We start from the raw sequence: 72,089 nt of genomic DNA, 5'->3' as shown, positions 1-72,089 counted from the left end.
TAAAACATATTTAGCTTTTCAATCTATAATTAATGATTTTTTTTTCAAAATATCGTTATTAAATAAATCGCTTAATCATTTATCTTCCGATGAAACATCCAATTAAATAAGAGTAAATATAAAAAAATATTATCAATTTCAAGACAATCAACTAATTTATTGGAAATGTAATCCGATTAAAAATATCTTATATAATTTTTTTATTACTCATATATATTCTCTTATAATAGCAATCCTATTTAAGATATTGTTGGAAACTAAATGTGAACACTTCTCTTAATAGGGGAATTGAAAAAATGCCCTATATTTTCTTTTTCTTTTGACCAGCAATGCCTTATATCTTTGGAAAAATGACAATCAAGTCTCAAAGGATTAATTTTATACCAGTTAAGTCCCAAGTAATTCTAAAAGGCCAATAAAGTCCTATGCTATTTTTCACAAATTAGAGTTCTGATAGAAATGATGAAAATGCCCCTATGATTAAATATAACGTGTACACTCATCAGCTCCAGCATTTCCCTCTCGATTTTTCTCTTTCCTGCCATTAATGAGAGCTGTATGTAAGTGTTCGAGTTGCACGTTGAAGAATACTCATTTCTAAAATAGAGTTGTGCTTGGAAGAGGTGGAGTTGCCTTAATTATTGACTCAAGGAAGCTTTATTCTTTGCTAAGTTTGTTTGGCTGGTGCGTTTAGACATATTTTTTTTTTACAAATCCTTGCATCTGAACAAAAAAGTTGACTCTATTAAGGTCTGATTTCTTACAAAACGACTCTCGTAAGGAAGAAGATGGAATGCTTTTTTGCAAATGAACATGAAAGATTTTTTTTTATTTTACGTCTCTAAAGATTTGAATGAAGATTCGACATTTTGCGACTGAAAGTGTAAGAATTTATTATGGAGTGTCCATATTTTAAGATGGAATGTTGTCACTGTCTCACTGATGCGAAAATCACTTATGTCAAAAGTAAATTGTTTTTAAGTGATATATTATTACATTTTATTTTGTTTATTGTAGGTTGATATTATTGGGTATGATGAAAAAAAGTTATTTAAAGGAATTTTTTTATTATTTTCATTTTGGTGGAGATATTGTAAAAGATATGCAGGAGAAAATGCATTATGATGGGGGGAGTTATAATGGAAGAATGATTAGAGAAGGAATGTCACTTGAAGGATTTGTTAGGTTGATTTCATCATGCTTAAATTGTGATTTAAAAGGGATAGAGTTAAAGTACATAATAAAGTTTGATTGTAATGCTCTTTTAGACCTTAAAGATGATGAAAGGATAAATCAATTAATGAAATTGAATGATAATTTTGTTCATGTGTACATCATTGGGAAGATATAGCAAAGTATAGAGGCAACAAGAGATTCAATTGATGGGTAAGTTTTTTTAATAGTTGCATGATTAATATTATGCTAATATAAATATGAATAGTAATAATAAACATGATTTGAATGGAAATGCAGAGCAGGATATTCAATTAGGAATTCACATGCTACACAAGATCTTGAAGTTCTACCATGTGCAATACAAAGTATCCCAAAACTAATGCCTGAGCTAAATGCAACAAAGTGGAAGTAGAAAATATATAGTGGCACTATGCATCCTGTTGAGACCTATGACATGCCCAAGCCAAATGCGTTGACAGTGTCTGAGCTCATGAACCAAATCTTTTTGCTGCCTCCTAAAACATCTTGACCAGCTAGCAAACGTCGTCGTGTGAGGATTGAGTCTCAACACCAACAAAAGAAGCTTTATCATTGTTATCGCTGCCATGAAGCAGGTCATACGCGGAAGAGGTGTAGAAATCCAAATCCAAGTTGATGTTACTGTAAATTGGTTACCACATGAACTTGAATTTGGGTGACATACACATATGGGTAGTTTTAGGGTTTTTTTTTTCATATAGCAGCCCTTTTTTTGTAAATCCAAGTTGATGTTTCTATAATATGAGATTAGATCAACTTGAATTTGGCTGACATATATAAGTTTATGTAGATATATATTGGTATTATTAGGGGATTTTTTTAGTGCATACCAACCCCTCATTTGTAAATCCAAGTTCATGCTTTTGTGTATGTGGACAGCTAATATGTGCAGATGCATTAGATGAATTAATACATGTTGCTTACATGTACAATTCATATCTTCTGTGATCACTAAAAGGGTGTCATTTTAAAATTTTGATTAGAGGTAGGAAATTATTCATAAGGAAGTTATAAAATTTTGTATGTCAGTTGTAAATTACTGGAGCCATGTCCAAAAATAATTTAGTAAGTTTGTAAGTTCAAGAATTAAATAGTTTTTCGATCCAAAATTTCATGCACGAGTTGCAAATTATTCCCAACAAAGTTGCCAAATTTGGAGTCTCAGTTATAAAATACTATAACATTGTCCTAAAAGAATAACTCTTGTAAGAATCTAATAGTTATTCGATTCAAAATTTCAAATACCAGTTGCAAATTGTTCCTAAGGAAGTTGTAAAATTTGGTGTCTCAATTGCAAATTACTGGAATGTTGTCCTAAAAAATTTTAACTTTTCTATGAATTTAATAGTTTTTTGATCCAAAATTTCAAGTACCAATTGCAAATTATTCCTAAGAAAGTTGCAAAATTAGGTGTTTCAGTTGCAAATTACTGGAACATTGTCCTAAAAGAATAACTCTTGTAGAAATTTAATAGTTCTTTGATCCAACATATCAACTACCAGCTGTAAATTGTTCCTAAGGAAGTTGCAAAATTTGGTATCTCAGTTGTAAATTACTGAAATGTTGTCCTAAAAGATTTAACTTTTTTACAAATTTAATAGTTCTTTGATCTAAATTTTTTAGTACCAGTTGCAAACTATTCCTAAGGAACTTGCAAAATTTTGTGTCTTAGTTGCAAAATACTGAAATGTTGTCCTAAAAGAATAACCCTTATAAGAATTTAATAGTTTTTCGATCCAAAATTTTGTGTACGAGTTGTAAATTATTCCTAAAGAAGTTGCAAAATTTAGTGTCTCAATTGCAAATTACTGGAGCCATGTCATAAAAGATTTAACTTTTGTAAGAATTTAATAGTTTTTCAATCTAAAATTTTAAGTACTGGTTGCAAAATTTTCTTAACGAAAGTAGCAAAATTTGGTGTCTCAGTTGTAAATTATTGGAGCTTTGTCTTAGAACAATAACTTTCTTAAGAAATTCAATAGTTATCCCACCCAAAATTTTGACAACCAGTTGCTACATGGCTATATATAATTGATTTGCTTGCTTGTTCAGCTTGCTTAATAGTCACAAAGAGTGTTTTATATCACTTCACTTGTCCTAAAATAATAATGAAATTTGCAAATTTCATGATTCATTTGCTACATTAAATTGGATCACCATATGATTAAAGTAATATAAGTAGCAGCCCAGCTATTTCAATTGGCAGGAAATACATGTTACATAGATAATTTTCGCCAACTTTCTTGCATGGAATCATTGGCTTCAATAAGACCACTGAATTTTCCTTCATTTTTTTTAGAAACTCTTTCTTGAAGTTGTCATATCTAGACTTCTTTTTTGTTGTAGCTTTCTCATTGTCCATAATTTCTTAGTGTCTTAGTTGCAAATTACTTTTTTTTGGTCTGCAACAAAAGCAAATGAAACAGATTCAGCCAAATGTTACACCAAAAAACACACCACAATAGATACACTGTCATGGAATAGTGAACACGTAGGGTGGCAACTTTTATTGGATTAATTAAAATTTTGGCAAATGTGAAGAAGGAGAAAGGGGATAGCATAAATTGCAAGTAGTTTATCACACCTGATGCTGCATCCAGAGTTAGACGCATGCTCAATTTTAATAGACTAATAGTGGTCATTTTTGAAAACATCAGGCCACTGTAATTACCAAAGGTACCTTTTGAAAATTTATGCTTAAGAAAGAAATCATCTTGGTTTCTCTAGAATTTATTTGCAATCCAATCCATTAATGACCTAAATTCAGTTTTCTGACTTCTAGGAGTATTTGAAGGGCACCATTCATAAGGTGATATGCAATAAAAATCCTTAATACTAACACTCCCACCATTCATAAGGTCATGATTAGACTAGAGGATTCAAAGGTTTTAAAACTTGCAGTTGAGTTACTTATGACTGAGTTTTGTTCCTTTCTATAACATCAATAGTATTGCTAGTTTAGCTAGTGGCAGTAAATTTAATATAAGTAACAATTTTATGACCTGAATAGCAACGAGATATGGTAACATAATTTTTATCTCCTCTATTTCTGGTGTGAAAGCTCTACCTCTCTTGTCTGCCTACATAGCATCTAAAGATATTTTTGCTATCCCTCACCATACTTGACTATAATATATATATCAAGGTAAGCTTGAGAAAATTGACACAGAAAGCTGAGAAATATCCATATTTTAAAAAACAAAGTAGTGTATCTGATCATTTATGTTAGGTATGATACAATACTTCAAGCTAGCTTCAAACACTATATGTCTTAATTTAATGCACTATCTACATCATGTTATGCTTCAAACTCATAACTTATGTATTAGAAATTAAAAGCAATGGTAACTAATCTACATAGTTTCATTCTGGGGCTATGAACGAAGTCACAAAGAACTTGGCAATGGAATGGGCAAAAGCAAAAGATACTGATAAATGACAATTTTATATATTTTTATCCTTTTAATTTAGACTTTTAAATATTTATTTAAAGCTAATAGAGTTTAATTAGATATTATTTAATTTTATTAGCCAATATTCAGTTTTGGGATTTTAACTAACTAAATCTTTGATTTTAAAATATAAACAATATCTTTAATATTTTTTGCACAGGTGGTATTTAATTCTATTTTATTTATGCAGATCTTCTACATTCAATTTGAAAGATATTGATAAAGAACATATTGGATAAGAAGAATATGGGCATGCTTGGAGATCAAATCAAGAATTAAATTTTAGAAATTTCATTTATATTTATCTTGGGTATTTTAGTGTAGTTTTCATTTAGGGTTATTTAAGGTAGTTTTATTTTTTACTAAATTATTAAGTTTCAAGTTGGAAGAGGCGTACGAACACACACATATATATGAGGAATGAGAAGCATGATCGGAAAAAGAGAAAAGAGGAGGATCACGAAAGAAAAGAGGGAAAAACAGCATAGCGACGCACAGGAGGAGAAAAATCACGATTTTTTTGACAGAGAAGAGAAGAAAGGACAGCAATTGCAGTTCATTTTTTTCCTTCAATACAAACGATGGTCTCTCCTATTTTTATCTCATATTGTTTGATTTTTAATTCTATGGATAGCTAATTTTTTTTTGGTGTGATCAATCATAAACCATGATCCTAAATTTTAATCAGAGTCCTTAATATTCAGAGAAGATTTTATTCTAGCTTTATTTCAATTTGCTCTTCTCCTTCCTACCTCTAAATGTTACGCTTTAATTGTTATTGCTGATTAGAGTAGCTTTACTGCATAATTTTTAGGTTATAAATTTTATCTGAGGTTTTACTTACTATAATCGATTGATATAGTAACTTAAGAGTAATTTGGCCTAGCTTGGGTGATCATCCATGCTTTGTTTCTGGTATGGCTAACATAGAACAGTTGTTAGGTTGTGGGTTAAGGGAGATTTCAATTAATCTATAACTTAATTTCTTGTTTAATTCTTGAATGATAATTTGAGAAATATATAATAAAACTAGAATAATAAAGTTGAATAAAATTAATTTATTTTGTGGACGAGGAAGATTAAATTTAGGTGATTGGATTGTGATTGATTGCACTGCTTGTTCTTGATAATTTTCTCAATTGAATTTTCTTTATTTATCTAATTTTAATTTAGATTTTTTTAATTTCATTATAAAACCTCCCATTTTTTAGCTTTTTATAATCATAATTCAAATAGTTACTCTATTGACTCTTAGAGAGACGACCTAGGTTGTGCTTTACTGCAAAATCTAGTTTTTATTAATTTTGGTGCTATTCGACAGTAGTGTCAAAATTTTGGCGCCGTTGCCGGGGAGTCAAAGGTGTTAACTTTTTGAGTTTGGTTATTAGTTTTTTTTTCTTTCTCATTTTTTTATTATTTTATTTTCTAGTATTTTTTATTTTCTTTTCAAGATTTATTATTTTCTTTTTATTTACTTGTTTTAGGTGTTTTTCATTGTTTTTTTTTGGTTTATTAGTGCATGACAAGGTCTTTTCAAGATAAATTAATTGATTTGAACTCTGAGATTGAGAGAACTTGTCGTACTAACCGTAAAAATCAAAAGCACCGTAAAATTAGGGATAGTGTGATCTTTGAAATTTTGTCTAAATTGATTGATAGCGTTATTAGTGATTCTGAATCTGAGTTAGACTCTACAGTTAAGTTGGAAAATATGGCTAAAAATAATAATAGTAATAGGACACTTAAAGAATTAGCTGCGCCTAATGCACACTATCAAAATTTGTGCATTCAATATCCTAATTTAGATGCAAATGCTAGTTTTGAATTGAAATCTGGTTTAGTACATTTGCTACCTAAATTTCATGGTCTTGCAGGAGAGGACCCGAATAGGCACTTAAAGGAATTTCATATTGTGTGCTCCACCATGAAGCCTTAAGGAGTTTCAGAAGAGCAAATCAAATTGAGGGCTTTTCCTTTTTCATTGGATGGAGTGGCAAAAGATTGGTTGTATTACTTGCAACCAGGTGCCATTACCTCTTGGGATCAAATGACACAGTTATTCTTGAAAAAATTCTTCCCTACCTCTCGCATAGCAGCAATAAAAAAAGATATTTGTGGGATTCGTTAGATGACTGGGGAGACATTTCATGAATATTGGGAAAGATTTAAGAAATTATGTGCCAGCTGCCCTCACTATCAAATACCTAATCAGCAGCTGGTTCAACATTTTTATGAAGGTCTCTTACCAACAGATAGGTGGTTTGTCGATGCCGCAGCTGGTGGTGCTTTGGTGGAACTTACTCCAACTGATGCCATGAATCTCATTTCTAAGATGGCACAAAATTCTCAATAATTTGGGATGTAAGCTAACCAAGCAGTCAAAGGGGTGAATGAGATTCAAACACCATAATATGATCCTAAATTTGAGAACAAGATGGAGGAGCTCTTTAGCATGGTTCGGCACATTGCCTTAACACAACAAAAATTAATAAATTCACCAGCAGTGTCAACTTTTCCACAGGCATATCCCTCACAGACGTGTGCACAACCTCAATTTTATAATCCTCAACAAGCTACCACATCTTCTGCTTTAGTTGGGCCTCTATGTGGCATCTGTTTTTTGGCCACACACACTACTGATCATTGCCCACAGTTGGATGACAGAGTTGAGAATTGTGCTGGGATTTTTCCAACTAGACCTATGCAACAAGGCCAAAAATATGATCCTTTCTCTAACACTTATAATCTTGGGTGGAGAGATCACCCTAATTTCAAATATGGAGGAAGTCAACAACACCAATATAATGCTATAGGTCAAAATTCACAGCCTATGCGAGCAATGAGGCAATCTACTCCTATTCAAGGGTCTAAAAATGATGGACCAAGTCTGGAAGAATTAATGAAGCAAATGGCAACTAACAACATTCAATTTCAACAACGCACTGAGACAGTAATCCAAAAATTAGAGAATCAAATTGGGCAATTGTCCACCTCCATTAATGAATTGAAGAGTCAAGGTTCTGGAAAGTTACCGTCTCAAACAGTTGTAAATCCTAATTGCAGTAATGTTAGTGCCATCACTCTTAGAAGTGGAAAAGAGCTTCCAGAGCCCTCCATAACATCTATCAAGAATAAGTCGGCTGCAGCAACACAAGTCACACTTGAGGAGTCTAATGAAGAAAAGGAACCAAGGAAGATCCTTCCATTTCCAAATAGGGAGACTCAAAGCAAGAAGTTAAAGGAAGCTGAATTGGAGAAAGAAGTTCTTGATGTTTTCAAGAAGGTTGAAGTCAATATTCCCCTTTTGGAGGCAGTAAAGCAAATTCCTAAATATGCAAAGTTCTTGAAAGACCTATGCACGAACAAGAGAAGATTTAAAGCTAATGAGAAGGTCAATCTAGGAAGAAGTGTATCAGCTTTATTTCATGGAGGAATGCAGTGCCAACCCCCTATGCCCTTAAAATGCAAAGATCTAGAGAGTTTCACTATACCTTGTACTATAAGAAATTTAGAATTTTCTAATGTTTTGATTGATCTTGGTGCAGCGATAAATGTTATGCCCAAGTCTCTATTTTCTTCTTTGCAGGGTTGTAAGATGAAGCCAACCGGGATTATTGTGCAATTAGCAGACAGGAGACTTGCTTATCCTAATGGTATGCTTGAAGACATTCTAGTTAAGGTAAAGGATTTAGTCTTTCCTGCTGATTTTTATATTTTGGATATGGGTAAAGATGATAGTCATGGGCCACCACCACTGATTTTGGGCAGGCCATTTCTTAAGACAGCTAATACTATCATTAATGTTAAAAATAGTACTCTTTCCATGGAATTTGCAGGACGTGTTGTTCAATTTAATCTTTTAGAGGCTATGAAACATCCTATAGAGGATCATTCTGTTATTAATGTGAGCATGCTTGATATGTTAATTGATGATACATATGATGAGCTTTACAATGAGATGGTTTCTAGTTCTCTTGAGATTGTTAATTTAGATAGCAATACACATTATTCTAACTCTATTATTTATGAAGATTCTTCTAACTGTTCTGGTTCTGATGATATTGTTGAGTTATTCAAATCCATGCATGATATTGGCATTGAAACTTCTAGTGACTCTAATATGATTGCTTCTGACTCTGAAAGAACTATGGACTTTGCTAGAAACTCTATGTCATGTAATTCCATTAATAATGATAATTCTAGTATTCTAAAACAAGATACTGCTGCTTCTTTTAATGTAATGCAGGTTTGTGGAGTTGCTAAACTCACTATTGACAAGCTAGTACCCTCTATTCAGTAGCCACCTATACTTGAATTGAAATATCTACCAGAACATTTGAAATATACATTCTTAGATGAAGGTAAGAAATTACTGATTATTATAGCAAGGAATTCTGATCCTAGTCAAGAGGCAAAATTGTTGGAGGTACTGAGAAAGCATAAGAAAGCTATAGGATGGACACTAGCTGACATTCCAGGCATCAGTCCAAATATATGCATGCATAGGATCTTGATGGAAGACGGTGCAAAGCCATGTAGGCAACCTCAAATGAGGCTTAACCCACTTATCCTTGACGTGGTAAAAAAGGAGGTAACAAAACTTCTTTCTGCAGGTATCATTTACCCTATTTCTGACAGCCAGTGGGTGAGTCCAGTATAGGTAGTGCTAAAGAAGAGCGGGATCACAGTTGTAAAGAATGAAAAGAATGAGTTGATTCCTATGAGAGTGCAAAATAGCTGGAGGATGTGCATCGACTACAGGAAGCTAAATGATGCAACCAAGAAGGATCACTTCCCTTTACATTTTATTGATCAAATGCTAGAGAAATTAGCAGGAAATCTCACTACTGTTTTCTAGATGGTTTTTCAGGTTATTTTTAGATTTGTATAGCTCTAGAGGACCAAGAGAAGACAACATTCACATGTCCGTTTGGCACATTTGCTTATAGGAAGATGCCATTTGGATTATGCAATGCCCTAGCCACATTCCAGAGATGCATGATGAGTATTTTTGTAGATTTGCTAGACTATTGCATAGAGGTTTTTATGGATGATTTTACTGTATATGGAGATTCATTTAATGAGATAAAGTACTTGAGTGATGTATTGAGAAAAATCTTGTATTAAACTTTGAAAAGTGTCATTTTATGGTTATACAAGGTATTGTACTAGGTCATGTTGTTTCTGAGAAGGGGATAGAAGTTGACAAGGCTAAGGTAGATGTGATTACTTCTTTACCTTATCCTACTAGTGTTAGAGAGATCCGTTCTTTCCTTGGACATGCAGGATTCTACAGGACGTTTATACAGGATTTTAGCAAGATAGCCTTACTACTCTCAAGATTGCTGCAGAAAGATGTGGATTTCAAATTTGATAAAGCTTGTGAGCAAGCATTTGATGAGTTAAAGAAGAGATTGACCACTCCAGTAATCATTCAACCACCAAATTGGGATTTACCTTTTGAATTATTATGTGATGCTTCTAATTATGCTCTTAGTGCAGTGCTTTCACAAAGAGTTGATAAGAAATCACATGTCATAGCTCATGCTTCCAGAACTTTAGATGCAGCCCAAGCCAACTATACTACCACTGAAAAAGAGCTTTTAGCTATTGTTTTTGCATTAGATAAGTTTAAATCATATCTTTTGAATGCAAAAGTTGTTGTGTTTTCTGATCATGCAGCATTAAAGTATCTCTTAAGGAAGCTAAATGCAAAGCCATGATTAGTCAGATGGATGCTCTTGCTACAGGAGTTTAACTTGGAGATAAAGGATAAGAGTGAAGCTGAGAATTCTATCGCAGACCATTTGAGTCGCATTGAATCTCCTATGGTTCCTGCTATTCCTATTGATGATAATTTTCCTGATGAATGCTTGTATGCTATGCATGATGTTACTCCTTAGTATGCTGACTTAGTTAATTACTTAGTTGCCTCTACATTGCCTGTGCATTTAAAGAAACATCAATTAGATAAGTTTAAGAGGGAAGCTCGATATTACATTTGGGATGATCCATACCTTTGGCGCATATATAGTGACCAGATTATTAGAAAATGTATTCCTGATATTGAGTTTGAATCCATATTGCATTTTTGTCACACACTTGCTTGTGGAGGACACTTTGGTTTACAACACACTGCTAGAAAGGTTCTTGATTCTGGATTGTATTGGCCTACTCTATTTTGTGATGCATATACATTTTGTAAGCATTGTGCTAGATGTCAGCATACAGGAAATCTCTCCGGTAGAAATGAGATGCCTCAACAACCTTTACTTTTCTGTGAAATATTTGATGTATGGGGTATTGATTTTATGAGACCTTTTCCTGTTTCATTTGGATTTGCTTACATTTTACTAGCTGTGGATTATGTTTCTAAGTGGGTGGAAGCTAAAGCCACCAGAATTGATGACTCTGTTACTATTGTAGATTTTGTTAGGTCACATATCTTTTGCAGGTTTGGTATTCCAAAGGCCATTATCAGTGACCAAGGGACCCATTTTCGTAATCAGAGCATGCAGAGTTTATTGGGTAAGTATGGGGTCGTGCATAAGATGGCTACCCCTTATCACCCCCAAACTAATAGGCAAGCTGAAGTCTCTAATCGAGAGATAAAGTAGATTCTTGAGAAGATAATGCAACCTAATAGGAAAGACTGGAGTAAGAGGCTTGATGATGCATTGTGGGCATACAGAACTGCCTACAAGACTCCAATCGGAATGTCTCCTTATCGGCTTGTTTTTGGGAAAGCTTGTCACTTACCTGTGGAGATTGAGCATAAAGCTTATTGGGCAGTAAAGCAATGCAACATGGATTTAACTAAAGCAGGAGCTCAAAGAAAATATCAATTGCAAGAGCTTGAAGAATTTCGCTTGGAAGCATATGAAAATTCAAGAATCTACAAGGAAAAGACCAAGTTAATGCATGATAAGCTGATAGTTAGAAAAGAGTTCAAGGTGGGACAAAAAGTGTTGCTCTATAATGCCAGGTTGAAACTTATGCCAGGAAACTTCGTTCTAGATGGGAAGGTCCTTTTATAGTTACTAAAGTGTTTTCTTATGGTGGAGTAGAGATTATGGCAGAATCTACTGGAGCAAAGTTTAAAGTTAACAGGCATCGGTTAAAATATTTTTATGATGGATTTGAGACACATATTGTGTAGGAGTCTTCTCTCCAAGATAACACTTAATTGATCAGGTTGTATCCCTTCTCTTCACTTTTAATTTATATTTTCCTATACATCTTTCGAACTATATTCTACATTGAGGACATTGTAGATTTTAAGTGTGGGGGGAGGTTTTTTTTTGCTGTTTTTTTTTCTAATTTTTTTCTTGTTTTCATTTTTGTTATTTTTGTGTTCTTGTTTTCAAAAAAAAATAATTTGTACGAAGTTGCAAATTTAAGACAATTTTAGTTTGGATGCATTTGAGCATGATAAATAATTGATCTTATATTTGAAATTTAAGTTAAGTGGCAATGAATTTGGTTTCACTGAATTAATGTGATAGTCTTTAGCTTGTGAGAATTTGGGCCTAATATTATCCTCTTCTTGTGTGTATTCTCCTATCACTACTCTCACTCTAGAACTTGTCTTGATTCTTAATTGAGACTATAATTGTATATGCTTTGCATGAAGATGATTTAGGCATTCTTTTTTTTAGCCTACTTAACCAAATAGCCATCCCATATAATTTATCCCTTGTTAGCCCCTTTGAGCCTAAATCTTTTCTTTAAAATCTTAGCCAATTGAAAACATAACCTATAAAAATATTTTCCTTTCATTCTTCTCACCCCTCTTTAGGTGATGAAAAGTGTATTATAATATTTGTTGGAATGAAAGAATATGCTTGAAGAGAGATTTAGGTTATTTTGAAAAAAAAACAAGAGAGAAAAAAAAAAGCAAAGAAAGAAAGGAAGAAAAGAAAAGAAAAGAAAAGAAAGGGCATAAAAGTCAGAACGCAATAAAAATAAATAAATAAAAAGGTGCATGAAGCAAAGGAAAGGAAAACAAAACAAAGAGAGAAAAATAAATCTAAATCAATTTATTTTGTTTCTTTCATTCTATATATTTCATTTCAAATATGCTTTTCATTATCCTAAAGTTTATTAGCCGTCATTTTCCTATTTTTATACCATACCTTTACCTAAGGCTTATTACAACCTAAACTAAAGTCCTATTGATTCTTGCATTGCATATGACATAAATAGTGAAGACCTAGATGATAAACAAGCCTATGGTAGTGAGGTTTTAATAGGGGAACTTGAGTGAAACACTTACCTATATATATTTGAGAGTTGAGAGTTAAACACTTGACCTTTGTGAGGAGCTATTGCTTAATTTATTCTTACCAAATAAAATTGCGATGATACTTGTTATTTTGGATATAAGAGATAGTGATTAGAGTGTTAAAATGTTGAATAGCTATGATTGCTTCTTATTCTTTGTTGCTTCCACATTTCTTTCCTTGAATTTTGAGATTTAAGTTTTGCCCAGGAGTGCAAAAGTCTAAGTGTGGGGGAATTGATAAATGATAATTTTATATATTTTTATCCTTTTAATTTAGACTTTTAAATATTTATTTGAAGCAAATAGAGTTTAATTAGATATTATTTAATTTTATTAGCCAATATTCAGTTTTGGGATTTTAACTAACTAAATCTTTGATTTTAAAATATAAACAATATCTTTAATATTTTTTGCACAGGTGCTATTTAATTCTATTTTATTTGTGCAGATCTTCTAAATTCAATTTGAAAGATATTGATAAAGAACATATTGGATAAGAAAAATATGGGCATGCTTGGAGATCAAATCAAGAATTAAATTTTAGAAATTTCGTTTATATTTATCTTGGGTATTTTAGTGTAGTTTTCATTTAGGGTTATTTAAGGTAGTTTTATTTTTTATTAAATTATTAAGTTTCAAGTTGGAAGAGGCGTACGAACACACACATATATATGAGGAATGAGAAGCACGATCGGAAAAAGAGAAAAGAGGAGGATCACGGAAGAAAAGAGGGAAAAACAGCGTAGCGACGCACAGGAGGAGAAAAATCACGATTTTTTTGACAAAGAAGAGAAGAAAGGACAGCGATCGCAGTTCATTTATTTCCTTCAATACAGGCGATGGCCTCTCCTATTTTTATCTCATATTGTTTGATTTTTAATTCTATGGATAGCTAATTGTTTTTGGTGTGATCAATCATAAACCATGATCCTAAATTTTAATCAGAGTCCTTAATATTCAGGGAAGATTTTATTCTAGCTTTATTTCAATTTGCTCTTCTTCTTCCTACCTCTAAATGTTACGCTTTAATTGTTATTGCTGATTAGAGTAGCTTTACTGTATAATTTTTGGGTTATAAATTTTATCTGAGGTTTTACTTACTATAATCGATTGATATAGTAACTTAAGAGTAATTTGGCCTAGCTTGGGTGATCATCCATGCTTTGTTTCTGGTATGGCTAACATAGAACAGTTGTTAGGTTGTGGGTTAAGGGAGATTTCAATTAATCTATAACTTAATTTCTTGTTTAATTCTTGAATGATAATTTGAGAAATATATAATAAAACTAGAATAATAAAGTTGAATAAAATTAATTTATTTTGTGGACGAGGAAAATTAAATTTAGGTGATTGGATTGTGATTGATTGCACTGCTTATTCTTGATAATTTTCTCAATTGAATTTTCTTTATTTATCTAATTTTAATTTAGATTTTTTTAATTTCATTATAAAACCTCCCATTTTTTAGCTTTTCATAATCATAATTCAAATAGTTACTCTATTGACTCTTAGAGAGACGACCTAGGTTGTGCTTTACTGCAAAATCTAGTTTTTATTAATTTTGGTGCTATTCGACAGTAGTGTCACATTAGTGCAAATGCAGTAGCACCAGGACTTATGATAACTTTAATTTCGAAATCTAACATGGTATAAATATGTGCCTAATTACTTTCATCTCCTTGATGTTTTTTATATTCTACAGCTCTCTTGAAATTATTCATATAGAAAATACAAGATACACTTACCAAGAACCCGACTGCTTGTCTTATGTGCTTCAGCTCATCCCAAGATGATCCAGTATACTGCAAAATCCAAAGCAATTACTTGGAAATCAGAGCCATGAGCCACCATGGAGATTCATAAACTAGTCTAAAAGCAACACTTAGCAACTATAGGGCATCACATCACTTTGTAATAGCCCAACTAAACAATATCAAACAAGACCTAATAGCATAAGTAAGAAGCAAAGAATAGTATTACGTATGCTATTCATTGTACAAATCTACATACTGTCATGTGTTTAGCATATCAATGTAAAACACATCAAATTGCATAACAAGTGGAGATGAAGAGCACAAGTCTAGTTAGCACAAAATTCAACTGTTAGCAAAAATACTAATGATGTTAACAAAGGTTTGAGGTAACATTAGCAAAGTGCAAGGGAGAGGTGATAGTGGTGGCGGCGACAGCCGTGACAGTGGTTTGCTTGTAAGTATGGTGTTTGTGGCTGCAACATTAGTAGTGGACAAAAAAATGGCGATGAAAGCAAAGATGGTATCAACAATATCAGTTGGTGATTATGGAAACAGAGTATAATGATATATTAACAAATGAAAACAAAAATTTAGTATATTGAAAACTTTATATAGTTCTTATCAAGACTTGCCCTGCATCTCAGGTATATAATGTTATATAGTGATAGTCATATAATAGTGACGGCTATATAAAAATTATGCGGGCAGAATCGATAAAAAAAAAGGAAATATAATTGGGAGGAATAGCACACAAAATGGTAGATGCAAAATCTCTGCCCTAAACAATAAAGATGAGAGGCACCAGCTCGCAATGTCCGAGTGAACATATAGATTTACAGCAGAGAGAAGACAAAAAAGAGACGAACAGCTTCCCTATTCACTTGATTATTGGTGTTTATCGCTAGCGGTTATGGCAAAGAAGAGATCAACAGCTTTCCTCTACTTGGTTGTAAGTGATAGCTTAGGGCAGAAAAGAGAACGATTGCCGGTGTATGTTGCTGATGGTAGGGCAGGGAAGGAATGGACAGCTCTTCTCTACTCAGTTGCAAGAGATCTCTGGGGCAAAGAAAAGAACGACCAAGCTCAAATTCACTAGCCAAATAAGGGTATTTTCATCTTTTTCCATTATATCAAAATACCACTTAAGGACTTGGGGACTTCATTGACCTTTTAAAATTACTTGGGACTTAACTGGTATAAAATTAATCTTTTGGGACTTGATTGTCATTTTCCCTATATCTTTTAATGTACGGTAATTATATGAAAAAATAATCTATTTAAATATAATTGATTAAAATATTTTATAAATAAGAACACATCATAAGTCCATTTATAAGTAATTTATTATATTACTTCATCAAAGTAAAACTATCCTCCATACTGGTTGTGGTGGGTGACCTGGGACTGAGAACGGAAAACACGGAAAAACATCACTAAGCGACATTGATTTTGACTCTTCTTTAATGCGTTTTTGTCTCCCACAAATACAATTTCTCATTATTTGTAAATACGAAATAAAAAGTTTCGAGCCTTTTTTTAATGAAAAAAGAAACTTCAAAAAGGCTTGAAAAATTATTTCCAGTTTCTGGAAAATATTAATATTTTCTAAAAATTAATTTTGAATATCTATTAGTTTATATTAAATTTAAACTTCATTAAAACTAAACACTACTAAAGAATAACATTGCATAAAACGTAAATTATAACAACATACAAAATAAAATTCAAGCTCAATTTTTGTTTTGCTTTAACTTAATATTTTTAATAATTTGGCTGATTTCATGTCTTAACACAATAATCATATATCGATTATCACCTTTTGCCACTCTCCACCATGGTAACTAGCATTGGTTGTTACCCTCTAATAACCACTATTGACTACCATAATTAATCACCCTTGACCAGAGCACCCCCAACAATCATGATGGAGCATCACCTTTGGTTGTTACCATTGACCACCACCTCTAGCCACTACTCTTAGATTTTAATCATTGAAAAAGATTTATAGGCAATTTTGAGGTATAAAAAGAGAAATTTTTTAGGCATAGAAGATTATTTAGAAATTTAATTAAGAAATTTTTTAGGAAAATTAACATTAATGAGATTGGGCTTCCCACCTTTGTGGAGAAAAGCCTAATATTTAAGCCCATTGTGACTCTCACTGAGTAAAAAGGAGAGGGGTTAGATTAGATCATAAGAGAGAGATTATATTCAAGAATGAGCTAAAGCCATTTGAGAGAGAAGAAAAGAAAGTTATTTTCAAATCTTCATAAGGCAGTCTTGGTAAATTAGCACTTGCAAATTCTTTAACTATTGGATCAAGTTGAAATTTGGTTAGTAGGTTCTAACATCCAACTCTTTATTTTCAATGGTTGGACCATTGATTCATTGTCTAATGTGAGAGTTATTCACCTTGTCATTCATAAATATTTTTGCATTCTCACTAGGTAGTCTCAATAATAACCATTGAATCAGATTGAAATTTTGTCAACAGGTTTGTAACGTCCAAATAGTCATTTTTAATAGTTAGATAATTGATTTGTAGCCTGATGTAAAAGTTATTCATTTCATTATTCGTACGGAAATTGCCTACCGTAGGATTAGTATGAGATTAATGTCAGGTACTGTAATTAGATATAATTAATGTGTTACTATTAATTAATATAATTGTGTTGGGTAAATTGTGTTGTGGACGCCGTTTCTTTTACACAAAAATGTGTTGGAATGAGTTTATCATTTCCCCCACATTTCATTCTAGCGGGGCAGGACAGCTATTCTCATTGTTATCATTAATAGCAAACAATACATACTTAAATTTTAATTAAATTAATATATTGGTCTGAGTTTGTCATACCCCCACATTATATAATCTTTTTTCTTAATTTTACCGCAGCTAATTTATCTTTTACATTTTTATATTTATTTTTATTTAAAAAATTAACATATAAATTAAAATATATTAATTTAATTATGATTTATTTGATCATGATTGAACAACATTCAATTATTCAACGGTGAACCACTAGTGCAAAAATCATTTTTCGCCACAATTAAAATGCATTTTTGGCGACGGAAGATACTGTGTAGTAGAAAATCATGTAGTAGTAAATAGACATTTTTCACCACAGGTCAAAAGAAACTGTGGCAAAATATAATATTTTTCACCACAGGTGCCATCTAACCTGTGGCAAAAAATAGAGTGGTGAAAAATATAGTTTTTCGCCACAAGTGATCTCGGACCTATGGCAAAAGATTATTCTAGAGCTCATTTATGGCCAAAGTTCTATCAACAACTGTCGCTATAAATGGCTTTTTATCACAGTTAGTGTAACAACTGTAGCCGTAAATACAATATATTTTTTTTACTTGTACACTTATATCTATATATATTCCTTTATAAAACCTGCATTAATTAAGAAACAGCAGCTCCAAAGACCAATACAAATATGTCTAGTACATGAACTAAACTTACATTTCCAATATAAAATATTTAAGAAGTTGCTACTCTAATCCTACTAATTCTAAGAAAAAACTAGACCACAAATTGCGTATATGTCTCAACTCTTGCTTAGAATATGACTCTAAACTCTGAAAGTGCTGCAAATTCAATAATAATATATGTATGAATAATAACTCAAGTATATGAAAAACTTCATAATTATAAATCGTTATTTATAAATTATTACCTGATCAAATGAGTGAACAATACCTTGAGTGATGATTTCATACATAAAAATCATCACATAATAATTGCGTTCTACACTTCCTGCTTGTTGAGGACACTATAAAGAAAATAGAGATAATTAAATTTATTAAACCAATATTATAATCTTCATTCTAATTAAGGAATAAATTTGAAATACTTACTTGCATTGGTACAAACTTGATTTCATTTTTTTTCTTGTCAACCATTTCTGCTAATTTTCAATATGTCGCTAAAGATCTATTTATCAAATATACATACTTAAAAAATATTAAATATATATTATTAATAACACAATGGAATTATTTAAAAACTTACAATTCAATCAAAGACTTCATGTCGTCGCTTACTTTCCTTTTCAGTGAACAAAACCAGTATAGTATTTTCATACGGGCAAATGACAGGAAGCATCTAATGATGACTACAATATATTAATTTATATTAATATCACATTATTAAGCAAATATTTTTATAAATTGAGCGACGAATTTAAAATTTGATACCTCACAATAATTAGTAAAAACCAGCATGTCTTCTTTTGCTTACACATCATCTTTTCAATATAAGAAGCTCTTTGATTCACTTTGCCAATAGAGGTTAAAAGTGGAGATAAGAACCCATAATTCTCATCGACACCGAGTTCAGTGCATATCTTGTGAAGGTACCTTTGATAATTAGACATATGTTAGTAATAAAATAAAAATATCAAATATCAATTTAGAAATAAAAAAGAATACTTACATGATAAAAACTTGAATTATTGACAAGTCCAACCACTCAAAAATAATGAGGTCACTAATATCTTTTCTGGCAACTCTAAAAGTAATAGGTTTCCCAACAATCTTTTCGATTACGTTAATTTCATCAGAAAATTCATTCATGTCAACCACCACTGAAGCCAATCGTTTCAAATCATCTTGCATCGGTTGGGGATTGGAACTTAAAGATTCTTTTAATTGTAAGAGTTCCTATAATTAACATATAATAAAAATTAGAAATACCTATGTTATTAATTAAAAAAATAAAAAATTATAACATTTTCATACCTCTTCAGTAACTTGTCAAACTAGCTTTTTCAACCAAATAATGAAATTATGTTGAGCTTGTCCTATTGTGTCCACCTCCTTAGTAGAAAATAGTACAGGAGCATTAGAATCCACAACCTCTTCAACCATTACCTTTACTTAGTTATGTTGTATCTGTTGATGGTGGACTATAGTTGTCTGGTTATACACCTTTCTATATGCAACTACTCGTTTGCCATGATCCTTCACATAAAGTATGCATAGCATTCCTTGATCTGATAAACTAAGATCACACATTGGCTCTGTAACACCACCATAATTCGATGTTTGTTGTGGTTGCATTTGCAAATTACTAATCATTGATTGCATTTCTATCATCATGCTTGACTTGCATTTTGCTATCATCATTTGCACTTGCTGGATTGGTACAAGATTAGAAGGTAGAGGTGTAAAATATTGTCTTATACCCATACATTTAAGAACCCCTTAACACGGCCGGAGTGCTCTTCACTCCCTAAGGCCGTGGTTAATATGTTCTTTCTACCAGTAGACACAAAGGTCCCCTCAGATGATGCTTTTGTAAGAGCATCCTAGAACATGCAAGCAAGTAGAAATAAATGTAAATAATAAATTTTAATTATATGATTAAGATATTGACTGTAAAAATACTTACAATTTTCTCAGCTACTTCTCTAGCCTCTGGGGAAATAAACTCTCCCTTTTTATTCATCCGTCCTCTCTTCTTTTGATGATAATGGCCAACCAATTGATAAGAAAAAAAAAACATATTTAAGAGTTTTGTGGGTTTGGTGGCACGTCAAAAAATTAGTATCTTGGAGGAAGAGTAGGATGATGTCAATGAAAGTGACAGAAACGATGTTTGGGAATCTATACTAGTATTTCCTATTGCTATACGTTATATCTATTTTTTTTAAATATATGTTGTTACTAAATTCATTATTGATATGTATTATTTTATAGATTACTTATGACATCAAGGAAACTTCATTTTTAAAAGACAAGTGGTTGAAGTATGCTGGGGACTGATGGGGAGACTTTAAATCCAAGCTTACTAGAAAATATGTCTTTCCTAAGAATGGCAAAGAAAATGATGATAGTGACAATGATGCCAACATAGAAAAACCTTGGGAGAAATATCTATTTATTGATTATGACACGTGAATAAAATTTGTTCACAGTAGACACGATCCCAAGTTTTTGGTAAGTAAAGGAAGAATATGACAATTTATTTAATGTTAGTGAAGATTTATTTTTAACCAATTCTTTTCATTGTTTGTTAATAGGAAAAAAGTCAAAAAGGTCAAGAGCGTGGAAAGAAAAATCTATACAACCATTCTATGTCTTGAGGAAGGTACGTATATATTTATGATATAATGAATCAAGAGAAGTGAGAAGCTAAAAGACAAGCAGTGGGAGTTGATAATATTGAAGATGTTTCTCCTCCATCTCTTGTTAATCGTGCTCAAGCATCAAGATAAATTTTTTCATGAATTTAAGCCAACTTAGTAAGTCGTGTGGCCCCTCTTTTACCTCTTTTAGAATTTTTTTTGTCAGTGACTGGATTCTCCATAATTTTCCTAAAACAAATAAGATAAATAAAGTCAGTGGCAAGAAATATAATAAATTTAAATTGATGTAAAAATGAAAGTATAAAACATAAAATCAAATAAATCAAAAAAGTCCTATTATATTCTATTACCATTATAAAAATATTTTAGTTCTCCCATAAACCTTCGTCATGATTAGTTCTAACATCATATATGTCATCTTTATCTTCCACATCCAATAGGGGCGGGGGTTGGCACAAAAGGAGGAATCTCTTCAATATCAAAACTCGTTTCATCATTCTCACTATGACTAAGGAGACTTTTTCCTAATAGAACCATAGATAACCTCTTATCAGCTGGATCAGTGATATAAAAAACTTGTTTTGCATGAGTTGCCATTATAAAAGGCTCATCCTTATGTTTTGCCTTATTAAGATCCACTAAAGTAAAACCCAACTTGTCTTCTTGAACACCATTCTTAATATCAACCATCTACACTTGAAAATAGGCACCTTAAATTTAAAGTAGTCAACTTCCCATATCTCTTCAATGAACCCAAAATATGATGAGGATGCCAATATTGGATTTTTATCTTTTGCACTAGAAAAATGAGTTGCTTCAGCTACTACTATTACCCCACTATTTTTCATGGTGCTATTGTCATCCTGTATTTTTATATAGAATGAATATCCGTTAATGTCATATGCACTCCAAGTAGTAACATCAAAGCTAGGCCCACTAGCTAACCATCTTATTGCTTTTGAAACATTAGACTTCTTACGATCCTCCTTTACCTTTTCCTTAAACTAGAGTAAAAAATGTCTATTGTGCTTAGTTAGCAACCATTTATCAGCCTTCTTAGGATACTGTTCTCGTAATTCCTTTTTGTGCGCATCCAAATAATCTTGCATATCATTAGTATTATTCAAGATGTACAAGTGTGCTTGTTGCATTTCTTTATGAGTCATGCACTTTACTTTCATGCCTCGTATCCCTTGCCTTTCAACTCTTAATCCCTCATGGCGAGATTCGGGAACACCAATAGATTTGACTTCAGATAGATATTCAATGCAAAACTCGATAACCTCCTCAGCAATATATCTTTCAACAATAGAGGCTTCTGGACGATGGGGATTCTTCACATAACCTTTAAGAATTTTCATGTACCGTTTAAATGGATACATCCAACGTAGATAGACAGGACCGTAAAACTTTACCTCCCTCACTAAATGTACAATTAAATGTACCATGATGTCAAAAAAGGAGGGAACAAAATACATTTCTAACTGACACAAGGTAATGACAACATCATTTTGCAACTTATCTAATTTCTTAGGATCAATGACTTTATTGCAAATTGTGTTGAAAAAGACACATATTCTAATGATTGATTTTCTCACCTTTTCCTCTAATATGTCTCAAATGACTATTGGTAACAATTGTTGCAGTAGTATATGGCAATCATGAGACTTCAAACTAACCAACTTTAAATCTTTCATTGATACAAGGTTCTTGACATTTGAAGAATATCCTTGTGGCACTTTAACACCATGTAGACACTCACAAAAACTTCTTTTCTCTCTTTTAGACAAAGTAAGAGGAGCTGGGCTCATGTAAGTCCTCTTTCCTTCTGTTCTTGGACCTAAGTTTGTTCGTATTCCCATGTCAAGTCTAGTCTTGCTTTGACTCCATCCTTGGTCTTCCCCTTTATATCTAACAGTGTTTCGATGAGACTGTCACATATATGTTTTTCTACATGCATCACATCAATATTGTGTCTCACCTTAAGGGTGCTTCAATAAGGGAGATAAAAAAAATTAACCTCTTCTTCTATGGATTCTTTTAAGCTTCCTTTTTCTGGCTCTTACCGAATACCACATTAATATCTTTGACCCGTTCATATACAAGCTTGCAATTAATGGCTTTGGAGCTTCATCATACTCTTAATAGCCATTGAATGATTTCTTCTGCCTATGGTAAGGATGGTCTCGTCTCAAGAATCTTCGATGACCAAGATAGACTGTCTTCTTCCCATGTTTTAGTTGTTGATGGGATGTATTTTCTTCACAGATAAGGCATGCTTTATGCCCCTTCACACTGTATCTAGATAAATTTTCATATGCAGGAAAATCATTTATTGTGCAAAAAATCATAGCTCGTAACTTGAAAGACTCATTTCGATATGAATCAAACACATCCACACCTACCTCCCACATCATCTTCAAATCTTCAATCAATGGTGCCAAGTAAACATCTATATCATTTCTTGGTTGTTTAGGGCCTGAAATCATCAAAGACAGCATGATATATTTATGTTTCATGCACAACCATAGAGGAAGATTATAAATCATTAACAGAATAGGCCACGAGCTATGTTGACTACTAAGATTGCCATAAGGATTCATGCCATCTATACATAGTCCAAGCCTGAGATTTCTAGGCTCATTGCTAAATTCAGGAAATGTTTGATCAATTCCTTTCCATTGTGGAGAATCGACTGGATGCCGGAGCATGCCATCAATTTTTCTCTCATCAACATGCCATGCAAGTTCTTGGCCTCATTTGGATTAGCGAACAAGCACTTAAACCTCGGTATTATAGGAAGATACCACAATACCTTCGCTGGAGGCCTCTTAGTAATGGAATCATCACTACCGTCTATTTCTTTTACTTTGTAATCTGATGCCCTACAAACTAGGCACACATCTAACACTTCAAAATCATTTCTGTACAATATACAGTCATTAGGGCAAGCATGTATCTTTTGGTATCCCAAACCCATTGGACATAATATTTTTTTGGCTTCATAGTAACTACTCGAAGTGTGTTACCCTCGGGAAGCATCTCTTTCAATAACTTAAGCAAATCTGCGAAACTCTTATTGCTCCACCCATATCTAGCTTTCAAGTTGAACAACTTTAGCATCGCTGTCAGCCGTGTATATTTTGTACACCCTAGATATAAAGGAGTTTCTAAATCAGTGCACAAGCTATCATATTTGTGTACCTTTTCAACAGCTTCAATGCCAATATCACATAACATATCCTTTATTTGATCACCAAAATCCATATCATCATTCTCAACTTGTGGTGTACTATATTTTCTAGATTCACCATGTAATACCCATTGTCTATATGCTTTGTAAAACCCAAAACAAATTAGGTGATTCTTAATCTCCATAGAACTTCGTCGCAACCCATTCAAGCACTTAACACAAGGACAATAGAACAATCCTTTGTTATTAGGAACATTGTTCTTTGCAAATTCCAAAAATTGATCTTCCCCCTTCTCATATTCATTACTTGTTCACAAAGCATCTATTCAACTATGGTTTATCATTACCTATTCCAAAAAAGCAAGATCTTATCCAACTACGGCATCATAACAATTTATAAAGCGAGATCTTTGAGATACTAAATCCTTCAATTCTATCAATTTAATGTTACTAAAATGCCAATTTCAACAAATTTTAAAAATATCAATTATTTAACTACAAATTAATTATACTAAACATAAAGAAATTAATATCATGAAAATTTATAAAAAAAATTGACAGCATAACAACTTGTAAATTGAGATTTTCTCAGGCACTAAACCCTCAATTTGATCAATTTAAGTAAACCACAGTTGATATAACTCTAATCAATAATCAATAGTATAATTTTTGATAATGGTGTTCACAATTCATCCCAACAAACAAACTTAAAAAGAAATTAATTATACTAAACATAAAGAAATTAATATCATGAAAATTTAAAAAAAAAATTGACAGCATAACAACTTATAAATTGAGATTTTCCAAGCACCAAACTCTCAATTTGATCAATTTAAGTAAATTTTAATTAAAATTTTAATAATTGTCAACTCTAATCAACAATCAATAGTATAATTCTTTGAAGAAAAAAATTAAAAAAACCTTAAAAAATAACAAGAGGCGAGCTGTAATAAAAAAATAAACTAATTAAGTAATAAATAATAATTAGTAACAATCAAAATTTAACCCAACAAATAAACTTAAAAAAAATAGTAGGAAAAGGAAATAAAAAATAGTAAAAAATTAGAAGCTAAAAATAATTAAGTACAAAAAAGTAGCTAAACAATTGCCAAAAAAAAACCTTATAGATGAAATCCGGAAGAGAGAGCAGCTGGCGGGACGGCGGCGGCGGCGACTGGAGAGGCGGAGAGATGAGTTACAGGAAATGTAGTTGGATGCGAGCTGTAGGAAAGGCAGCTGGACGGCACAACTACGGTGGAGTTGGAGAAAAGGACGAGCTGAGGGAAAATGAGCTGAGGGAAATGAGTTAAAGGATGACGGTAGCGACCGCAACTGAGGAAAATGAGCTGAGGGAAATGGAGATCTGGACGAAGGCGCCGCGTTAATGTCTGAATTCAGACATCTTCGGTGACAGGTGCCCCCGTGACTGTCGCCGAAGATGTCTGATCCCTGTCACCGAATGTATGTCTGAAATTCAGACATATTAACCTAAAATAAGATAAATTAATTTTAAAAAAACTTAATTAATTTAATTTATTTAAGAAAAATTAATTTACCTAAAATAAGAAATACTTAATGAACATAATTTATTAGAATTATATTATTAATTAATAAATTTTATTTTAATTTATTAGAATTAAACTTTTTAAATAAATAATTTACTTATTTATGTCTTAATTAATTTAATTTATTATAGTTATTTTTAAAATTAATTATATTTAGGTAATAAACAATTGAGTAATAATTTACTTTAACTAATTAATTAAATTAAATGATTTAATTTTTTAAAATTAATTAAATTAATTTACTTTAACTAATTTCATTTATGGTGATAATTAATCTTAGGACTGTGGCTATAAATGGAATATATAAGCATTTAATTACGAAAAAGTCACTTGTGCATATATTGCCACAGGTTTTTGAGAAATTGTGGCGAAAAATGTGTCATTAAAATTTTATTTTGCACTAGTGAACTTAAAATTTGAACTTATTTAATGAGATAAACTTGATCCAATTTAATTTAAATGGACAACTTAAACTTTGATGGGCTCTACAGTTCAACATCTAACCTGTATTGCAAAACGAATTAAAACTCCACTAGCGCTAGACAATAAGACGTGCCAACAAGAATAATGTAACGCACAAAAAGAAAGAAAGAAAAACTACTTCAATTCCTTATTATAAGAAGTAAAATTACCTACTTTACACATGTCAAAAAGTTAAAATTAGTTAATATCTGAAAATTAATTCCATATTTTCTATTCATGGAGCGCGCTCATCATATATCATTTCCATCTTTTCATTGGGCCAAATCTTTCGATTCATAAATTAATATAAACTTGAGGCTAATGTTGAAATTGGGGGAACCATTTATAAAGGTATAATCTATTGTCCATTTTCGAAATATATACCAAGGATTGTGAAGCCATAATTAAAAAAATTTTGAAATTGTGATTTTAATACGGAATCTCCAAACCAAATTTGAATTGTTTTTCATCTAAATTAAATAGACCTAACTCTATAGCAAGTACTAAGTGGTGCTTCCAAGTGCCAATATTAAGGAGCAAAACATTTATCCACATTATTAGTAATAAATGCATGATTCTTTGAGATGAACATAAGCCCAGCTTAAATCGATCACTTGAACGCTAACCGACTTCACCCATCACCATCTAACCCGTATTCCAAAATTTGATTAATTAAGATTCAATTCGAGGAAGCCCACAATAAGAAAAGCCATCAACAACAAGCATATCAAAAAACCAATCAAGTTGGATCTAGTAGAAAGGGCAAGTCATTCTCATATGGCAAATCAAAGTTCAAATTTTTATTAGGAGAGATACTCATATTTAAATAGTGTCTTGAATAGAACTGTCTCCAATAAAAAGATACCTGTGCTGTGGATTACAAAAAAAAAATATATATATATATCACAAGTAACGTACAAACAAAGGAAACCTCAATGAATACACTTCAACAGCTTTGGCACGAAAGATCTTGCTTCAGAACGTGGACTTCATCCTTCTATCATCATTCATGTTATATTAATATTATTAGAACTTTTTTATGAATAGGTTCCTTATCCAAGCCTTATATATAATTTTCCCCAAAAAAATTCCTTAATTGCAATGTCAATCGAGCAAAGCAATTACAATCCAAAGAAAGGGTATGTTTGGTTTCTATTACTATTTTTTATTTCTAAAAACTATTTTATAATATATTATTTTTCAAAACAACACAAAATGAAAATTCGTTTGATTAAGTTAATTTAAAAACAATTTTAGAATTAAAAAATAGGCAGATAATGATAGTTGTATATGATTAAGGATAATGATTTATGATAGAAATTGATGAAGCTAACTATATTTTTCAGTAACCAAATGTAATATATTTTGAAAACTAAAAAATAAAATAAAAATAACTTTAAATATTTCTATTTTTTTGTTTTTAGAAACAAAAAATAAGAATGGTCTTTAAAGCAATTAAATCCAAAATATTTTTTCAAATGAACTTTTTAAATTTTTTGTTTTTAAAAGTAGAAAATAATTTTTTAAAAAGAAACCAATCATGCCCTAAAATAATTTATTATTAAAACCGAAATTAAATCATGAAATTTGATAAACTCAAATCACTAGTACATTAAATAGCATGAAAACGAAGGAGGAGTGGAATGAAATCAAACAGAACCCTCTTGTTGACTAATATATGGACTATCAGGTTAAGCAAACAGGTCCATAGTTGTAGAAGATCAATATTACTCCATGACTGGAAAAATGTAAAAATGGCTAAGCCAAGACTCTGGAGGGAGGAGGTGGCCCTGCAATGATACCACGCCTCTTTTTATATTTATAAAAAATAAAGTCAAAACTTCCCTATAAAGTCAAAACCTTAATTCTTCATTTCATCTTCAAAATCTCCCATATACCGAGCTCCAATAATTTTCAAATAAACCTGCACAGAAATTAAATATAATTAAGTTCCCCATTGTGCAATAATATTAAAATATTGACAAGGAAAGCACCAAAAATATCAAAATTTGCTAAATAAATAGAACTAAGTCCCAAAAATTCAAAATGGATAAAAAGCTATGTCAATGATGTTAATTAAGATTCAAAATAAAATATTTTATTTTTAAGGTGCATTATTACCTCTAAACTTTTTTTCGAGGAATACTAGGCACCCTATACTAATTAGTAAGATAATTTTATCTCTAAACTATTTTTTTCAAAAAGCACTAGGCACCCTGTAGAAGAATTTTTTGCTCCTTAAAAAAATAGTTCAAGAGTAAAATTGTTTCACTTATCAGTATAAAATACCCAACACTCCTTGAAAAAAAGCTCCTTGAGAAAAAAATCAGGGGTAAAAATGCACCATAGGCCAATAATATTTAACTAAGTATCAAGGGCATTAAATATGTAAAAATACATGTTATCAATCTTATATGTATGGTTGTTTTAATGTGAGGAGGAAAATGGGGACCATAGTCTATTGTACATTTTATAGATCCCCTTAGTCATGGTTTGTGGCCTATATATATATATATATATATGTGTGTGTGTTAATTTCTTGCGTTTCAGGAAATAAAAAACTTTTTTTCCTTTAAAATTGTGCAAATGAGCTTCCACCTTTCCAATTTCTAACCCAAATATCAAGTATACATAGGCACTACCCACATCTATGAATAAGGGTTGGCCAGCTCTTGTAGGCTTAACCTTTAAAAGACTCGAATAAAACCTGTAAATCTATATATTTTAAATTAACCATATTTTTCAAGTCTAGTCTATATTGGCAGAATTTAGGATTGGGCCCGAAAACTTACACATTTTTAAATTTTTTTTATTTAAATCTCTACTTATGTTGATACGTAATTTAAAAAATTACATTATTCTTATATATTAATTCAAATATAAAAATATACTAAACAATTTCAATTCCATTATTTTTCAATATTAAATATTTCAATTAAATAATTTTTAACAACTTCACTACTACAAAATTTTAGATATAAGATGGTTAAAAATATGACAATTATAAAAAAATCCATCATATAATGATGAAGCAGGTGATAGTTGATAAATATATGACAGGTATTTAAAACACCTGTCATATATACATTTTACTATATATGACGAGTATTTAAAAACCCGTCATATAATATTTTAATTTTTAATTTTTTTAAAAAATGAAAAATAATAATACTATATATGATGAGTGTTTCAAATGCCATCATATATAATGGTTTAGTTTTAAAGCATTTAAAAAAATAAAAAAATAATAAGATATATGACTAATATTTCTAGCACCCGTCATGTAAGGCAATTTGGTGCCCTAGCCTCTTCTTTTTGGATTTAGGAGCCTCTTTAGTTCTCCTCTTGAGCTTCGCTGAACCTTAGACGCTACATCCTCATTGTCATCATTTGAGTCATCATTGGCAGAGCTGTTCCAATCGCCACCCACATATGCTATTCTCCACCTCAAATCTTTGATCCACTTTGTTCATTGTTGATCACTGCGACTCTCTTGCTCATCGTGCCATTTCAGTAGCTGCTCTTGGCCATCGTTTTTGTTCAGCCAATTGTCATAACCGCTCGACACATTCAGGCTTTGAACTTTGGTTAGAGATTTTGTTTCATTTGCTTATCTTTTCATATACCTTTACTCTTTTCTACTCAGTGTCGAAATTAGTTTGTGTATTGATAGTCTGTGATGTGTTTGATCCAATAATTGGATCACTTCTCTCCAGAATTTTGTCTCTTTTACTTTATAGCTTTGCGTGTCCATCTTCTATGAATTGATTTTGGCTTCAATAGATGAAGAGCTTCATTGTTGAAAATGATTTTACTTTAGTGTTTGTTTTCATATCTACCCTGGCATCTTATAAATTCGCAAATATTATAATCCTAGAATTGAAATCCCTATCTGAAATTCAGTGTTTATATATGAATTGCATTTGTAAAATCTGAATTAAAGCATTGTTTCTGTAAAAAGTTAGACGTGTATGTATTTAGGAGGAAAATAGGAAAATGATCTTTGCTTTTTTGATAGTTACGTAGTCCTAAAATCTTTTTGTGAAATCACCTTATCTTTGAACATGTCTATGAACTGATTTTATTTTTCATTTTTCTTTACTTTCGCAAGAGGAAATATGATCAAGCTACTCTTCTGGTTCATATTAAGTATGCCTTCTCTGGAGCGGCTGTTCTTTTTTCTCTTGGAAGTAATTAAACAACGCTCACAAGCTGTTTGTGAGTTTGTCAAATTGAAGATAAGTATTCAACTAACGTAATGATGAAAACTCCATCCTTAATATTTGTAACCATCATATGTATTCCTGTCTTGTGTGCATGCTTAGGTTTCATTAGCAATCAGATCTTAAAGGCTTCAAATGATCATTACCTTTGTCATCCCTGCTTAGATCAAGTCAATCTAGGTATGAAAGGAGGGACCCACTTAAGGTAAACCCAAATTTCATTGCATCTATAAACACAAACGTACATATATGTTAGTTTAACAATCATGAAGACATAAATATTGGCTTAATTCTCATGTTCTGTTGAAAGTTTTGTTGATGGAGATCACTGCACCTCTTTTTTTTTTTGGCTGTGGAATGCTTTAATTTTTTTGGTTGAACTGCCATCATTTTACTTGCCATCATTTTGGTTGAACAAGTACAGGTTGGCTTTATTTGAAAATATCAAACTATTTGAACATGTTTTATCAATCATAAATCATTTTATAGTATGTTGAGTGTGTTTTTATATTTACTATATATAAATAACCTTGTAAGAAGCTGGAAGAAACATTGTTGCTAGTTTTGAGGGGAATTTTCCTAATAGGATGAAGCAATTACCTTTAGATAGGGCATTTTGCCAATGATTTGCAGGAGCATTGCTTAACCAGCTTACTCTTTATATTACTTATTGGCATTGAAATTTTTTGCATAAAAAAGGGAGGTATATATACTGTCAAATTTTAATTGATTGGTTATTTTTACACTTGTGTTTATGATGAGAGTTTTGATTACATACTTGAAACTAAGACGATGTGAAATGTTAGTTAAAATGATATACATGTAATTCTCAGTTGTAAGTAAACCAAACTATCCTAAAATCTTTAATAAATTGATTTACTTTTCTATTGTTTCAGGTTGATGGTGCCATAAGGAACTTATTCAGTGCCCAAAGTTTATTAACCTTGTTGGTACTACATGCTTTACTTATTGGGATTTGTGCATTGAATTTTCACCTATAATGTTTTTTCACATTATATTTAAATTAGACCATTTTGTACTAGTTACTCTTATTGAAGTCATGTCTAACTTTTAAGTAAATATATATGCTTTTGGTTGTGTAAAATGATTTGTATATGTGTTGTTGCAAGGACTATTTTTGGCTTTGTCAAATTAAAGAAGCCCCATATTTGCTTAAACAAAAATTCAAAATGAAATATGACAGTTATTAGTAATAACCTTCATATTTGATACCTAATATATGAAGGTTATTTATAATAACCGTCATATATTGGGGGTCTCCAATATATGATAGTTATTATATAGTAACTATGATATATTGGGATCCAATATATGACGATTAATACCCATCATATATTGTTACAATATATGATGGGTATTTACAATACTCGTCATATATACTTTGGTACCAATTAATAACACTATAATTGGTAACTTTTATATGACAAATTATATAACCATCATGTATAGTCATGAATATATGATAAGGATTTAACTGTCATATAAAAGGGAGAACTTTAAATAACAGATCAATAAATGACGGTTGTTAACCGTCATTTATAGGTAAAAATAACCGTTATTTATGTCTTTTTTATAGTGGTGCTTCAAAAATAACATGATAGCTGAAAAAAAGAGATATAATTATATAAATACAAGAGTTAAAAGAGTTAGCCTAAATCCGAGCCCCTTTTTAAAGATCTTATAAGGGTGGGGTTTAAAAGATTTTCTATATAAAAATTTCCTTTTTTCAAGCCTGATTCTTCAAAAATATAGGATTTAAATGGGTAATTTGAAGGTTGCAGCCTTTATTGATAGCTTTAGTAAAACCATAATTGACTTCACCGGTCACCATCTAACCCATATTGCAAAACTGATTAAAATTCAATTAGTGGAAGGCAACTATAAGAAATGCCATGCCTTAAAATATCAACAGTAACTTGCTAAGAAAAGAGGAACGACAAAAAAAAAAAAAACCTTTTAACTCATTGTGGTCTCTATTAACTCTGCAAATTTCTTTGTAAACTCCTGTGGTTGTTATACATTTCACCAGTGAGTCAGTAAATAAAAAATATGACCTCTGTTAATCTGGGAAAGAATATCAATGGTAACCAAAAAAGAATAAAATGGATGAAAAAAAAAATACCTTGATATACATAGCATGCATTGTTCTCAATTGACTCCAGAGTTCGTTGAATGATCAACGCAAATGAGAGCATAAACGTCTTCAACTATGCTTGGGATAGCATCATGTTCTTCCCTACTCAGTTACAAGTATCCATTAAGAATCGGAAAGTAAACAAGCGAAGTCAAAATTTGATTACAATGCAATATTACAAAATAGTTGATCTAGGGAGCATTTTGGAAGGGGTAGAGCACTATGGTTGCGCCCAGTGATGATTCTACAAGAATGCATATAAATGAGATCAATACCTCATCTCGACCCAAAAATTTTTAAGTATTAAATACACAAGTCTTTTATGCTTATGAATGTCGTGTATAACTCAATTATATTCGATATGAGACTTACCCGCATCAAGTCAAGTACACTCAATCATACTTGATTTTCCAACATTTACATGTAGCACAAGTGTTTGAAATAAATTCTTTTCTTTTGTTTCCTAAATAAAATGAGTCAAGGATATGATTTATGTAGCTATGTCTGTGTGTTTGTGTGTGTTGGAAAACTTGTAGCAAACACCTAATAAAATCTATTTTTGAGTTTAAAGAAAGAATAGAGACGTACCCTTCTTTCAAGCTTCGACCATGCACATGAGATACTTCAGATAGAGCCAACTTCCACCTCTGCACCTTTTCCATGCTATCAATGAATCTGCATTCATGGTCGGCCAATGCTGATCCAAAACTTCCTGTTTGATATTTCACGTCTGAAAGGTCTACATCATAGAAAACTGGCAAAACCACTTTGTCATTTGTTTCAATGCTATCAAGGATCCTTGCAAGCGTGTCAAGACACCACGGGAATGTGCATAGTATTCAGAGAATACAATAATAAAAATGCTGGACTCTTCAATTGCTCTGAGCACTGGTCGGCAAAAATCTTCCCTGCATCCGGAGCTCCAAACATCTTTGAAAGCTTTAATCTTGCTCTCATATAGAGCATCATATAGATTGTCCATGAAAATGTTGGATCGTTTCGTTTCTCTATAACTTAGGAAGACGTCATGTCTCGGACGTCCTTGCATGCGCAAAAGAAGATAATATATATTACGGCCACTACTGCCAATCATGGATTGAGCTAACGCGAAATGCATCTTTACTGAATGTAAACCAAAAACAAAAACAAAAAGACCAAAAAGAAACCTTGATAACTCAGTGTTCTCAGTGGACTCTACAGATCTCATTAGATGTTCAAACCAAATGCCACGAGAGACTTCTTCAACAATGCGTGGGATAATTGCATCAATTTCTTCCCTGCACAGTTACAAGTATTCATTAATGAACACAAACTAAAAAATAACTAATCAAAATTTGAATCCAATGTTATTCTTTTTCTTAAAATACAATTTGAATGTATTTAGTTAATAGCATCAACGTCGGAGCTCACTACTATAGAATTAGCTAAATCAGACATATATATTTGACATTTATATAGTAAAAAGCGACAAATAAAAAAGATACTAAATACTTAATGGTTGTTTCAAAACAACCGTCAAGTATTTGAACCTATACTTAATGATTGTATGACAATAATTGTCAAATACATATTTTATCTTACTTTGTGTTGGAGGCAGATATATTTGATGTTTGTTTAAAGATAACTGTCAAGTATATTAATATATATAACTGTAATATACTTGACAGTTATCTCTAAATAAGCACCAAATACATAATTTTCAAAATAATTGAAATATATATATATATATATACTTGACACGTCTTATGAAAAAAATGTCAAGTATGTTTGAAACATACTTGATGGTTATTTCACAATAAGTTGTCAAACATACTTAATAGTTGTTTATAACTGTCAACTATATAATATTTGAATAACTATCAAGTACTATATTTTAAAATCGCTCTAGAATCCTTTCCTTCTTCACATTCTTGCAAGTCGAATGTTGTCAAAAACACATCCAGATCCCTTAAAACCTATATTTCGTCACTCCAATAGCTAAAATACATAATTTCGTACTCAATTCATTGTGCGTTTTGGATTTTCAAACTCAATCATGCTCATAGGTTCACTGCTCTAATGGTTTCCGTTTCTCCATTTTCAGCATCTTCTCTTCTTCTTGAGGTTGTTTCTTATTTTCCCAATCATTAATCCTCATTTTGAGTTCATGGAATGTTAATTTTGATTTAAATACACAATGGGTTGTTTACATGTTAATTACACTACAAAAAAATGACTTTTGATTATGACAAAAAGTCACCGCCAAAAGTTCAAAAGTCATTGCTAAAGGTTTTTGGCAATAACTTTTCACCGCCAAAGGGTCGCTACTAAAAGTTTAGTTGCTAATAATTTTTGGCAGTAACAAACGTATTTGTTGTCACCGCCAAAGGTATACTTTTGGCAGCGAAAAACTTTTAGCGATAACAAAAGTCATTTTTTTTTTAAAAAAATAAGAGTCATCTCATGTCACGTCAGCTAATACCTTGTGCCACATCATTTGCCATGTGTGCACCTCCTCATGTCATGGCACAAGCCATGTCACTCCACCATGTGTGCACCACATCACTCCGCATCGTGTCATGTTGCCACCACGTGCCACATCACATAGTCATTGTGAAATATGTCCAAACCAAGATTTAAGCCCTTAACCTTCATTTTCTAAATCTTAAGTCTTCCTTTTTTGCATGTTGAATTAAGATGCACTTGTAGCTATTATATGTGAAATAAAATATATTATTTAACTACATACACATATATCAAATAATATATTATTAAAAATTTATACATATATATTTTATTTTATTTTCATTTATTAATATGTTAAAATAATTTCTATGAGTGTATATATATTATATTTTTTAATAAATATTATTTTTGTTAGGAAAATGAACTTAAAATGTAATAATTTGTAAATATTAAATAATTTTCTTATAAATATTTTTACCAATTTTTAAATTTTATTTTTATTTTTTAAATGAAAATAATTAAATGTATAATTTATTTATAAGTATGTATTATATTTGTTTACATAGATATTTCATAATCAAAATAGAAGGAATCCTTTTTTGACTCAATCTAAATTAGTGTAGACTCTCATTAAAGTCTAGTTAACAAAGTCAATTTAAGATAATAGAGAATACTTTCCAATAACTTTACAATTTAAAATAAAAAAATTTAATAAGTTTATACATAATTTCATCCATAATTCAAAAAAATGTCAAGTATTTTCCACCTATTTTATTTGTTACTTATTTTAAATAATCGTCAAATATAAAACATCTTATTTAAATAATCATGTAGTAGTGAAAAGTAGATCTCAGCAAACAGAGTAGATATTATGTGTATACCAAGCCAAGTATTAAGTGTGTAATGTGTCAAATAGTCTGCAATGCCATTTGTATCTTACAACATTTATACGACTTTAACATTCTAATATTTATGTATAACTTTAACATTTCAATGTTATTTTTTTCCCATTCTGTATATAAAATACATTTAGTGGCAAGAAATTTTTCTGCTAAAAGTAATTATGAAAATTAATTTTTATAAAAAAATTTAATTTTTTAATTATTTTTTTATGAAAATACTTTTGGCGATGACAAACTGTAGTCTTAAAAAATAATTACATAAATTATTTTTAATTATTTAATTATTTTTTATGAAAAATACTTTTGATAGCGACAATCTGTCGCCACTAAAAAATAATTACATAAATTATCTTAAATTTTTTAATTATTTTTTATGAAAATACTTTTAGAGACGACCATCTGTCGCCACTAAAAAATAATTACATAAATTATTTTTAATTTTTAATTTTTTTATGAAAATACATTTGGCAACAATGGTTTCTCGCCACCAAAAATAATTACATCAATTATTTTTTATTTTTTTATGAAAATATTTTTGGCGGTGATAAAATGTGACTACTAAAAGTAATTACATAAATTATTTTTAATACTTTTGGCATTGATTATTTGTCACTGCTAAAAGTATTTACATAAATTATTTTAATTATTTTTTATGAAAATACTTTTTACAGCGACAGTTAAAGGTTGCCACTAAAAAAGAGGCCTTTAGTGGTAACAATTACAAATCACCATTAAAAATTTACTTTTGGCGGTAATTTCTTTTTGTCCTTGGTAAAAGTTACCATTAGAAGACTTTTTTTTAGTGTTATTTTGTCTCTTTATTAGTGTTCTTGTTAGAGTTTTGGGTACTTGATGGTGTTTATTCTGTAATTGAATGATTAATTTATATTTTTATTGCTTGAATTGTTAATTTTCATATTGCTAGTGTTTGAATTAATTGAAAATTGGCTCATGTGGTTATCATTTTAAATTTTGAAGTTGATATATATATATATATATAGTGTTTAATGTAGATTATATGATTCTCATTAAAATTTAGCTTCTTATTATTGTTGTTGTTGAATTATATATAATCTTTGTTGTTGATAATATGGTTTTTTCTAAGAGCATAAATCCCATGTATATATGTCAGCAATATCTTGGTTTTTACCATAAATATATTTGATGGTTAATTTTAAATAAGGGTAAAGGGGCAAACATACCCACAAAGTAGTCAATCATGAGCACCGAGTATCATAAAGTGATGAAAAAGGTAAAAATACCCATAACATTACATGGATGGATGTAAAAGTAACCAGATCATCAACTTGACCTAACACCGTTAACTTTGACTGTTAAATGCTGACTGTGCATGCCACGTGCCAGTCTTACTAAAAAAGGGGCAAAAATACTCACGAAGTCGTCGGTCAGGAGCAAAAATACCCATAATATTACCAGAGTTGGTGCAAAAGTGACCAATACATACAATTTCTTAAATGTTGACCGTTTAATTGACACCTAAGCAGAAATTGACTTTTTTTTTGCTGATGTAAACAAAAAATATTTCAAGATGAATTTTTACGGATGTTGATTGATCATTATATGAGTACCTATAATGTCACTTTAGAAAGTGTAATAGTGACCAATCCGTCAAAATCAATGCCATAAAATTTCTTTCCATCACCACATATCTTACCCCCTTCCTTTCTCCCTCTCCACTCATTTTTCTTGTCTGCAAAACATGAGATTTAACATAGTGAGATAGGTTGTTCAAAATTAAAGATTAAGATTGAGCACATCTAGCTTAAGAACATTATCATAACAAGCAATTGCATTCACAATAGATTCAAAATTTTCAAATGATTTTTACCATTGCTGCAAAGAAACAAGCAATTTAATTTGATATTCAATCAAAATGACATTTTTTCACATGATATTCATACAATAACAGATTAACTTTTAGAGAATTTTATCTAGGAATTTTTTTGTCTGCATCAGTGAAAAAATTAGTCAACTTATACTTAGGTGTTAGTTAAACGGTCAACATTTAAGAGATTGGATGGATTGGTCACTTTTGCACCAACTCTGGCAATATTATGGGTATTTTTGCTCCTGACCGACGACTTCATAGGTATTTTTGCCCCTTTTTAGTCTACATCAATAAAAATTGACACGTGGTATGCACAATTAGCATTTAACGGTCAAAGTTGATTGTCTGGTTATTTTTGCACCAATCCAGTAACATTATAGATATTTTTGCTCTTTTTATCACTTTAGGATACTGGGTGCCCGTGGCTGAGTACTTTGTAGGTATTTTTGCCCCTTTATCCTTTAAATAACTATCAAATACTTGCTTACAGATTTGCTTAAAAGGCAAATATGAAAGTACATACTTGACGATTGTTTTAAATAACTGTCAAGTAACACACCAAATACTTGATAGTTTTTAACCATCAAGTAAAGGTGGATGTAATATATGGCGAACCCTTACTTGATGATTAATAACCATCAAGTATTAGTAAAAGTAATTGTCACACCTCAAAAATAGAAGGTGACCGGTACAGGTGCGAACTACATCGCTCTTTAAAAGTAATTTAAAGAGGGAACGATCTTCATAAAATTTAATAAACTTAAAAAATAAAAGGATTCTATAAAATTTTAAATAAAATCTTGAACTATTAAAATATCATATCAAATATTATCATCACTTGATTGCAAGGAAGCAAATAAATAAAATAAATAATCATAAATAATTTACTAATTAAAACCAATGAAATATAAAATTATCAAATAATCAAATTCATATTGCAGGGACTTATCAGAATAATTAACAAATATGAATACACAATCCACGAGAATAAATAACCAAACACAGCTTATACCACGAAAACAAATATGGACGCACAGTCCACAAGGGTAAGTAACTAAACATAGCCGGAGCCATAAAACAAACATGGACACACAGTCCATGAGGGTAACGCTAACTAAACGTGACTTAAAGCCACGAAAACAAACACAAGTACGAGACCCATGAATAACAAACGTAAGAACAAAGCTCATCAAAATCAAACTAGTTAGTCATTGACCATGGCGCGTCAAGGGCTAATGAAACTGCCATTAGCAACCAGTATTTTATATAGAGTCCCCTTCAATTTTATTTTCAAATACGCAAGAAAATCATTACTATAAAAAGTATAGTTCTCATTTTCAAAGTCAAACTTGCATGAGTAGCTTTAAACATTAAAAACTTTGTCAAAATAAAATTTTGTAACTAATGTTCATGTTTGACATTTATTGAATACCTCAAAATAACCAGAATAGATAAAAATAATTTCATCAATTTCAAAAGTATTCTTTATGAGGAAAAACACATACATATGCCATAATTCAATTATCTTTCAACATCTCTTTATAGTTTCCCAAGATAAAAATAAATTTAATTAACAAAATATTAAATAGGAAATATAATTTTTTTATTAAATAATTTATGTAAAAAATTTATATTTATATGTTGAAAAGAAGAAGTTCAGTAATAATCAGTTGGGACGCTATTCAGTTACTTGATAAATTTTCAAGCATATCACTTACTTCCAACTTAGCCCTTTTTCTAACAACTCAAAGTCATTAAATTCCTATTGTCCAAATAATACTATAGTCATTCTCTTATATACACTCTGCAAATCTAAAATATACAACTTAAATTTATTCAAGGATAACAGTAGATAAATTTTTTTTCCAAACATTGCATTAATTATTCCTTAGAGATTTCAAAAACTAACAGATCAATGGTAATCTAGTTCTTGAATTACTAATCAAATTACCTATTCCACAAATCTCTAATTTCTATCTAAATTTTTATTATAAAGTGTCTTCTATAATATTTTAACCAACAACAATACAACCATCATAAGAACCTTGTCATAATATATCATATTATTCTTCTAGCAAGTATTATTCCAAACACCTTGCAAGCACTATAGATTAAATCAGGATGTCAAGTTCTCTTTTCTTTTAATCTCCTTATAATGTATAATAGGATTTTATTAGACTTCCTACAACTTCAATCTAAAATTTCAAAGAAATAACACAAACAATCCTCATCTTTCATTTTTCTCAAACATCTCTATTACTAATTCTAACTTCCTGTCAAGCATTTCATTGCACATCTCATATGCATCAAAATTCAAACCAATACTAAGCTTCTTCCTTTGCAATGTCCTTTCCAACATTTTTCCAAATTCATATTTATCTCCAATGATAGCAACCCAAATCAATTCAGTTTTTAACCAAATCCAAGTTTTCTTAAACTTCAAATTTCATTTTACTCAGATCCCCCCAACCAAAAAAAAGCACAAACAGCAACAGCAAAACACACAAAGCAATGACCAGCATTAGACAGGCACAGCAACAGCAAAACGCACACAGAAGAACAGCCAGCCATCAGACACGCACAGCAACAGCAAAACTCACACAGAGGAATAGCCATCCATCAAACACGCACAATAACAGCAAAACGCACACAGAGGAACAGCAAAGGAGAAGATACTCCAAGACCCTTACCTCAATTATTGTAGAAGCAAGGAGGAGAAGGTTCTAGGCGAACTAACAAGGAGGAGGAAAGAAGACTCTGCAACACCAAACAGGGGAAGGGCTGGACGTCGAGTACGGCAGAAGGAAATAGAAGAAGAGGAGGAGGAGGAGGAGGAAGAGGAATGTCGACAGCACAAAGGGAAAGAGAAACGCATACCCAGGTGATAGATGTACCTTCAGTGCTTTACCATGGTGGCGATGAGCTAACGGCAAATAAGAGAAAGAAGAAGAATGGCAGCAATGCTCACAGCTGCTACACAAACAGAGGAGGAAGAATGGAGGATTTGCGAGCTCCCTAACACCCACAGTGGTGGTGGACAACACACCCAAATTCACCGGTGACGGACGATCAAAGAGGAGGAAGAAATTTCTGGAAGCACTCTCAATCTCTCTCTCTCTCTCGTTGCAGCCTACAGAAAGGAAGAGGAATGAGGGAAAAAAATCTGGAGTGTTATTTTTATTTTAAAAAGAGGGGCATTCTGATAATTTTACAAACTTGAAACCAAATTAAAAATCCTTCTCAATCGAACTCATGACCTGATATAGGTAAATTATCAATGCAACTCCCACTAAACCAACAATCCTTCTTATTAAAATTTTTTCAAACTTAATACAAATACAATTAAAATACATTATTATATATTTTAATTTTACTTCAACTTCCTGAGTTATTACAGTAATTGTTAAGTATTGAGGTTTCTTCTAGTAGTGGCTACTATTCAACAAGTGCTTTTAACCTTTTCGTTTCTTTTCTTCTTTAAATAAAATGAATAAGGAAGAGATTTGTATGCAAGTAGTATGTCTTTTTATTATAAAAACTCATAATAAACACCCGAGAAACTCCTTTTTAAAAAAAAAAATTTCAAAGAAAGAATTACAGTAGATACATACTGTTGTTTGATGCTCCAACCATGCATGTTAGCTGCTTCACACAAAGCCAGCTTCCGCTCGTACTCTTTTTTCTCCTCATCATTAATTTACTATGCTTTCAAGCTAGGCCACTGTTAAATGAAGACTTCCTGTTGGATGTACGCCTGAACGGCTTACTTCATGGAAAACTGGCAAAACCCATTTGCCCTTTGTTTTCATATCATTGATGATCAAAACAAGTGTCTCAAGACAACGAGGAGAAACACCATAGGATGAAGAGAATACAATAAGTGAAACCCTAGACTCTGTTAATGCTCTAAGCTGAGTTTGACAAATATGTTCCCCCAATATCAAGCGTTGAACATCTCTGAAAACATTAAGCTTACTCTCACGCAGAGCTTTGTATAGTTTGTCAGCCAAAATGCTGGAATCTTTGTCTTGAAAACTTAGGAATACATCAGGTCCCAATAGTCCTTGTGCAAAAGAAGATGATATTATGGTCATTACAGCCAATTTTAATACTAAAAGTACAAATTCTATCGGCAAAAGATAGATGCAACAGGCTTATGATCATATAAAAGCTTCGAAATTTTATAATCCACGTGTAGGTGTATGAACAGACACTAGGTACATTCATATAACTAACACCATATATATGCATGTCTTTAGTGAATGAAATAAATTCTATGGTATCCTAGGAGCTAGTAAACGCTCATCATTGCAAGTGATTTATTTATTCCATTTTTTCTACATAAAAAGAGTTTTCAGATACTTGCTAGAAAGATATGATGTGATTAACTAGGTGATTCAGTTTGTAATTTTTCCTAGATAATGGTTCCTCTTGCAAAATAATCATGTGTTAAACTAAAAGAGACATAAACCAAGAGAACAAATATTTCCAGAGTATTACCTGTGTGGAATGCATAATAGAAATGCACAGTAGAACATAATTAAACAAGAGGGTAAATTAAAGAATATAAATGGTAAGGCACAAAAAAATAAGGACAATATAATATAAAATATATACCTGGATTCAAAAACCTGATATTTTCAAACTTCATTTCTTGATTGCATATAGTGACCCCTAAATAAATCTAGGTATCAAGTTTCTCTCTGGGTGTATTATTCTTGATGAAAATCTCCACATGATTCCAGCCATTCCACTTTGATGATCGAGAGAGATCAGCCTTGCTAATAATACTGTACAGATCAAACATATATAAATGATTAACCTTTGATAATGTTGATATTGAGAACCATACTGATCAGAAGGAAACTTCGGGCTAACGCCATCTATCAAATTAAGGTAGGAGAGAGGATACAGGGCATCTTTAACAAGAATCCATATCAGAATCATTGGGAACTCTTCGCGAATCTAAAAGGATAGAGAGGAATTGTGGCTAATAATATTGAGATATTCTAGCATCATCTCCTTTTGTGGAAAAACATAGTTTCTTTTCCCTTGGTGAGAGTGTGTTTGCCAGTTACACATTACCCAAAAAAATTGATAAATGGTAAACACAAGTAACAAATTAAAGTAAGATAATGAAAGAAACAAAGAGACTTGATCCAATACTCTGACTTTAGAAATCATGGTCAACGATGTGCAGCTTCGTGCTAAATTTTTCTAGGTTTGGCGGCATCCCTAAAGTACGTCGAAGCTGCTTGCAATTATCCAGGATAAGATATTTCATATGGTAACATTCTTCAATGCATGCAGGAAGAGCTATGAATTCTCCACAACTTAGATCTAATTGTATCAAATTTGGGAAGCAAGAAAGACATAGTGCAAGAGTGTCATTTGACATATTACAATTTGAAAAATAAAAATATTTCATTTTTTAAGACACAATCCCGCTGTCTATGCTTTCTTCTTCTCCATCTTCATATCTCATCTCATGACAAAGACTTGTGCAAAGTGACCAAAGGTTTGGCAGCTTGAAAATGCTAGCTGGTATTTTCTTAAGATGAAGACACTCCTCCATGTTTAAAATTTCAAGCCCAATAAGATGGCAAATTAAAGATGAAAGATCTACAATAGCTATCCTATCCAAATCAAGTATTCTCATATTTGTCATCGTCACCAATATTTCTAGCAAATATTGTAGACTTGAACATCCATATAGGTTGAGATGTTCAAGAGATGTCATGCTAAGTCCAGGTGGCAATATCATCAAGTTTTTGCATCGTATAGTACTTAATTCTCTAAGTTTATTTAAACATCCAACTAAATCATGAAACAATCATCAAGACATAATTCTATTAAATTTAAAACTCCTGATAAGTCTGGTGTTCTCCATAAGAATTTATAACTTTTAAAATTCATATGTCTTCAACTCTCAAACTTCTGCAAAACATTAATAATTTTTTTAAAAATTACAAAAAAAAACATAGTTCTAATCAAGCATGCTTACCTTATTAAATGATTAGAGCAATTCAATAAAACTGTAAGACAAGTCGAGATAGACAAGTTCTGTCAAACAAAAATCATATGGTAAAAATCTAAAGGGATACTTCTTCCCATCCAAACATCTTAAACTGTGAGGAAGATATTTGGGGCCTTTAAAAAAGCATACATTCTTTATCACAAGCATTTTGAGATTCATCATCTTCATGAATGCCTCTCCACTCCATTGTATTTCTTCAACTTGAGGTAAGTCTAGAAGTATGGCCTCAACTGTAATAACCCATGAATTTAAATAAGATTAAAATTTATAATTAAGCATTTTGATTGTATTTTTATTTTATTTTGGAGTAGATTCATTAAGAAGGAATGGTGGTTTAGTGGTATCTATTGTTGGGTGTTTAAGTTTAGATCCTGAGTTTGAATTCTTATGGTGGTGTAAGGTAGAGATTTATTTTATTTTATTTTATTTTATTTTATATTTTTCTCTTAATTTAGCTAAAATTACTATAGTGCCCTCTTGGTATTTTTTTAATTTAAAAAATGTTTTAAATAAAATAAAGAGGCAATTAGAAGCAAAAAGCATGCATGCTCCTCTGTTCCAAATATTTCTTTCAAATTCTCTAAACCTAGAGAGAGAAAGAGCTCATTCATACCCTCCGTTCCCCATCTATCCTCCTCTGCAGACCAGCTCGCGTGGACAAGTGCATGAGCTCCGTCTACAGTTGCCATGAAGCCTTGCCATGAGTTCTTCCCCTGTTTGCTGTTCATTTGCTGTCATCTATGTCCCCATTCGTTCTTCTATTTTTTTTTCATTTTGTGTTGCTGGAAGTCGTTCTCCCCTGTCGATCTCAAAATGATTTTTGTAGAGATGGCAAGTTCATCTGCCTATTCATCTCCTCCCGTCCAAGCTGTTGTGGGTTAGTGTATGAGGTTACTTTCTTCTTCCCTATTCAGCGCGGTGGATTCGTCCTTCCTCCTTTCATGTTCTATCATAATCGATTGAAGGTGTGGAACTTCAAATCCCATACTTCTTTGATGTGCTATCTGTGTGATATTTGGCTTGGCCGTGATTCTTTTATTTTTATTTTTATTTTTATTTTTTTTTGCTTTCGCTGTGCATGATAGAAGGGGTGAATGAGTTTAACTAAATTGAACTTGAATTTAAGAGCATGATTGTCGGTAGATAATTTCCCTTATGTTGATTACTGTAGAAAAAGAATTATATTTAACTTCTTTGATCTCAATTGGCTTGTGTTGAAAGAAAAAAAAATTGGGAAGCTTGGAAGCAGGGGTGGAGCTAGGATTTAAGAATAAGGGGCGCCAAGATTAAAAAACATATATATTACAAAGTTTTTATAAATTTTAGGGAGACCAAAAGTATGTAATACCTATATAATATAAAGAAAATTTTAAAAACTTAGGGGGCCAATGGCCCTTGCTGGTCCACCCTTCCTCTACCACTGTTTGGAAGTTTAGATATTGATAATAAAATTTTCTAAGAAAATGAGGAAGCTTGTATTATAGTTGGACATGAAGGCATGCAAGGTGTTTGACAAAATATTTGTTAGAAGGAACTTTGCTTGATTTTGTAGTTTATAAAATTTTATTAATTCTTATAAGAAGTATGTTTGGTTTAGGTACTATTTAATTGTGAGTTAACTTGAGTATTATCTAGAAATTGGATAATTATGGAGCTAGTGTATAACTAGTGAATTTTTTGAGAGTTGTATGGTTGTTGATTAATTGTCGAGCAAGAGATTTGAACGATAAAATAGCTCAATTGAACAGTCAGAAATGATCCACACTAGGCGTTTGACAAAAGGCTAAAGAAGGGATTGCATTTTAATCGAGTAATTAGCTATTTTTACTTTATGTGTATATCTTGATTCTAAGGCTTTAAGTTTATTATAGTTAAATATTTGTTATGTTAATTTAGAATAAAGTTTTATTGAACTTATTGAAAGTCTATTAAGACCCTATTATATTTCACAGGATGTCTAGAGAAAGAGGATTTTGATAAAAGTAATAGGGAGTAAGTTATAAATTTTGAAGAGTATTTCAGGTAAGTGAAAAACGTCCTAATCAATTTATATATTTGCAAATTTCCTCTTATCAAATATTATTTTTGACAATTTACAATTATTAATATAAGTTTCTCTAGTACTAATTATTGTTATTAATTAAATTTCTTTAACTCTTGAAGTTATCATGATATATACTTATTAGATTGACGAAAATGCTTTTATAAATTTTAGTATTCTTTTATTCAATAAAGACAATCATGAAAATTAGAGAAGAAGTTTATGAAATATTAATTGTGAATTTTCATATTTAAAAGGATTAATATTTTAATCAATTCATGCGAGTTTGATATTGAGAAGAGAAAATTTTATTTTGAAAGTGATGATTTTCTCACATGTTTGAAAATAGATTTAAAAGAGACTTTATACAGAACACTAGTTGCTAACGATAGTTTCATTAGCTCTAAGCACTTCATGGTCAATGACTAGCTAATTTGATTTTTTGTGAGCTTTGTTCTCACATTTGTTATCCGTGGATCTCGTACTCGCGTTTGTTTTCATGGATTCAAGCCACATTTGGTTAACATTACTCTCGTGGACTGTGTCTCCACATTTATTTTGTGGCTTCGATTGCATTTGGTTACTTACCCTCATAGACTGTGTATCTATGTGTCTTAGTGGCATAAGTCAGGTTTGGTTATTTACCCTCATGGACTGTATGTCTACATTTGTTAATTGTTCTAAAAGGTCTCTATAATTATAAGTTAGATTATTTGGTGATTTTACATCTCATTATTTTTTTATTTAGTAATTTACTTATAATTATTTATTTTGTTCATTTGCTTTCTTGAAATCAAGTCACAATAATATTTAATATGATAATTTAATGGTTCAAAAAAATTTTTTAAAGTTATATAGAGCTATTTTATTTTGAAGTTTACTAAATTTTTATGAGAATCTTGATCTCTTTAACTTACATAATTATTTCAAACTTTCCTTTTATTTATGTTCAATTATTTATTGTTGGGACATTATTCACTGAAAATATTTTTGATCTCAGATAATATAATTGATGATCTACCTTCTACTAATCTATGAGTGAATCCTTGTTGAATTGAGGAGATGACATTTCGAGTATATGTTTCTTCTGCTGTAAATCATTAATTAGTTGTTATATTTTGAAATTCTAATTAGGTATGCTCCACGTTGACTATAGATAGGATTCTGATTTGTAATATATTTGTTTGTTCATTGCAAAGGAGCAAAGCTCCGCATTTCTAATTTGGACTGTATATTATTGTTGTTGAGACTTCAAAAGGTCCTATTTAGAGTGGAGATTTTGGCAAAATTTTTACAAAATTTTATGAATCTTTTGTTTATATAAAAATGTCGCAATTATCTTTCATCATATTTCAAATGAATTAAAATACTAGATTAAAGTTTCCTTGATCAAAGCTTAAGGAATGCATATTTGTGTATATATTCCATGCCGATCACGTCTAATTTTTGGGGCGTAACATCAACTTTATTAGTTCCCTGTAGGAATGAAAAGCATATAATGAATTTTGAACCTTAGATATGTACCAAACAATAAACATAATGATATTTTAAAGAAAAAGATAATGAATATTGGTGATCTTATTGTGTCATGTTGTAAGACTTGAAGAATGTCTCGATAGAACCATAGCCTGCTACGTTTACCAAGCTTATCTTGTGATTCTCTACAAACAATCTCCTTACCCATATCTTCTATCAAGTTATACATTATCACACAATCTCCTTCAATCTTTATGGGAGATTTATTAATAAGCATTTTGATAGCATATTCCAATTGAATTTCATGAAGGCATAACAACATGCCCCTAACATCATCCAAGTTCTTACCATTGAAGAAACAAGTCAAGTCAAGGAAAAATTTATGTAGTACACTTACTAGTTGAAACTACTAATTAAACATTTAAATACATAAGTTGATTAAAAATTTAAAATTTTGAGGACTTAATAGAACAGGAAACAAACATGAGCACACAGTCCACGAAGGTAAATAGCCAAACATGGTCAAAACCATGAAACAGACGTGAACACACAGTCCACGAAGGTAACTAACCAAACATAGTTGAAGCCACGAAATAGACGTGGATATGAAACTCACGAATATCAAATATGAGAGCAGAGCCCATGAAAATCAAACTAGCTAGTCATTGACCAATGCTCATCAAGGGCTAATGGAGCTACCATTAGCAACCAATGTTCTATATAAAGTCCTCTCAAGATCACCTTTCAAACATGCAAGGAAATTAGTCATTTCTAAAATAAAATTTGCATTCTTAGTATCGGACTCGCATGAATCATTTCAAACGTCAATTCAATACTCATTAAAATAAAATTTTATAAATAATGTTCATTCTTATATTTATTTGGTAACCAAAATTTTCCAAAGCTAATCCCAAATAATTTCATAAATTTTGAAAATATAACTCATTAGGGAAAATACATGTACATGCCATACTTAATTATTCTTTGCCACAATTTTATATTTTCACATGATAAATAATTTAATTAACAACTTATCCGATATTTACCATAGAAATTGAAAATGATCTACATTAAAAGATAACATTTTGATAAAAGACTATTAATAATAAATTAAATGGGATGCTATTCACTTACCTGAGATATTCCAAAACATATACCTTATTCCTAATTAGTCACTTTTGTAATATTACTCGTGCCTTAATTTCCTATTGTTCCAAGGGACATTATTGTTATTCCTATTATGCATTTTATAAATCAAAATTTTCAACCCAAACAAATTTAAAGAATTGGGAAAGAAAATCTCAACATCAACATTACCATTCATGTATATCCAAATTCTATAAACTTCATTCCTCAAACATTTCATCAATCACTTTATATGCACATAGGAATTAACATAAGAACAAGCTAACTTTGTTTTTGTAGTATCCACCAAGTACTAAATCTCCTAATTTCATTTCCATCCTTGCGTTATAGAGACAATTATCTACTACAACAATATACCCAACAATAATATCTTCATCACACTCACTTGTTATCAAAGACTAACATTCACTTATCAAACATTTCATCAAATGCCTTGTGGGCATTCAAAATCAAGACATACAATAATCATCTTTCTCTTTAAACTTCTTTTCTAAAGAATTTTAATCAACATCATTTAAATTTAATATACTTCCCAGAGTCAGTACTTTATCAAAATCAATTTAATTCCTAAAAAAGAATAACATCTAAATCAATTTCCTTCCTATAGAGACCAAAATACTCAAGGAATCATTTCTTAACTAGAGTAGGTTTCCAAATTTTCAATTTAAGCTTGTTTGAAGAATAATATCTCCTTTGCACCCACAACAACTAATTTAGAAGAACAGAAATCGAATGTCCAGCAATTACCCACATCACAGAAATCACACAAAATCAACGCAAGGGAGAGAAAACAAAGCTTAAACTCACCAAAGAGCAAAGAAGAACATGGATTGAAGGATTTGGAGTCTCCCCCTCATACACAGAACAGCGTCGTCGCAGAGTAAGGAGGGAGAAGATACCAGCTGTGGTCGACGGCATCAAGGAGAGAAAAGAAAGGAAGAAATGAGAACTTGGCCTCCAGCAGTGACGGACGAATACTGAGAAGGAAGAACAGGTAGCATTAGATCAAGGAAGAAGAAGAACCTGACGGTGCAATACACGGAAGAGGAACTCGCATGATAGCAACCAAGGAAGAGAGGAGAAATCATCCAGCTTCCACCACTCCCAACGGCGGCACAGCTTCGGCGAGAACAGGAGAAGTCTGACGGGAGGAGAGAAGTCTGACTGTGAGGAGAAAAATCTGACAGTGAAGAGAGGAGGAGCACACTGTTGGTGAAGGAGAAAAAAGAAACGCAGATTCTCTGTTTTCTTTTTGCGGAGAGGGGGATAAAATCTGATCTAAAGAAAAATGGAAAATTACAAGAAAGAATACAAAAAAAGATTACAAGAAAAGGTACAAAATTTTTTTAATTGAAAATAAAAAAATCAAACTTTTGCTTCATAAAATCCAAACTCTGAACCTTCAAGAAAATTTAGTAGCATAAATTTTAATAAATTACTACCCTTCACTTGCCATAAAATTAATTTAAATAAAATATTAATTGAAAGATTTTCTTTTTTTGTCATTACAATAGCTTAATTGGATGACTTCCAAAACTCTTTCATGAGGTATTGCTTTAAATTGATCCAAGCCAAAACTCCATTGATAAACTCTTTTACCGCATAAATTAGAACCAATAACTTCTAAAGCTAATGGAAAGCCACAGGAATAACGTATTGCACAATTGGAAACCTCAACGAATTCAGACTCTACATTCTCCTTTTTAAAGGCATGCCAGCTAAGAAATTGAAGAGATTTCTCTACATTTAATTCCCTAACATTATAAATGTTTTTATCATGAGCATAGCTTACTAATAATTGCTTATTCCTTGTCGTGATGACAATTTTACTTCCCAAACCAAACCAATTACAATTTTCAGTTAGTGCTTCTAATTGTACTAATTCATCAACATCATCAAGAATCAAGAAAACTTTCTTCTGACTAAGTGTACATTTTATTATTAGTATTCCTTAATGAAAATCACCCAGTTTAAGATTTTTCTCCATGACTAATTTACAGAATAATGTCTCTTGAAGATGTGCAAACCATTTGGCATCTGGGACTCTTTTCTTACATTAGAAAGAAAGCAAAAGCCTTCAAAATAATCAGCTATTAAATTATACAAAGCTCTTGTAATTGTTGGTTTACCTATTCCACCAACCTCCCAAATCTCTACCATTTTAGTTTCCGTAACGGAAAAAAGCTCTAAAAGTGAGGTCACTACTTTCACGCGAGGCACAAATCCGACTGGATAACGAGTAATGTGTAAGGGATCATGATTAATCCTATTAGAGACTTCCCTAATGATCTCTGTAATACATCTTGTTCTTTCGCAATCCTGACCACTTCATAAAAAAGTCACTTTTAGTCATCCAAGAAATGATTATACTCCACTTTTAGTCATAAAAACTCTGTTGGCTTCCCATTTCCTACTAATAGAAAAAAGTTTCGTTCCTCATTTCAATGATTAAACAATAGGCAAATTAAATTATTAAAAGCCCTAAATACTATAATTTCAAACCCAAACCCAATTATTAAAAATTTTTAATTTTAGCTGAAAAGTAATAAATGTACATATATGTAATTGTATTGTTATGTATATGACTATCAAAATAATTACGTAAATTAATAGATTTTAATTAATTGAAGAGCACCTTTGCATATTGGGGGAAGTACATGGGACATGCGCAATTACGGCTTCTATCATCGGAAAAGGCACATTTTGCTAGGGCTTCGTATGTAATACCTCAGGAATTTTACAAATATATATATATATATATATATATATAATTGTCTTTTAATTATAGTTATATTGTTTTTGAAACAATTGTCATGTCGGCATAGTGAAAGTGAGCACGTAAGTACCCATTGGGTCCAGAGTTTAAATCTGTTGAAGCAAATGGGGAGAATTTTTTTTTAATTATTTTCAGCCTCTGAAATTACCAAAATGTCACCTTTCTATCGGATATTTTTTTTCTCTCTTCTTTCTCCTTGTTTAATCACGTTTCGGCATCTGAGGGAGGGAGAGAAAAATCTGGAAACCTCAGGTGCGATCTCTGTCTTTGTTTCTTCTACAAGTTTCGATTCCTTCCTTCCCTTCGTTCCTTGCTGTCGCCGATGTGAGAGCCGAGTTGCTGTGAGTCTGCCGGCGCAGCTCTGCCATTCCTGAAGCTCCTTTTTGTTCTGCTTCTCGCAGCCGAACAATCTTCTCCCTCCATTCTTTTTGTTCGTGTGTGGTAATGATGCGAGGAGCTGATTTGGTGCCATAGGAGGTTCGTATTAGGAGATTTAAAGGCTAGATACCACCATCTTCTTCCTTCCCTGTTGAGCTGCGAGAATTCCGTCTTCTCCTCTGTTTCTAGCTTCACCGATCTGAGGTAGGAATTCCAGATCCTTTCCTCTTAGTTGTCTTCATGCCTTTATGGGTTTATGTTGTAATGAATGAGATTTTGATGCTTTTGTGGGCTCTGTGTGTACATGTGCGAGGAAGAAAAATTCACTAAATTGAAACTTTAGGTATCAGGGGGAAGAGGATGATAGTGTGGATTGAAGTTTTAATTAAATTTGATTTGTTTATTGGTTATAATATTGATATTATAAAAATTTTTGGAAGTTAAATTAAAGAGGAGGAGGTTAGTATTTGTTTAAGGAATTGGTGCTCATAAAGTGTTTGATAAAATATTTATTAGGAGAGTTTTGCTTAAAATTGCAATTATTAAAATTTTATTAAATTTATTGAAAGTTATAATTGGTTGGAATGCTATTATCTTGTGAATTTAATTTGAAAATTTCAAAAGGAGATATATGAATAGGTATTTTTTTATAACCTTATTGGATCTTGCAAGAAATATGAATTGATTTGAGTGTTGTTCATTTGTGAAGTTAAATCGAATGTTGCGAAGAAATTTATTTAAATTATTAAGAGATTAATTGGATTATTAAGAGTTTTATGGTTGTTAATTTATAAATCATAGTATTGTCATGTGATTTAATTTTTGGATGTGTATGTTATAAAAGTATACTCAATATGTTAGATAAGGGGAGTATATATATGAGGCAACCATGATATTAGAGAAGCTTTTAAGACATGGATTTTGGTGTTTTTTTTTTTTAAAAAAAATTCTACTGTTGTAGTTAGTTGGGGTTTGTCTTAATTGATTTAATTTTTCATATGTATAAAAATATATTCATACAGGATGTCTAGAGGAAGAGGATCTTGATAAAAGTGATAAAGAATGAGTTATAAAAGTTGGGAAGGCTTATTAGGTAAGTGGATAACATCTCAATCAATTTATATATTAGAAAGTTTTCTTTATCAAAATATTATTTTTAATAATTTACAGATATTTGTATATTTCTCTTGTTTTAGTTACTTTTGTTAATTAAATTGCTTTGCTTCTTGGAGTCATGGCTTATACTTTTCAGACTGACAAAAATACTTTTACAAATTCTAGTAGTCCTTTATTTGATAAAGTCAATATTGGTGAACAATTTATGAAATATTAGTTATGAATTTTCATATTAAAATAAATTAATATTTTTATGTATTTCATGCGAGTTTGATATTTGGAAGAGAAATTTTATTTTGAAAAGTGATGATTTTCTCGCATGTTTAAAAAATTAATTTTCGAAGGGATTATATACAGAATACCGATTGCTAACGACAGTTTCGTTAGTCCTTGACGTACTATGGTCAATTATAAGGTAATTTTATTTTCGTGAGTTCTGTTCTCACATCTGTTATTCATGGGTCTTATGCTTGTATCTGTTTCCTAGGTTCGACCACATTTAGTTATTTGCCCTCATGGATTGTATGTCCACGTCTGTTTTGTGGCTTCAGTCGTGTCTAGTTATTTATCCGCTTGGATTGTATGTCCACATTTGTTAATTGTTCTGACAAGTCCCTATAAATATGAATTTGATTATTTAATGATTTTTATATCTCATTGGTTTTTAATTAGTAATCTATTTATAATTACTCATTTCATTTATTTGCTTCCTTAAAATTAAGTGATAACAATATTTGATATGAAAATTTAATGGTTCAAGATTTTATTTAAAGTTATATATAATCCTTTTATTCCGAATTTATTTAAATCTTTATGGAGATCGTTGTGGTTTTAATTTACATAATTGTTTTTAACATTCATTTTATTCATGTTTAATTATTTATTAATGGGACGTTATTCACTGAAAATAATTTTAGTCTCAGATAATGTAATTGACGCTAAACTAGTCACTGAACATTGATGAGTTTATGATTGATTAGAAGTAGAGGAGTTAACGATTAAACTTTCTCTTGATATAAAGTTTTAATTTTAAAATTTTATTTTATAAACTTACTGTTTGGTGCTCCACATAGTCTGTAGCTAAGTTGTTCATGTTGTTATTACTGGCTGAAAAGAGCTTTGCTCTTAATTGACTTGATATTTTTAATTGAAATATTATATTGTAAAATTTTTGGGAGATCTTATTTATGGAGGATATTTTGTCGAAATTTTTACAAAAATATTAAAGTATTTTATTAATACAAAAAATGTTTATGCATGTTCTAATTCAAACTAAAATGTAATTGTGTCTTACTCATGGAAAAATTATCCGATTCAAGGTTTAAGGGATGTGCAGTGATTCACATCTTATATTATTCACCCTCTATTTTTGAGACGCAACAATGTATATTGTAAACACAAAATAATGTAACCAATCTCGGCCAAGTCTTCGTTATCAATTATCATCTTGGATATAATGATAGTAATACAGTAATTAAGCATGCATAATTCTTTCATCCTGTTAAATGCATTTCTTAATTAACATAACATCCAAAAGGTTTGAAAAAGCAAACAAGAAAATGAGAGAGAGAAATATATTTGGGTTTGAGATGACAGCCTTTCAAGTTAGCTGCTTGGGACAAAGTCAACCTTCATTTTTCCACCTTCTGATCCTTGTTGTCTTTGAATCGTTCTTCCAGTTTTGGCAATGCTTCTGCATAGCTTCCTCTCGGACATCGAAGCTCCGATGGATCAACATAATAAAACACTGGATATATCAGCCGGCCTTCCTCCTTGAAACACTCTAGAATCTTTGCAAGTTCTTTCAAGCAAAAGTGCACGTGTGATTTCTTCCCAGTTTAGATGCCTTCATCATCGATAAAGGCATGAATTCCACGTTGGTGCAGGGCTTCGCGGAGATAGCCAATGAAACCCAAGCGAGTATCTTCACCATGGAAATTAAGGAAAACGTCGCAAGTCCATTTGTAAGTGATGGAAGAAGATCCTGCTCGGTGTGCCATGATTGCTGCGTGGTTCGCGGCTAATCTTATTTGAGTCTTACAGCTGAATTAACATATAACAGAAGCGTAAGTAGAGCGAAGCAAGAAGAAATCCCACTGGACTCGAAAGAAATATCCCACAAAGCTGTGCGAATGATAGGGACCTTTGACAGAGCTAATCTTAGCAGACTTAGCTAGAGCTCAAAAATGGCGGAAGCGTTGAATAAACCAAGAAGAGATCTGACAGGACCGGAGAGAACGAAGGATATTAAAGAGCAACTCAATGGTGAAGGACATGTTAATATACAACAACACAAAGCTTCCGCCATATCTCTCTCCTACCCATATGTTCTTTGGGCTTCTATGTTTTAAAGACCAGCGAGACTTGGAGAGTAATGTTTCAAGAACCCAATCAGACCATATAAATCTTACCATCTTACCCCATGTCCGAAGTTTTCTTTCAGTCTCTTCATTTTATTTAGTTTCTTTTAAATACTTTAATTTTCAAAATATAAAGCTTCTCAATTTCTAATACTATTAATCGTGTTAACGAAAAATGATGACAAAACAATCTTAAATGCTGATAGAGAATTTCCTAATGCAAACATATAAATGCAGCTCTTTTCTTTCTTTCTTTTTTTTTCCTTTCATTGAAAAAAAAAAAACAAGTTGAGTTGGAATTTTTCTTACAATAAAATGGGTTAAAACGTTTTGCTGTCAGGCTTTACAACTATTTCATATTAGTAGATAACCAAAAAAATGAGGAATCTCTAACGGAAGAGTAATTTTGCTGCTAAAACAAATTGTTTAGGGGCATATTACCACAGCATTAAATATAAGGTGCTCACGGGTCCTTAACTCTTGAAAGTATATTTGAAACCAAAAGCATGCTTAAGCCTAAAAAAGAATACCTCTGTACCCCTGTATTGACGCTTGAGTTTTGTGATATTTAATTTTTTTTGGGGCAGTGGTGTTAATTTTATTTTATTCAGTTTTTAACAGCGAGGACTATCAAAGATTAAATAATCTCGTGATTCGTGAAGGATAATTAAACAACGCTGCGTCTTTATATTTATTACCTCCACTTTGCAAGCCAAAGCATGAGATGTTCCGGCAAAGTACTGCAATTTTTAAAATTGCAAGGAAACAAATTCAATAATAGAAGAAAAATCAACCAATAGCCAAAACGAAAATAATATACTAGTGGTTATTATTAGTATTATGGTAAAAGAGAAATTAACTTTTAAATTACACATTCAAAAGTGTATGTGATCCTAAACTTAGTATAATATTTTTGATACAATTTGACTCTTGCAATTAAAAAAAGTTAATATTAATCGTTGATCAAAAAAATTATAGTAAATGACCTAAAAATTACAGTTAAGGATCCAAAAATTAAATAAAATGATCAAAAAAATTTATTGGTCTTTTTTTGAAATTTTTGAAATCATTTTCTATTATTTTTGATTAATTAACGATAAAAATTAATTTTTATTAATAATAAATATTAGATTATACTGTTTTTACAAGTTAAAAATAATGTAATACAAAAAATGAGTTTGGATCTAAGATGCTTTTGAACCTATAATCGAGAAATTAATTAATTTACTATTTTACCCTTATTATTATTATTATTAAAATTAAAGCAAAACCAACCACCATACTGGTGGTGGCGGCGTGGTAGGTGACCCGGAAAGAAGCGGAAAATATTAAAAAAAAAAAAAAAACCATCACTAAGCATGGCAACATTGATTTTTTTTTTTTAATCAGGTCGATGTCTACCTTAAAGAGCCTCATATTAAAAAAATGACTTGTAAGAATAGAGTCTAGAGGGCTCTTTCACTTAATGGTCGAAGTTTTTGAAATAGCCTCTCATTGGAACCTTATGCTCATGTTATATGATTGAAAACTACTTGCACAAAACTATCACACCAGACTAATGCATAATTATGACAGCGAGGAGAAAATATAAACAGAGGGAGTGGGAATTAGAAAATAGGTTTAACTTTAACTTTCTCATTAAAGCATTTTTAAAAAAAAAAACTTTAACAATAGTTTATATTTGATACTTATTATTTCTCTACTTTATTATTACTTAATTGACCTTTAACTTTATTATAAAATATGTATTTTTGATACCTAATGCACGTTAGTACTTTTAAATCACTCTTTGCTTTCTTTTATCTTTCTTTATTTTATAAAATATTTTTTTACTGTCCCTATTATAAAAGACTTTCTGAAATCAAGAAAAAATGATTAACTTATTAAATCTGTCTTAAAGTTAAAAATGAATATTCAAGGAACCATATAGAAACACTAAATTATAACCTTTTAACAATTTTCTAAGTAGGGGTAAAATTGAAAAATATTAATTAATAATCCTCTATTTCATTTATATTAAAAATCAAGAAATTTTTCTAAAAAGTATCATACAATAAGAACAGAAAGAAGTGATTTGTAGTATTTGTTTTTTCTTCGGTAGACAGTATTTGGTTTTTTTTTTTTTTGCAAGAATTTTTAGCATTTGGTTTTTGGTCGTCCGATCCCACTCAATGTCTCTTACATCTCATTTTTAATTTATTTTTTGATAAAAAATCTCATTCTTAAATTTGAGCTACCAAAAAAAAAAACTTATGCTCTGAAGATTTACTAATTACTAACATCACAGGATGATTATGGATATAATTAATGAAAACCCTTTTGCCACATATGATGACCACAAATATTGGTACGAATATGTAATTTCCAAAAGCTCACCACTTTCTCTGGTCAAGCATTTTATACATAGCGTTGAAAGTTTCTCTTCGGTCAGAGACCTTTCGGTTCCTGTACTTTGAACATTGTAAATTACAAATATTTGAATGGAAATCTAATTTGTTTCAACAAAAATTGCACATTCTAATGATTTAAAACGACTGTTCAAACAACAAAGTGATTAGATCCAAACTATGATTATTTCCCCGCTTGCACTCTTCTTTCATCATGTTGATTTGGCTTGGCTTGCGTTTCATAGAGAACATCTGCAATGAATTTTAGAAACATGAACAAGAATTTGGAGAGAAACATAAACCAAAAGAGAAGATCATTCAAAACAAACACAAGCATTAGCTTTACCTGTATTCTTTTTCTTCTCCATCCATGATTTAATACCAAACCAAGAAGTTATACCTTTCTTGAAACCGTTCTTATGGAACTTGCCTTTGTTCTTGCCTTGCAATTGACCATATTTAGAAATACCCTTACCATGATGTGGTTGCTCCCCTATACATATAAGTAAACCAAAAGAGATTCTTGATCAAAGAATATGAACACATCATATGAATAGTTTTATTAATAAAATGAAATCTGTTCTTGTCCTTTAGCCAGCTATGCGTGTGTGCGTGTATATAGCTTTGATACCAACTGTTGATATAAAAAAAATCATATACCATATTACTTATAAAAATATAGATATCCACTTTCTCAGTCTATTTATAGGTTGTACACATAAGGATGGGAGTGGAGACCAAACTCTGTTGTAAGTAGTGCTCCCACTAAGTCCCGATATAATATTTAGTAAAGAAAACTAAAACAAACAAGTATCCAAATCATTCATATCGAATCCATAATTCTTTGAGAATGGACATAATTAAGCACAACTTAAATGGACATTGATTTAACCCGTATTGCTAAACTGATAAAAATTCAATTAGCTAGAGGAAGCCCAGAATAAGAAATGACATTAAAATATCAAAGGGCAATGCACAAAGAAAAGAGGAAAGGACCAAAAGACTACCTTGTTGACTCACGATGCTCTCTGTCAACTCTATAGATTTCATTGAACTTGAATCCCGACAAGGGTCATCTTCAAGTTCTTCCATATCTTGTTGTTGTTCTACATTTCACCAGTCGGCCACATTAAATCAAGGTATGTTTTAGTATGGAAAAGAATATAAATGAAACTCATTTAAATATAATTCCGCGTGTCATTATTTATTTTTAATTTAAAATATAGTAATATTTTTTTCCTAAAAAAGTATGCCCCTTGTCTTTAATTGCCAACCTTCTCTCTTCTATGATGCTCTGTCATGAATTTCATTTCTTTTTTTCTTTTTTTACCCAAGTGACCTTTTCTCTCCCCACTTTAATCCCATCCTATCACGTCTTCATTTCGCAATTGAACTTCTCATGATAACACAAAAATGAAGATGGGGACAATTACCTGGATAACGCATAATGATGTCATCAGTTGACTCTTCAGATTTTGTTAGGTGTTCAAAACGAAGATGACAAGCAACTTCTTCAACAATGCGTGGGATAACATCAATTTCTTCCCTGCTCAATTACAAGATCAAAATCAGCACAAAATAAACAAGTCAAAAGTTAATACAATATTCCTTTTCATTTGGTAGGAAGGTCTGTCTACAAAAAGCTAATAAAACAACTCAATTTACATCCAAGTTAACTTAAAATGCTTAAAGTCATTTATTCCTCTTTTTCTTTTCGTTTTCTTTTTGTTTTGTTTTTTTTCCAAGATCATTAAATAAGTTAAGGGGTTTATTGTTAAACTCTAGGAATTCATACCTTTCCAATGAATTTTTCCTGAGTTTTATAATCTTATTGATACACTTGTACATATTTTAAATATTCAAGATGGGAAAAATGTGCTTTTTGAATTAAGTCATTCAAGCAAGTTTGACATACACCTACGATCATTGTTCTGAATTCAAAGAAAGAAGTAGCGATGACGTACCCTTTTTCCAAGCTCCAACCAAGCATGTGAGCTGCTCCATACAAAGCCAACTTCCACTTCTCCACCTTTTCCGTGTTATCCTTTAATCTGTTTTCGTGCTCATGCATTGCTGATTCGAAACTTTCTGTTTGTTGTCTTACTGTTGAAGCGTCTACATTGTAGAAGATTGGGAAAACCAATTTGCCCTTTGTTTTTATACAATCAATGATCATAGCAAGTGCGTCAAGACAACATACAGAATATGCATAGGATTCAGAAAATACAATAATTGAAATCCTAGACTCTTCAATATCTTGAGCAATTGGGCCCAAATCTTTCCTCCATCCAGAGCTCCCATCATCTTTGAAAGCATTAATGTTGCTCTCATACAAAGCATTATATAGATTGTCCACGAAAATGTTGGAATCACTGAAGGCTTCTTGACAACTCAGGATCAACACATCAAGTCTCGGTCCTTGTGCCAAAGAAGATGATATTATATTGTAGCCACTATTTTCAATTTTAATAGTAATAGTATACAATCAACCAGAAAAAAGATATATAGATGCAACAGGCCTATGATCATATCAAAGCTTCAAGTTTTATAATCCAGATATAAGAAGAGTATGAACAAATTAACACTAGGAATACATTCATGTAATTTCTAGACACACACACACACACACACAGCTTTAGAGAATCAAATTAAATTTGGGAGAATATCAATGAAGGATCACTAAAATGATTCAATATCAAATAAGACTTAGACAAATTAAATACTTGTTAAAACTTGAACTTTCACTTGTCAATTGTTAATGTGTACTTGTTCCAAGTCCTTGTCTGATATTAAATTATTTCAGAGGTCCTTCAATGTTATTCTTCTAATAAATTTCGTAGCACATTATACTAGTTAGTCAATGCTTATCATTACCAGTCAATATATTTTCTATACCAAAAAAAAAAGGGGATGTTCAGAGAAGAGCTATTGATTCCACACTTTTTTTTTACGAACAATTATTTTGCAGTCGCATGTTATTGTTGCTGATCGATTTACTCTTAGAATATGTTTAGCTTTTTTTTTTTTTTTTAATGCTTTGAGATAAACTCGTTATGATTTTTCCTCAAAATGTGAATAGTCAAAATAATCTTTTTATTTGCAGGAGTATTATTGTTTGACTTGCGGCAATTTAAAACAGCTATCAATACAACAGAACCTTAAACTACAATATTTGCCAGCTAATCATGTGTTAAACTGTAAGAGACATAAAGCAAGAAATGAATATTACCAGAGTTTTTTTTTTATGTTAAATGCTGAACAGCCCACAATTTACTATTGACTAATATAAATCTCAATACGTATCAACTTCGAGCTCTTCTCTATCTTGTGGTTTTTTTATGTTTCACCAGTGGGCAATAAGTCAAGGTATGTTATGACATGTCAAACTAAAGGATCTGAATGTTAAAACAGAAAGATAGAGGACGATGGGAAAAAAAAAAATACCTTGATGACCCATAGTGTTCCCAATTGACTTTATTGATTTTGTTAAGTGTTCTGAAAGAAGGTGACGAGAAACAACTTCAATAATCCGTGGGATAACATATTCTTCCTTGTACCTACTCAATTGCAAATGTATTCATTAATAAGCGCAAATTAAACAAGTCAAAATTTGAATATAATATTCCTTTTCTTTCACTTAAAGGCAACCTGTGTTTTTATACTGACATATATATTCAATGGGATGGTGTGTCCGCAAAAACTAAAATAGACACAATTTACATGTAGCTTAAGTGCTTGAAATCAATTATTTTCTTTTCCTTTCTTAAATAAAACAAGTTAAAAATGTGATTTATGAAGCTATGTTTTTGTTGAAAATATATATAACAAACAACACAGAAACTCTTTTTTGGTTTGAAAGAAAGAAGTGGAGACATACCCTTCTTCTAAGCTCCAACTAGGCATGCGAGCTGCTTCAAACAAAGCCAACTTCCACCCCTGCAACTTTTCCATGACATTCTTTAATGTGTTTCCATTCCTGCCGGCCCTTCCTAAGCTCAAATGACGTGATTTATGTCTTACTTCTGAAGAGTCTACATTGTAGAAAATTGGGAAAGCCAATTTGCCCTTTGTTTTCATACAATCCATAATCATAGCAACTGTGTCAAGAAACGCTTTGGACTCAGCATAGTATGAAGAGAATACAATAATTGAAATCCTTGACTCCTCAATTGCTCTGACCACAGTCGGGCAAATATCTTCTCCCCATCCGAAACTCTCAACATCTTTGAAAGCATTAATCTTGCTCTCATACAGAGCATTATATAACTTGTCCGTGAAAGAGCGAGAAGCGTAGCCTTGAAAACTTAGAAATACATCATGTCTTGATCCTTGTGCGAAAGAAGATGATATTATTATAGCCATTAATTACTGCTAATTTTAACAATAAAGGTACACATTCAACCAGCAATGGATAGATGCAATAGGCCAATGATCATATCAAAGCTTCAAAATATTATAGTCGAGGTGCATACATTCATGGAACTAACACGTCATGCATCTTACTATTATTTTATTCCATTTTTTGTACGTAAAAAAAAAAGGTTTTTAGAGAAGAGCTATTCCACGCCTTGCAACTTAATAGTTGCATGTTTTTTTTTTTCCCTGCTGTACTACTTCTTGACTTGAACATCAATTTTTCGCAACAGAAAGCATCAATTTAAAATAGCTAAAAAATTTTGCAAGTACAAGGGAAATGAACCAAGAAAACAAATAGTGGCAGAGTGTATATACTAGCGTTGAATTCGGAATAGCCATGAGTAGCAGAACATATATAAGAGAATCGATGGGTATAAAGCACAAAGAAATAAGGATGAACTAAATACCTGGTGTCAGGAATCTGATATTATCAAACTTTTTTTCTTGTTTGCATACATTAGCTCCTAAACAAATTTTTCCGTCAATTTCCACTTTGGAAGTATTGTTCTTGATGAAAATCTCCATATGATTCCAGTCATTCTGCTTAAATGATTGGGAGAGTTCAGTCTTTCCAATAAAGCTGTATAGATCATATCCGTATATATGATCAGCCTCTAATGTTTGTTGATAATGAGAACCGTTGATAAGAAGATCGAGAAATATCTTTGGATATGCCATCTATGAACACGGAGACGTCAATGTTACAGTTCACATCTTTAACAAGAATCCATATAACAATTACATCATGGAACTCTTCATGAATCCAAAAGGACAGAGAAGGATTATGGCCAACTGTGTCTAGAAATGCTGGGAACTTCTTTTCTGGAAAAGCACAGTTTCTATTGCCTTGTAGGTCACTGACTACCTGTCAATTATACATTAAGAAAAATTTGAGAAATAATGTATATAAGTAACAAAATAACATAATTAAAGTGAAGGCAGGAATAGACACCTGTTTGAATACTATGCTTTTTGACGACTCAGTCAACCTTGTGCAAAATAAGGCGCTGAATTTGTCTAGGTTTGGCGGCATCCCCAAGATATGTTGAAGCTGCTTGCAATTATCAAGGACAAGATATTTCATATGGTAACATTCTTCCATGCATGCAGGAAGAGTTGTGAATTTACCATAATTTAAGTCTAATTGTATCAAATTTGGGAAGTAAGAAAGGCATAGAGCAAGAGAGTCATCCGACAAATTGCAATTTGAAAAATAAAAATATTCCATTTTTAAAGACAATATCTTGGGGCCTATGCTTGCTTCTTCTCCATCTTCACATATCTGTAAATATCTCATCCCTTCACAAAAATTTGTGCAAAGTGTTGAAAGATTTGGCAACATGAAAATGCTTGCTGGTAGTTGCCTAAGATGATGACACTCTTCCATGTTTAACATTTCAAGCCCAATGAGATTGCAAATTGAAGATGGAAACTCTATAATGGCTGTCCTATCCAATTCAAGTATTCTCATCTTTGTCATCTTCACCAGTATTTTCGGGAAATATTGTAGACTTGAACATCCAAACATGTTGAGATTTTCAAGAGATGCCATGCTAAGGCCATGTGGCAAAATCTTCAAGTTTTGGCATCACATGGCACTCAACTCTTTAAGTTTATTCAGATAACCAACTGAATCATGAATTTTAATTAAGTTTGGACAATGATCAAGACACAACTCTATTAAATTAGAAGCTCCTGACAAGTCTGGTATTCCTTGTAAGGATATACAACTTCTAAAATTCATGTGTCTTAAACTCTCGAATGTCTGCAGAGCATTAATAAACATTTATTTTTTAAAATTGCAAAAGGAAACAAAAACATAGTTATAATCAATTGTAGTTACCTTAGAAAATGGTTGGAGCAATTCAACATAACTGTAAGACAAGTCAAGATAGACAAGTTCTACCGGACAAAAATCATGTGGTAAAAATCTAAAGGGATACTACTTCCACTCCAACCACCTTAAACTATTTGGGAGATATGTGGGGCCTTTAGAAAAGCGTGCATTCTTGATCACAAGCATTTTGAGTTTCTTCATCTTCATGAAAGCATTGCCACTCCATTGCACTTCTTTACCTTGAGGTAAGTCAAGAACTATAGCCTCAACTTTATTAGTTTCCTTTCAAAATGAAAAGCACGCAATAAATATCAAACATTGGATATGAATCTATAATTATTCAAGTTTAGAAAGAAAAATGCATGTTGATGGTCTTACTGTGTCATGTTGTAAGACTTGAAGAATGTCTCGATGGAACCATAACCTGCTACGTTCACCAGGTTCATCTTGTGATTCATGACGAACAATCTCTTTACCCATATCTTCTATCAAGTCATGCATGATCACACAATCTCCTTTAATCTTTATGAGGATTTATCAATAAGCACTTTAATAGCATAATCTGGTTAGATTTCATGAAGACAGAGCAACATATGCTTAACATCATCCAATTTCTTACCATTGAAGAAACAGACCAAATCAAGGAATTTTTTTTTTTTTCAAATTCTTCTAAAGCATTATAGCTTAATTGAACTGCTTCCAAAACTCCTTTATACGGTATTGCTTTAAATTGATCCAATGCATCATTCCATTCATCGACTCCTTTACCACATAAGTTAGAACCAATCACTTCTAAAGCTAATGGAAAGCCACAAGAATAATGTATTGCACGATTGCAAACCTCCAAGTAGTTGGAATCCACATTTTCATTTTTAAAGGCATGCCAATTTAGCAATTGAAGAGATTCTTCATAATTTAATTCCTTGACATCATAGATACTTTCACTATCAATACCATGACTTACTAACAATTGTTTATTCCTTGTTGTGATGACAATTCTACTTCCAAGACCAAACCAATCACAGCTTTTAGCTAGTGCTTTTAACTGTTCGAATTCATCAATATCATCAAGAATCAAAAGAATTTTCTTTTGGCTAAGCCTATATTTTATTATTGGTATTCCTTCATGAATATCACCCAATTTAAGATTCTTCTCCATGACTAATTGATCGAGTAGTGTCTCTTGCAGATGTGACAAGCCAATATTTTTAGACCTTTTCCTTACATTAGAAAGAAAACATGCACCTTCAAAAAGATCACCAATCAAATTATATACAGCTCTTGCAATGGTTGATTTACCTATTCCACCAGCTCCCCAAATTCCAACCATTTTAGTTTCCTTAGTAGACTCAAGTTTTAAACATGAGATTAATTCCTTCGCTTGGGACACAAGTCCAACTGGATAATCTGTAATAGATAAAGGCTTATTACGATTAATCCTATTAGAGACTTCACTAACAATCCCAGCAATGTGCTCTTGTTCATTGGCAATCCTGACCAATTTCTAAGAATTTGACTATTAGTCAAATTAAAATTTAAGTTATACGCAAGTTTGAGGGGGCAAAAAAAGGCTGGTTCTGTTTTCCCTTTTCCTTCCAATGAGAAATAGTTTCATTCTTCACCTAATTTAAATTTGCAAGTGTTTTGAAATTTTTAAATAGCACAATTTTAAATTCAATCACAATTAATGAAAAATAGTAAATTTATTATGTAATTATGGCAAATATATAAGTTTTGTTATAAGCATGCATATAAAATAATTACTTAAATTAATAGGATTAATCAAGTAGTTATAGACGATTTAGCTGCTCTGCATATCGTCGGGAAAGTTCATGTATATTTTATATCTAAGGTCTAATTGTAACTAACCATGCCTAAGTATTTGGCCATTATAAGATGTTGAAATAATACCCAAATAGCTAAATAAAATAACAAGCAAGAGGGAGAGATGATACTTGGGTTTGAGATGACAGCCTTTCAATTCAGCCGCTAGGGACAAAGCCAACCTCCATTTTTGCACCTTCTCTTTATTGTCTTTGAATCGTTCCTCCAGTCTCACCAATGCTTTTGCATAGCTTCTTCTTGGACGTCGAAGCTCTGATGGATCCACATAGTAAAAGACTGGATATATCAGCCGACCTTCCTCCTTGAAGCACTCCAGAATCTTTGAGAGTTCTTCCAAGCAAAAGGTCGAGTTTGCATATTTTTTGGAGAAAACTATGATTGCTACTCTTGATTCTCCTATGGCTTTGAAAAGTGCTGCTGTGATTCCTTCTCCTGTCCTGATTCCTTCATCATCTTTAAAGACATGAATGCCTCTTTGACGCAGAGCTTCGCGGAGATGACCAATGAAACCTAAGCGAGTATCTTCGCCGTGGAAACTAATGAAGACGTCATAAGTCCATTTGTAAGTGATGGAAGAAGATCCTGCTTGTTGCTCCATGATAATCTTATCAGACTCGCGGAGCTGAATTAAAACCGCAGAAGCGCAGAGCAAAGCAAGAAGAAAAAGGAAGCATTGAATAAAGCAAGAAGAGATCTCCCAGGACCGGAAAGAACGAAGGATAGTGAAGTGTAATATAATAAGCAAAAGTTATATGTGAATGTATGACCACGAAACTTCCGCCATATCTGAAAATAAATATATATGAAGGTGGGCAACGCGCAACGGAAAAATAATATTTCCGTGGCTCCAAATTCAAAGTCATAGGAAATTTATATAATGAAAATTGCAGGTTACCCTTTCATTTTCAAAAAGCTTTCTTAAATTAATTGACATAATTATTTTTTGATAATAAAAAGTTTAGGTGAGTTAGGTCTGGCTGTCTGAAAATTTACCAAGACATACGTTCAAGCTCAAAAATACTTAGTAATACTGACAAATCATTAGCTAACAAAATCCTCAAATTGCACTAGAGTTTCTCTTTAAAAGTTTTAGTACTCCATCCCATATTATTTTTTAAAGTTCCAACCCCCCAAACATAATAACTTATCAAACTAACAGTGCGTTATTTTTCATATTATTTGATATTTTAATTTAAAATTATGTAGAACATCGACATATGTCATTTATATAGATATCCTTTTTTATTTGTTGATTTTTTTTTTCTCTTTTTCCTTTTGAAGTTGTCTGTCCTCCCTTTTTCTACCAATCAAAAAATGTATTGACACGCCCACTACTATGCCTCCACCAAACTTGGTCTCGATCCCTTAATTTTAAATGGCATCAATTCCATAAAGAAATAGCAAGTTAGGAAATGTAAACCAGGGAAAATAACTTGAGGAAAAGGAATTGAATATATACAATCTTATGCATAGTGTCTATTTAAACATTAAGCACTCAAGTCTATCCTTATTTTGATCATTTGGCTAGTTTTTCCCTACTCTTTGTTTAGTTTTCCTTTTAATGGGTTCTGCTATTTTTTCTTTAGGGTTTATAAAATGGAAATTATGGTTATCTACTTTTCACTTTAGAATATCGGGTCCCATCAGTACATTCATAGTGTTTGTTTAAAATTATAAGTACCGAAATTATGCTTTTATTGTATTCATCAGCGTGATTTGTTTGCTTCCATTTTTTATCGCAAAAAATTACTTCTCTTTTGGAGGAAGGTATCTTTGAAAAAAATTATCCGTTTCGTTTCAATGCAATTTTAAGTATGGGTTGGTTTGTTAAAAAAAAAAAAAATTACCCTCCTTCTTTGATACTTTTTTTTTAAATAATTTTGAGGTTTTTTATTTTTAAATTATGTATATTCTACATTGCAATTAAACAAATTAGAAAAATCATACCTTAATATAATTTATTAAAATATTTTACCAATAATTATTATTATTACCATCATTACTAAAATAAAAAGCAAAACCAACGACCATGATGCGGGGATGGGTGACCTGGCAAAGAGAGCAAAAAACAGGAAGAAAAATATTGTCAAGCATAGCAAAAGCAGCCAGTTTGCTGCTCCTTTTGTATCCAAAAAAAAAAAATTGTCAAGCAACGTTGGTTTGGAGGCATTATAATGGAAAAATTAGGGAGAAGGACCTTATTAGAACACTCTTTTAAAAATAAGGTTGTGCAGTTTTTTATTCCATACACAAATATAAAAGTTAATATGAAATTTAATAAAAGTAATATAATTTAAAAATTTTTACTTTTAAATCAATATATTTTTAAAATCTTTACTTTAAAAAATTAAATCAATATAATTTAAAAAATTTTACCGAATTATTACATTTTGCAAAGATTATCCTATCTAATTTCTGCACTTACAAATTTTCAAGGAGATGAGGTCATGAACTCAGTACAAGTTTATGGGCATTCGTGCAACTTTGTTTTAGTTTGTTGTTTTTCATCTCATTGTTATTAAAAAGAAAAAAGAAATGGCTTTCTCTTGGATAATATATTTTTGTTAGCAATTGTCAAACACAACATGTGAAATGTGGTTAGGAAAAAATTTAGGAGATTTAATTTAATTAGGGGCAATTTAGTATTTTTAAATTTATAGTTTTGTATTTGATCTTTCTAAATAATTACTATTTTTAAGATCCTCTATAATCAATGTTATATCCTAAAGGTCCTGCATTATAATTTTCCCCATTATTATAATTCTTTCTTAAAAAGTTAATGTCGGATAAGTTTGTACTTTATAGGGACTTTACGTTAAAATAATTATCCTATTTTGTGATCTTCTTTCGTCATTTTCCTACTTAAATGGTACTCGTTTGTCATTTCTCTTTTTTTCACTTTCAATCAAAATTAAATTAATTATTAATCACGTGACGTTTGATTTATATTTTTAAAATTATTTCCAGATTTTTTACAAAAATCTTGTATTGCAATTAAATGTTGCAACAATTAATTAGTCCATATTAACAAATACTCCTCTAATCTTATTTATAATATAAAGCTAGAAGATTAATTTTAATTTTGTTTATAGAAAACTTTACTATTTTTTATATTTATCTTTCCCTTTATGCCCTTACTAAATTCCAAAAAAAAATTATTAAAAATAATTATTTTTGTCTTTATAAATGATAAAGATAAAAATTTATTAAATTTTAAAATAAAATTAATTAAATTAAAAAAATTTTATTTCAATAAAATATATTAAAAATGATTTATAAATAAGATAAAAAATATAACTACATTAAAATAAAAATTGACTACTCCCTCCATTAAAAAATATAATGTATTTTTTGAGGAGTTGGATGTTTAAAAATGTAAGGCATTTTTACTCTTTTGAAGTGTAATCATTATCTTTTTAAAAAAAAATTACTTCTATTGATAATGATTTTATATTTATTGTAAGGTATTTAATAGAGATAAATATAAAAAGAATGAGTTAATTTAAAAATAAATAATAATTTTATTAAGAGGTAAAATTTTATTAAAAATATTTTATATTTTTAAACGAGAAAAAAATATACAAGTAAGTATATACTATGCTTCAGCATCAAAGGTAACTTCTTCAAAGCTTCCTCGCAAGCCGACGCAACAAATGGTGCGAATATATATTTCAATGTTTATCTATAATATATTACTAATTATTTTATTTATAAATTATTTTTATTAATCTCATCAATATTAATATATAATAAAAATATAAAAAATAAAAATAAGTAAAATTTTAAATATAATCTTAAAATAAAAATAATAATAATATAATATTATTTTTTTATTTTTTATTACTTTTAAAAATAATTTGAGAGATTTTAATTTAAAATAAAATAATTTCATACGAAGTGAACCGGTGAGGTACTGTAGTACCTCGCTTTTTCAATTTTTATTTATTTATTTTTTCAATATATTATTGTCAGATGAAAATGTAGATACACAGTATAAACACTGTATAAATGCAGTGCTACAGAACCCATCTATAGCAAATGAAAATAAAAAATAGGATGGGTTCTGTACATCCAAAACAAATTTAAAAAAGAAGAAAGAACGAAAAAGTCAGCCCACTAGTAAAAAAGAAAGGAAGAAAGAAAAAGTCGATACAGTACCTGTCCGACGGCTTTTACAATAGGCTATAGATATGGATTCTGGCTTGTTCAAATTTCATGCAAAGCATGTCACTCTAATGATGCTGTGGAAAGATGAAAAAGTCAAACACTACTCAAGCTCCGTTTCATTCTCGACAATCAATGAACAAATTACCAATGTTATAAAAACCGATCATCGAATCAATTAAAATACTGATTCATGATCAGACGTGGTTTGAACTGTGATTCAATCAATTATAAATAAATTAATATATTTTAAATATTATATATTTAAAATAAAAAAAATAATTCTATATAGTAACAAAAATAAATATTTAAATTTTAAACAAAATAATATATAATAAAAAATATAATGTCCATCAATATTACATTATTTTCATCCAAAACATATAGAAGTGTTTTATAATTCATAATTTATAACTTTAAAATATATACACATATACATAATTTATATATATTTCATACATTTTTTTTATTTCATAATGCTTACTAGGTATAAATATGTATAAATTATAATTTTAAAATATAAATTAAAATTAAAAAATTAAAAAATAATATAACCGGTTCAACCGGTTCTTGCCCGGTTTTATCGGTTTGTGGCTGGTTATGCCGGTTCTTGAAATTTTTGATTTTATGTGATGACCAAACCGGACTTGAGACTGGTTCCCGGTTGGATCGGCCGGTTCGATCCGGTTCTAATAACACTGCAAATTACAGAGTTGGGTTGGGTTAAGATCAATCAAGGTCAAGATCCGGATTTGGTTTCGGTGTTGGTGCTCAGCACCAAACACTGCGTTTTGCAGTGTTATTTTTTTTCTTTTTTTTTAAATCACAAAATTATAATAATAATAATAATAATAAATATTATAAAATTATTATTTTAATATTTAATAAATAAATAAATTTAACTTATTAAAATTTGACCTAAACAACTCAGATAAAAATTTTGGTCTGAATAGTTTAAAACTGTGCTGAAAAATTACAAAAAAAAATGACTTGAAGAGTTTGAATAGGAGTTGAGTTTAACAAAATAAGTTAGTCTCTTACAATGTAACAAAATAATTTTAAATTTCTGTTAAAAAGAAGTACTTATAGTCAATACTTGACCATGCCTTAAATGATAATATTAATACCTCTCATAGATAAACAATTATGCAAAATCAATAAAATAAAAAAATATTTTATAAAATATATTTAGTTACAATTCTAAATTTTTTACTACAATTATAAATTGTTCATATCAAAATTTTTATCTCATCGTTTAGGTCAAATTTTAACAAATTAAATTTATTTATTAAATATTGAAATAATAGTTTATAATATTTATTTATTATTATAATAATAATTTTGTGATTTAAAAAAAAAATAACACTACAAGACTCAATGTTTTGGTGTTGAGCACCGAAACTGAATCCTCAAGATCCAAAGTGAAATTTTGTAATTTGAGATAGGAAGAGAAATAAAGATGAAAATATCTACAGTACTAATATTTTATTTAAAAAAACTTACTCCCTCTATTAAAAAATATAAAGTATTTTTTTAAGAAGTTTAATATTTAAAAATGTAAGGAATTTTTAACTTTTTAAAATCTAATCATTACTTTTTTTTCAAGTGTCCAGATTACTTTATATGTTTTTTTAAAATGAAATACTTTATTCAATAGAGATAAATACAAAAAAATAGGATTAATTTAAAAATAAATAATTATTTTATTAGAATAAAATTTAATTAAAAATATTTTATATTTTTAAATAGAAAGAGTGACTAATTTGATAACACACATCTCAGTTTTTTCTTTTTTTTCTTTTTTTTTTTGCCTACAACACAGGTTTATCCTGTTTTCTCCCTCACGACAAATTAATATTTCATAAGACACTTGGTATTATTAACTATATTATTTAATATTATCTTTATTTAAATTTATTAATTATGATAGAAAATGTGATGTAGATTTAAAATTTTTTTAAATATGGGTAAAATGGAAAGTTTATTCTTATTTTCAAAAAAAATTAATTATTTAATTATTTATTTTTAATTTTTATAGGTGGTTAGAGGCATTTTGCAATAAAGATAGTAGGAGGCAGGAAGGTATATGTTAAAAGTGAATTATAAATGGTATGTCATGAATATCATCACGCATAATGTTAAAATTCTTACATGTGCGTGATGACTAACAACTTACTATTTAAGGAGGTTTTTTTTCTTTGTTGGTCCAAAAAAAAAAAAGGAGGTTTATCTTCTTTAAATTATCGACTTGTTTTTAGCGCAATCTTTAGATGTATTAATTATTAATTGCTGGCAGCGGTACCACAACATTGATGACCCCAACGACCCACGAGCCTCGACAAACTTCGTAGCTATCCCTTAAATTTTTTTTTTTTTTGAACGAAAGTAGCTATCCCTTAATTTGAAATCGCATTCTATAGAGAAATACTTCCGTCCTTAGTATAAAACATTTTATTAAAAAAAATATGGTTCTTAATACCCCATGAAACATTTGGTATATTATTAATTATATT

The 72,089-nt window shown here is 30.9% G+C and overlaps 2 protein-coding genes and 1 long non-coding RNA gene across 6 annotated transcripts; 1 reads left to right on the top strand and 2 right to left on the bottom strand.

Annotated features, from left to right (window-relative positions):
• The first annotated feature begins 51,287 nt into the window (after positions 1 to 51,287).
• Positions 51,288 to 54,998, top strand: LOC129303114 (uncharacterized). Its single transcript, XR_008591429.1, has 3 exons — positions 51,288 to 51,655; positions 52,474 to 52,544; positions 54,247 to 54,998. It is a non-coding gene; the product is annotated as an uncharacterized LOC129303114 (long non-coding RNA).
• Positions 54,999 to 57,259: 2,261 nt separating this feature from the next.
• LOC129309835 (uncharacterized) lies at positions 57,260 to 65,636 on the bottom strand. Of its 4 annotated transcripts, none has more exons than XM_054951581.1 (11): positions 65,523 to 65,636; positions 63,946 to 64,049; positions 62,683 to 63,849; positions 62,138 to 62,595; positions 61,192 to 61,642; positions 60,759 to 60,871; positions 59,279 to 59,732; positions 58,748 to 58,860; positions 58,322 to 58,420; positions 57,661 to 57,807; positions 57,260 to 57,566 (listed from the first exon to the last, which is right to left on the bottom strand). In XM_054951581.1, exons 4-11 carry the CDS (start codon positions 62,406 to 62,408, stop codon positions 57,499 to 57,501), a joined length of 1,716 nt encoding a protein of 571 aa, XP_054807556.1. In that variant the 5' UTR covers positions 62,409 to 62,595; positions 62,683 to 63,849; positions 63,946 to 64,049; positions 65,523 to 65,636; the 3' UTR covers positions 57,260 to 57,498. The 4 variants fall into 4 exon arrangements, with proteins under 4 accessions (XP_054807556.1, XP_054807548.1, XP_054807564.1 ...); XM_054951573.1 differs by having other exon boundaries at positions 63,946 to 64,052; positions 65,523 to 65,564; XM_054951589.1 differs by lacking the exon at positions 65,523 to 65,636 and having other exon boundaries at positions 62,683 to 63,495; positions 63,574 to 63,849; positions 63,946 to 64,088.
• Positions 63,673 to 66,010, bottom strand: LOC129292935 (disease resistance protein Roq1-like). Its single transcript, XM_054930692.1, has 4 exons — positions 65,523 to 66,010; positions 64,187 to 65,060; positions 63,946 to 64,089; positions 63,673 to 63,849 (listed from the first exon to the last, which is right to left on the bottom strand). The coding sequence occupies exons 1-4, from the start codon at positions 66,008 to 66,010 to the stop codon at positions 63,673 to 63,675; spliced, it is 1,683 nt and encodes a 560-aa protein (XP_054786667.1).
• Between the last annotated feature and the right edge of the window lie 6,079 nt (positions 66,011 to 72,089).

The sequence above is a fragment of the Prosopis cineraria genome, unplaced genomic scaffold (genome assembly GCF_029017545.1).
Source record: "Prosopis cineraria cultivar Desert tree isolate PC_DT_omini unplaced genomic scaffold, ASM2901754v1 PC1, whole genome shotgun sequence".
In the NCBI taxonomy this organism is placed as follows: Eukaryota; Viridiplantae; Streptophyta; class Magnoliopsida; order Fabales; family Fabaceae; genus Prosopis; species Prosopis cineraria.
Note: the sequence above shows the minus strand (reverse complement) of the source record. Positions and strands in the feature narration are given on the sequence as shown.

Bases quoted from the DNA above. Each gene is read 5' to 3' on its own strand.
- LOC129309835 (XM_054951581.1), bottom strand. From the start codon at position 62,408: ATGGCATATCCAAAGATATTTCTCGATCTTCTTATCAACGGTTCTCAT. The intron at 60,872-61,191 runs GTATGTCTCCAC...GCAATTGAGTAG, and splicing joins AGTTGGAGCTTAGAAGAAGG to GTACAAGGAAGAATATGTTA. The intron at 57,808-58,321 runs GTAGTCTTTTGG...TTATATGTATAG, and splicing joins GAGCATCGTGAGTCAACAAG to GGGAGCAACCACATCATGGT.
- LOC129292935 (XM_054930692.1), bottom strand. From the start codon at position 66,010: ATGGAGCAACAAGCAGGATCTTCTTCCATCACTTACAAATGGACTTAT. The intron at 65,061-65,522 runs GTATCATCTCTC...GAAATTGGTCAG, and splicing joins GGCTGTCATCTCAAACCCAA to GATTGCCAATGAACAAGAGC. The intron at 64,090-64,186 runs GTAAGAAATTGG...ATCCTCATAAAG, and splicing joins TTTGGTCTGTTTCTTCAATG to ATTAAAGGAGATTGTGTGAT.